The 72,089-nt window shown below is 32.1% G+C and overlaps 1 protein-coding gene and 2 long non-coding RNA genes across 4 annotated transcripts; 1 reads left to right on the top strand and 2 right to left on the bottom strand.

The window, feature by feature from the left end:
* Nucleotides 1-25,103: 25,103 nt before the first annotated feature.
* LOC129905975 (uncharacterized) lies at nucleotides 25,104-26,119 on the bottom strand. The gene is made up of 3 exons (XR_008770684.1): nucleotides 25,685-26,119; nucleotides 25,517-25,591; nucleotides 25,104-25,400 (listed from the first exon to the last, which is right to left on the bottom strand). It is a non-coding gene; the product is annotated as an uncharacterized LOC129905975 (long non-coding RNA).
* Nucleotides 26,120-27,519: 1,400 nt separating this feature from the next.
* LOC129905970 (dehydrogenase/reductase SDR family member on chromosome X) lies at nucleotides 27,520-67,162 on the top strand. Of its 2 annotated transcripts, XM_055981599.1 has the most exons (8): nucleotides 27,554-27,572; nucleotides 27,636-27,709; nucleotides 49,664-49,918; nucleotides 49,978-50,085; nucleotides 63,899-64,072; nucleotides 64,242-64,449; nucleotides 66,501-66,699; nucleotides 66,754-67,162. In XM_055981599.1, the coding sequence occupies exons 3-8, from the start codon at nucleotides 49,744-49,746 to the stop codon at nucleotides 66,949-66,951; spliced, it is 1,062 nt and encodes a 353-aa protein (XP_055837574.1). In that variant the 5' UTR covers nucleotides 27,554-27,572; nucleotides 27,636-27,709; nucleotides 49,664-49,743; the 3' UTR covers nucleotides 66,952-67,162. The 2 variants fall into 2 exon arrangements, with proteins under 2 accessions (XP_055837573.1, XP_055837574.1); XM_055981598.1 differs by having other exon boundaries at nucleotides 27,520-27,709.
* On the bottom strand, nucleotides 27,708-28,558 carry LOC129905974 (uncharacterized). Its single transcript, XR_008770683.1, has 3 exons — nucleotides 28,124-28,558; nucleotides 27,956-28,030; nucleotides 27,708-27,839 (listed from the first exon to the last, which is right to left on the bottom strand). It is a non-coding gene; the product is annotated as an uncharacterized LOC129905974 (long non-coding RNA).
* Nucleotides 67,163-72,089: the final 4,927 nt, after the last annotated feature.

Genomic DNA, 72,089 nt, shown 5'->3' with positions numbered 1-72,089 from the left:
CTACGAAATCACTAGTTATAACCATTTTCCGAAAGGTGGCCGGAAAATGGACACGGCCGCAAATAGGCAACTCTACCCTATATGATATATTTTTATGAAAGAACATAATATAAATATAATACATATTATGTAATGTATGTATTGTATGTATTTTTATTGAGACTTGAAAATAATGTTACATGAATACATGAGTAAGTATATTTAGTTCTTTCTTTCTTATTATAAGTAGAATAAGCGGAGGCTGTAATGTATGGCCATCCTGTTCTGTTGTTTTAGTGTCGAATGCCAACATGGCTTGTCTTTTTCTTTTTTAGGAATATAATAGTTCTTGCTCTCGGAGCTATAAAATAGTTTCTGTAGACGATTGTCTTTATACTACTACTAATGACTAAGATATTTATACATATATATACAATTAGATAAAATAGGTACGCTATAAATACAGAAAGTGAGATGTATAGATATTTTACATAAACGAACATATGTTTTCTTTTCTGACATTTATTGACATTACCTATGAAATGTCAGTTTCTTTGATAGGTTTATATTCTTTCTTTTCTTATTTTTGGTTATTGTTTGTATTTTCATATTTTTACATTTTAATATGTTTATTTTCATAAATATAGTTTTGTTCCGATAGGAAGTTTAGATTGTTTATTTTTATTGTTGTTTTCGAGTTTTTTTCTATGTTTTGTTATTGTTTGTTGTTTGTTGTTTTTTTTTTACATTTGTGATTGGGTTTTGAGTATATTTATGTTATGTTAATACAATTTGTGATTACTTTGATAATTTTGAGAGCATTTCGTTTTGATTTTTGTTTTTTTTTTTTTATTTAACTTGATTAGTATTAATCGTATCATAGGTTGTTTACACATATTTTATTTTCTTAAAACTAATACAATATTAAGTAGCAAAGCAAACAATGGTAGTATAGTTTTGACCCAGCTAGAGATCTTTTTTTTTTTTGAGAATATGTTTTTGTTTTGTTTTTTTTTGTTTTTTTTTTTTTGTTTTTAATGATTAATGTTGAAATGTTTTTATTTATCTTATGATTTGTTTGTATTTTCTTTATATACTTTTTAAATTTTAATTTCAGGTGATTTTTGATTTTACGTTTGATTGATTTATTAAACATTTTTCTTTTTGTCTATTTTAGATTGAAAGATCTGATTATTCTTTTGGCTGATTTAGCCTCTGTTATTTCCTCTGATTGAGGTCAAGAAGAATTCAAGAATTCCATCAGGAGTTGATTGGAGGTTTTCGTTGCTTATGCTGATTGGTGATGGATAGAGAGATTCAGTCCATGAATTATTATTTTGAGAGAAGTAAATTCCCTTGATCAAATCATTGTCTGAATATTTCATTTTTTCAATGTTTTTAAACATGAGTTCGACTGTATATTTGATCAATGGAGTTATGTTTGCTTCATTATAAATAAAGTTGTTTGAATATCTTTTATTTCTAGTTTTGAAGTTTTTACTTACACAGAGGCGTAACATCTTTCTTTCGAAGATTTCGAATTCATTAAGGACCGTTGGTGAAACGCTGAACCATACCGGGAATGCGTAAATCAGTGTCGGCCTTATCAACGTTTTGTAGAATAGAAGTTTAGATTTTTTGCTTAGCATAGAGTGCCTTAGGAAAGGCATTAGCATGTTGGAAAGTTTACTAGCTTTGGATTTATTCTCCCTAGCGTGAGGGTTGAATTTAAGCAGGTTGGTAAATTGAACCCCTAGGTACTTAAGCTTGTTTTTAAACGGAATGTTGATGTTGTCAAGGGATAGTTTCAGGTTTTTACTTTCGCTTACTACGCCAGGTTTACCTTTTCCGCTGGCATTTCGAAAGCAGATAGCTTCCGATTTGTCTTTGTTAATATGAATGCCCCATGTTTTGTAGTATTTGTTGATTATATCTAGATGGACTTTGAGATTAATGAGTGCTTCTGTTGGCTGCTCAGAGGGAGCATAGACAAAGGTGTCGTCAGCAAAAAGGATTGCTTCTGATGTGATGGTGTTGTTGGAAAATACAGTATGTGGAAAGTCGTGTATGAAAAAGTTGTATAGCTTTGGGCCGAAAATGGAGCCTTGGGGGACTCCCCTGTATGTCAAACAATTTTCTGACTTTGTCTGTTGAAGTTGGATGAAGAAAAATCTGTTGTTGAGGAAACTGCGAATCATGTTGGTTATGTGTGGTGGGAAATCCATCTGGCTGATTTTAAAAAGAAGGCCGTCTCTCCACACACTATCGAAGGCTTTCTCGATATCGAGCGAACAGGCTACGGTGCATTTTTTCTCTCGTAAGTTGATTGTAACTTCGTTGTGGATTTTAAGTAGTGAGTGTACTGTAGAGTGGGACCTTTTAAAACCAAATTGGTGGTCTGGAATAAAGTCTATGTGATCGTCAGTGTGCATTTCAATTTTATTCATTAGGATTTTTTCAAGAATTTTTCCTACATTCGAGAGCATCGAAATAGGTCTAAAATTGTCTAGAGTGAAGATGTTGGGTTTTTTTAATAATGGTACAATTTTCGCGGTTTTCCATTCTGTTGGAAAGTATCCGTTATTTATACAGTTGTTGTATATAATTGTTAGGTATTTGATTGCTTCTGGTGAAATTTTTTTAAGAATAAAATTGGAAATATTGTCCGGGCCTGTCGATTTTTTAGCTTTAAGATTTTTGATTATGTTTGTCACTTCCGGGATAGAAGTGAAAAACTGGTTATTTTGGTTGATGGCGGAGTTTTCATTTGAAAAGATGAATATTCTTTCTGGCATAGATTCGGCTAAGCGAATCATTTCTGCCTGTACTGAAACAACAACATTGGGGTCATAAGAAGGAATTTTTTCACTGTAGAGTTCCCTAAAGTGTTCTTTAAAGGTGTTAACTTTCTCGGATTCGTTTGTAATTATACGGTTTCCGATTGAGATTTGGTAGCATATGAATCGTTTCTTTTTACCTGTTAGTTTAGCTGCTTCTTTAAAAGCTTGTGGACCTGGTTTGATGTTACTGAGTTTTAGGCTGAGTTGGTTATTTAGCCAAATACTAACTTTTTCTTTTATGATTATTTTGAGTAGGGAAATTTTACTTGAAAGGGCTTTGTACTCACAGTTTACTTTGTTGTATGATCTGTGGAAGATTTTTTTGAGATCTTTTTGCCAAAGGTGTTTTATTTTGTATAGATTGTTAATGTCACTTGGAAGATCTTTATATTTTTTAGTATTACATACAGAACTGGAGGAGTGAAGCTCTAAAGTGTCAGAAATGGTTTCGTTGAAAGTACTTATTTTCCGATCTATTTGTGCATTCGAGAGGGAAATAAAGGGAGATGGAAGAACAGTGCTTAAGGTTAAATCTAGGTCTTCTCTAAATCTGGGCCAGTTGGTATTTTTGTAGGATTTACCTACATAAGGTTCAACTAGGGGCAGCATTGCATCCGATATAGTCAGTTGCAGTATAGCTGGGAAATGGTCACTGAAAGTTGGAATTGTTTTGATTATGTAGTTATTATCAAATACATTGATCAAATTGGGAGAAACTAAAAAGTGGTCGAGGTAAGCCGAGCTTCTTGGGAATGTTGGATCTGGGGGGGTGATGTTTATTAGCTGAGGGTTGTTAGTATTGAACCAGTGGTCTAGGTTTCTACCATTTTGGTTGATTTTAGAGTCTCCCCAATTAGGGTGTCTAGCGTTTAAGTCGCCACCCAGGATGGCCCCGTCAAATGCTTCGGATAAGGTATTTATTTTCTCTAGTTCTTCTATCATAAGATTGGATTGGCAGTTAGAGGGGAAGTATAGAGAACCCAGTAAAATTTTTTTTGAGATGTTATTAATAGTGAGGCTTATGTAACAGAAGTTACTTGGGAAGATTGGATTTATTAGTTGCACATTTGTATAACTTATGTTGTTTTTTATAGCTATAGCTACGCCTTGGTTAAAAGGATTGGAAAGAAAATTATAATTGTCTAAAAATACTTTGTGTCTGTGTTTAAGGTGTGTTTCCTGGATGAACGCAACCGTGATATTGTGAGCAAGGAGAATTTTAAGAAGTTCAATTCTCCTGCTCTGTTCTATTAAGGACGAAATGTTATAGCTTAGAGTTTTTAATATCATTATGGTGTGCTTATCATTACCTCATTGAGGAGGTTTAAATATTCTAATCTTTTTTGTTGGAGGGATCCACTTTTATTGATGTTTTTTACGAAATTTTCAATCTTAGTCAAAAGTTCGGAAACACTGATTCCAAAGAGATCTTTGGAGAGGTCTAGAAATTGGTTCAGGTAATTACTGTTTGTGGTTTTTGGTTGGGAGAGACCCAGAGGTGCACTTGATTCTTGCCTAAAGAGGCTAGCGAAAGATTTTTGTGGAAGTATTGCGTTTGATAGATTTTTGGCAAGGCTTATGCCTTCCGATTTCTTTTGGTTAGCTTCAAGGATGGATTTTTTTCTGGAGTTGATGTATTCTTTATATTTTTGACAGCCACGATAATTGGCTGGGTGTTCTTTGTCACAATTGACGCAGTGTGCTTTCGACTCAGGGGTCGACTTCACTGGACAATTGCCTGGCTGGTGGGTATGGATACATTTAACACATTTATAATTTTTGCCACAGTTTTTAGCCAAGTGGCCAAAACTTTGGCAACGTCTGCATTGCAATACCCCTGTATTACCTCTGGGTCTTTCCCAACTAATTTTTGTGTTTAGTACAAAGTTTATTTTTATAATCTCATTTGAGAGTATTCCCTTGTTGAGTCTAACTAGGAAGAGGTTGGTATTGAAACCTAAGCTTCTGGATCTCTCCGTTGAGAAGACCGAGACTTTTTCTACCGTTCCCGGCAGGACGCTTTCTAGATAACTATGGATATCCGATTCATTGAAGTCGGATGTTAAACCCCTGAGGATTAAGTTAAGTGTTTTATTTTCTTTAAGGGTGTATGAATATCCCTGAATCTCTCCACTCTCTCTAATTTTGTCCATCAGCTCCTGGTGGACTTTGGGATTGTTTAAATAGAGCTTGGACGTACCATTTTTATGGTTTTTAAAATAAAATTTAAAATCACCTGATTTAGATAGACTACTTAGATCTAATTCTAATTGTTTTACATTTGTATTTTCTAAAATTATGGCTGGGCAAAACTTACTTGAATTAATTTTACGATGGCTGGAACCTCCTACGATGACTTCTCCTGGTGTTGCAGCAGCGCTGGTGCTGGTTTCGGTGGAAGCTGGAGTGGTGGCGTTGTTGGTGGTGGCGGTGCTGGTGGTGGCGGTGTTGGTGGTGGCGGTGTTGGTAGTGGCGGTGTTGGTGTTAGCTTGCGGGTTGGTGGCGATTTCTTCGTTGGTAGTGTGAGCTACTGACTCGTCTGTTGTTTGAGATGGTATTTTAAAGTTGCGTCTATTGGTAGACGAACTCTTTAAAAATTTTATGTCGCTCAAGGTTGAGAAGCGGTTACTGTTATTTATTGCCTCTGTTGCTGGGGCAATTGGGGTTGGCGATTTGGCGCTTCTTTTCGCCTCCTTCCAACTTTCGTTGAATTCCTCGATGAAATCCATATCGACATCGTTGCTAGGTTTAGCCCTTTTGTTAAGAGGCTGATCCGTTAGGATGTTTGAAAATCCATCGTTTTTCAGTTGCATGAGCAAATGTGCTGCACGCATCTGGTTAGGGCTGTTTAATAACGCAGCGTTTTTAGCGTTAGGTTTTTTCTTCGTTATGGTTGCTGATTCTTCTTTTTTATTTTTAGTGCTACTTGAGCTGCTACAGGATTTCGAGGAGCTCCCCATGTGGGGGCAGTCCACCTCACCGGGTCCTTGGATGTTTTTTGTATGTGGCTTTATGGTTATGGCGGTTCGCACATGTGCCGTTGAGAAATTGTTATTTTATTTTTATTTTTTTGTTAAAATTACCAAAATTGTAGCGTGGTTGGTAAGACAATTTAATTTTGAATTGATTGGACTATTTAATTTCACTTTTGCTCTACTGATGTATAAATTAATTGCGGATTAAAGTTAGCCGCGATGTTACTTGTTGCTCGTCCAAAAATCGAAATCCATATTATGTAAAAAAAAGTTCTGTCCATTAACCTGATTTTTTGGTGATTTTTTTGTTATGCACTCTTTTCCTAACACTCCAAAAACTACTTCCAACTGATTTTGTGTGATATTTTCCGGTGTAGGAAAATGAACAACATTCATTCAATCGGAACAAACTTAAAAGACGCAGATGGAAAAATAAGTGTTTTGACCCAAAATAGCGTTAGAAAAGAGAAAAATGGATTGTCTCACTGTTCGCACTGTCTCACTGTTAGCACCTTTCCCCTACGACATTTGTTTTCTTGCATAAAAAGGAATTTAAAAAATCGACAATCGTTTGAGTCCTTTTTTAAAAAAATAATTTATTTTTTTTTATTCCAGAAGTTTGCTCTTATGTGTAATACTACATACACAAATTTTAATCAAAATCTTTAGAGCCGTTTTTGAAAAAAATTAACTTTTTTATTTCCGTTATATGAAAAGTACTGTTAGTTTTGGTTCTTAAAAAAAGGTTTTAATTTGTCCTCTAGGGAACCACCCAAAACTGATAACTATCAAGTTTGAAAAAAGCTCCAGGAGGAAGTTAAGCCTGTAGCTCGAGCACGAGCTACTTATCTACACAGAGACAGACAGACAGACAATATATTTATTGCAACTGAAAAAAATCTCATTAAAAAAAACTTATTCCAACTGAAAAATATTTGCATTAAAAAGAATATATTTGTTGCTTCATTAAATATTTTATGTTTTTTAATATTCGTCGAATTCAACATTGAATCTAACGTAAGGGTACGGCCACGTCCTGAGCGGCTGAGCGTCAATCCTGAGCAGCAAAAACAAATTAGAACGTATGAAAATGTATGGGGGTGGCCACATACACCCTGAGCGGCTGAGCGGCAATCCTGAGCGGCTGAGCGTCAATCCTGAGCGTCTGAGCGACGTCGCTTAGCCGCTCAGCTCTGTTCTATTTTTTTTTTTAATCCTGAGCGACGAACTACATTATATACTAATGTCGTTTTCTATTGACAAATCTCAGAATGAGATTTGTGAATTTGACAGCTGAAAGGGGGGGGTGAAGAGGGGAAATAGTGGACAAATCTCAGATTTCATGATCTATTTGCGTCTTGAGATTCAAAAAAATGACAAAAAAATGAATCTGAGATTCAAGAATCTGATTCTGGATTTTTATCAAGATTCACGCATACAAACAAACCCACTTTCACACACACTCCTCTGTTTGACATTTGTCTGAACATTTGTTGTTGTTTTATTTTTTTTATACGCACAGATTTCGCACACAATTACACAACTAGATTTCATATTCTATTTGCAGTGGAAAATCTGAGAATTTTACACAAAAATCTCAAAAGTCAATAGAAAACGACATGAATTACCACGAACATTTTAGTAAATTGTGAAAACTATGGTTTCTTTTGAAGAAAAATTTTAAAAAATATTATTTTTTTTCGTTAAAATGAAAAAAAATAAAAAGGCCCCGACAGGAATCGAACCTGGGACTCGAATCGTTGTCTGTTTTAGAAGCTATAGCCTAAACGGATGGATCAAATCTCTTCAAACTTGGTATGTAGCAGTTTTTGGAGATTGTGCAGATGATTGTATGGAATTAATTTTTTTAGAACCTTATCTAACCATACCTGTGATGCACCTATTCTAGAAAAGTATAATTTTCTCAAATACTCTTTTAACGATAAAAATAAAAAAATTAAGTGTAGGTTTTTGGACAAGGCCTATCTTTTAACAAAAAAAGATTTTTTCGAAAGTCATTATTGACGGTACCTGTCATAGAACCGTTTTTTTAAACTCTGAATGTCTCTCAAACGGCTTATTAAATTTTATTAAAAAGCATTTATATAGTCTTAGTATAAATCAAAAATAAAATTATGAAGAAATGCATTTTTGAATTTTTGAAAAAATGTTGATTTTCTTTTTTGAAAAATCAAATTTTCCAAAACAGGTCATTAGAATCTTTTGAAATTTAGGTTTTAGGCTTTGATCTATATTTACTTCAATATGGCATACCAACTTTATTTTAATTAGAATTATAAAATAAAAAAAATAGGCACTTCTGGGAATCGAACCTGGGACTCCCGCGTGCGAGCCGAATACTCATCGATAATTAAGCACCTGTAGGGTTTTGAAATTGCCGCTCAGGATCGCCGCTTAGGATGCGACGTGGTCACCTCGTCGCTCAGGATTGACGCTCAGCCGCTCAGGACGTGGCCGTAGGCTAAGGCGGGCGGACGACCATTGCAACAGTATTCCTTCGGAGAAGTTTGTCGGCAGTCATTTGACCTTCGTTAAGATAAAGCGATCATGCTCCAAACATACAAGAACTTCAAATTCTTTGAGGTAATAACTGCTCAGGGAAAACTTTAATTCAAGGACTTCCAGATGAAAATTTTGAAATCATTTGTTTTATAATGTACACAAAATATCACCAACAGGAAAAAGGTACCTGTATATTTCGATTTCCTGTTTTACGATTAAAATAATTTGGTTTTTGCTAGGTATACTTTTATCAATTCACATCACCTGCTTGATCAGAAAATGTACAATAATAAATTATTAATTGGATTTTTTCTGTTCACTTAAAAAAACTTTTTTTACATTTACAGAATATTAAAAAGTCTGTCTATATGAGTTTTAACATGTGCCTTAAACAGATATATTTCTACTTTTTCAACATTTTTAACCCAATTCTTGTTTGGGAACTCGGGGATTGTGTAGTTTTTCTACAAAAATTTTTCAAAAGCAGTGTATTCCACATTTTCTTGTATTGAGATATTTGAAAAAAGGTTCCTGAGCACTTTGTCCCGCTCTATTAACAAATTCTGAACCTGAACATGTATTTTTGGTTTTAAACTGACTGTGCTTTCCTTTGTCACCCTACGCGTTCCGGAAATATTTAACAATTCATTTCGGAATAGAGTCGTTTTGAAAGTCATGAATAGGAATAGTTTAGTTTTGAAACCTAGCAGTAAAACTATGTTTCTTTATATCAGGAACAGTGTTGTTTTGATTCTCAATAGGCCAGTCATTATATACATTTGGAAATGCAAAATGACCGAGAAACCTAAATTTTGGATATGTTGTAGAGGATGCTTAAAAAAGCTTAACTTGAAGTTTTCGACCAAGATTTCCTATGAGCTTTTTCCGCCATTTTGACAATAACTCGGCTATCTGACGAGATGCGAAAATTTTACAACGAGCTTTTCTGTGGCTTTTAACGGGTTCTACAATTCATGCATACACATTTTTTGTGTATCATGAACCGTTTTCGAGATATCGATTAAAAAAGTCAAAAATTTAGGACATGCCATGAACTCAAATACTAACACATTGATTAGTTTAAGAAATATATCCTAAGTTTAGATGACGTACTTGACCTGTCTTGCTCCAATAGTAACATATTACTTTTAGGAGACTTCAATTTACCTCACATTGATTGGGTCGCTTCCGATGATTAAACATACCAAGAAGCTTCTCTAACATCTTCACAAAATGAGCTTGCTTTATTAGACAAAATTTTGTATACTCACTTACAGCAGATAAGCTGTATTAAAAACTATAAAAATCGAATTCTCGACGCTCCTCTGACGCTATTACTGCTCTTGTTCTAGAGTCTAGAACTGGTATCACTAATATAGATGGTTACCATCCACCTTTGGATATCTTCTTTGACTGGAGCAATCATATTACTGAAAACAGTAACGATTTTGATTGCTGTTATAACTTATACTCTTGATTTTAAAAAAGCAAATTTCGAGTTGCTTTCTGAAAACATATCTAGTTCAGGGATAGAAAATATACTTACATTATCTAATATTGATGAAGCAGTTACAAATTTTTATAACATCCTTAACAGCTGCCTTGTAAATTCCCTTTCCATGAAAAAATCAAATATGTAATAATAATAATTTTAGTTACCCTTGGTACAGAAAAGGCCTTAAAATACTTAGAAATAAACGAAATAAACCATGGAAACTTTTTTTAAGAACCCAGTTGATCACGCTTCTTACATTGAACTATTTGAAGAATTCAAAACTCATTCAAAAAACTTGTAGAGTCGTTCGTGGTAAGTGTGCGCAGTCGATAAGTGTGCGCATTGCTATTTTCTCGAAACTAGTTTAAAAATTTAAATTTCTGCTGATGTACAATTAATTAGATATTTGATCTTCTTCGAAGTCCGTTATATTTATGGTTATGTTGTTTTTAAAAAAGAAAAAAACGCTAACTTTCCTTAAAATTTTTCACAATTTTCAAACTCTGACAGTGATCTGTCTTTGACTTAAAGTGGAGGCAGTGGCGTACGTTGAGTCGCCGGGGCCCCGAGGCAAGACTAAAGTTTGGGCCCCTTTGATAATTGGGGGCCCCTTAGATACAAAAAAAAAGTAAGTATACGCCATACATTTTTTTTGTATGGCTTATTTATTTTTAGGTTTATTTTAATGTTTTAATATGTTCGTTATGCACTTTGCTATACTTACTTAAAATGTCTATCATAAAAGTAGTAAATACTTGAAATAGGGGCCCCAAAAATTAAATATTTAGAGACCTCTAAAATAAAAATTTGTTTAGCTTAGAATTAATAGTTCTTGGGGCCTCTGTTCTGACGTAATATGTACACATCTGATTTTCTATCATCAAACATAGTTTGTGCTTAGAGGCCCCTAAAATATTATTGGTATTGGGGCCTCTGTTCCGAAGTAATATTCGGAATGCAACCAATAACGTAATGTTTTTATTTTGGGCCCTGATGTATTTGTGTTGGGGCCCCTGAATTGATATTTAATTTTACATTTGATTGTTTTGAACCACTGAAGTAAAAGGTTTTGATGATCCTCAAATAATATTATTTGTCATGCCATCAAAAAATTTGATGAATATTTTTGGGCTCCTTAGTAATAGAGTTTGGGGCCCCCAATTAATATTTGATTGCCTTTCAACTAACGGGGCTCCTGAAAAATTGTTTTTTGGGACCCTTCATATAATATTTTTGGAGCCCCGAAGTCATATTTTTTTGGGGCTCCTAAAGTAATATTTAGTAATCCATCAACAAATGTAATTTAATTTAAAAAACTATTTTTTTTTTAAATTTAATTTTTTGGGGGCCCTGAAGTAAAGGCTTTTGGGGCCCCTGACCTGAAGTTGTTTGCTTTTTTGGGGCCCATAATGTATTGACTTGAGTAATATTTGGTATGCCATTAACAAAACTTTTTTTGCTTTTTTAGGGCCTCTAATGTATTATTTGTGGTTGCAAAGATTTTTCAAGTAATATTTTTTGGGGCCCTAAGATTATTATAATTTTTCTTTGAAAATAGCAGTTTATTTTGTTGGGGTAACCTTTTTTTTAAATCAATATATTATATTATCTGCATTGTCTCCAATGGGGGCCCTGGATTCGGTCGGGGGCCCCGGGGCGCCGCTCCGCTTGCCCCAAGGGAGTGTACGCCCCTGAGTGGAGGCAATTGATTTTTTTTATTAAGCTTACTATTTAAACTTTATGTTCCAATTAAAGTGTTATTGTTTTTAGTATATATTTATTAATATTTTATCAAAAACAATAAAAAACTGCATTTGGGGTAAGTGTACGCAAAAATTTGGGGGTCATGCAAATGCATGGGATTTCACTGAAAATATATATATTTCCATAAAATGCTTCAAAATTCATCAAAATTTCACAGTGTACAGAATGGATCAAAATAATGAGAAAATCGTATGGGAGCGGGGGTCTTAAACCCCTCGTTTGTCTTTAAAAATTGTAAAAAAGAACAATAGATAATCATTAAGATTACTAAGCAAAAGTACCTGCGCACACTTACCCCTTCGAAGGGGTAAGTGTGCGCAATATGACCTGTTTTGGTTTTCTTAGAAAAACACTTAATTTTGAAACCTTGAAAATACTTGCATAACTCTATTAACTCCATGAATCGAAAATACAGATTAGTTATCTTGAGTTAACACGGTAGAAGTGAATTAATTTTTTTTGTCAAAATCAATCAAAGCCAGAAATATCAGAGAGTTGGAACGGCAAATACTGTACTATTTGCGGCTTATGGATTGTATGCAAAAAAAAGAAGATTTTTTAAACAATTTTCGTTTTTGGAAATAATGATATTTTGTAACCTATCAGTTATAGTTGGTGGAAGTGTCAACGTATTTTTTATGGTTCGCATACGGTGAGAACTCCATTTCAATAAATAGGGAAAAACGTGGCTAAATAGGCCACGGCACGAAGAACCTAATTAAACAATTATCATTTTTATCAGAATAATAAAACCGTCTTCTATGGATCTATCGATTTATGGTTTTCTCATGGGTTCTATAGTCAGAAATGCACAAAATTGAAATGGGACCATACTGCTTGCACCAGTCGAAAGGTATGAGGTTATAAAAAAAACGAATTGATAGGTAACCTCCTCCTTTTTGGAAGTCGGTGAAAACAGAATATAGCTACTTATAACTACTGCTAGTTGTATGGGAACAGGTTTGGTAAAACGGTTTGGAGCTTTTAATGTTAATTCTTGTTCAATCTCATTGAATCCAATTATATTTTTGAAAGAAAGTAGGGCAATTTTGAATATAGGGCATTCAGGTAAGACACTTTTAAAGGTAAGGCATTAATGCTATATGAGTAACCTAACTTCAAAAAAAAAATATAAATTATTTTCACAAGAAGGCAATTTTCAAATAAGGTCCGTTTTGAATGTAGGGCATCTTTTCAAATTATAGAATTTGAAGGTAGGGCAATTTTAAAGATAGGAAATTTAGGTAAGACACTTTTAAAGGACATCCTTTCATCCTACCTTGAAAAACGCCCTTAGAGTAACCTAGCTTCAAAAAAAACAATGCTCCAAAAACGTCTTACCTTCAAAAATACCCTACCTTCAAAAATGCCCTACCTTCAAAATTCCCTACCTTTAATAGCTTTGAGTATGGCTTTCCACGCTATTTAAAAAAATAATCTTATTTCAAAATAAATTTAAATATAATTTATTTTAAATATAGGGCATTTTTCAAATAAGGTCCTTTTTGGAGGTAGAGTATCTTTTAAAACTAGAGAATTTGAATAGTGCCGGATTAACCACGTCATGGGCCCCTAGGCAAAGTAGTTCTTGGGCCCTTTTTCGATGGTTTTCCAATATCATAAGCTCTTTTTAAGTTAGGTTAGTAGGTAACTTACCAGAGACTAATCGGCTATAATATGGTTTCCTATCATGTCATTTTATAAATGTAGACTAGTTTTGAAATAACTATAATAAATATTGCAGTGATATCTCAACAAAAAAATTATAGCAACTTGATGGTTCACAGATAATTTCGATTAACGTTAGTTATTAGAAAATATCTTAGATTCAAAAGTTATAAATAGGTATACCTATGCCTATTTTTCAGGAGTAGATTTTAGCCACATGATATGTCTCACGGCTAAAGTCGACTAGGACTCTACTATTGGGAATTCTAACTTTAGTCGCGTGAGGCTTACGTTCACACGACTCTACTGACGCCAGCATTACGGTTTCATTATAAGACTGGAGAGAGAAATCATACGAAAAAGTGTCAATTTTGATTTTATTATTATAGACCAGGCAAATTAGTCAAAATATGGGCATGATCTCACATTTTTCGCGGGACAATATTTTTTTCATTGAATGTGTTTCGCTGGTTATCCTTATCATAAAAGTTAATTTGGTTGGATGATAGGAGCAGCCGCAATCTTGGAAAAGAGATTGGTATCGTTTTTATTGCATAGCTCCATTGTTGTTCAAATAAACAAAAAATGATAAAGGTAAGATTTATTAACAATAAAATTATCTAAAAAATGATATACAAATCAATTCCGTGAGTTGATTAAATAAAATTTTATAATTTGCATACTACAACAACAAATCAAAACTTCGGCAGATATATGAAAAAATGCAATTTTGCCCCTACCTTGCGAGACAAACCCGCACTTTGACCAACTATAAAATTTTATTTAATCAACTCACGGAATTGGTATATCATATATCATTTTTAAGATAATTTTATTGTTAATAAATATCACCTTTGTCATTTTTTGTTAAAATTAACAACAATGGAGCTATTCAATAAAAACGATACCAATTTCTTTTCCAAAATCTTCGTGTAGACGTTAGAAATCATCAAACTTCTGTACATTCTTAAAGCTACAATACAAGTTGGGAACGTTGATTGGACAATTTAATCTAATTTTACTAATATTCTTTTTTTGTTGTTCTTTTTTCTTATACAAATGTAATGCTGTTTTTTATTGAAGGTACAACTCCAAGAAATTTTGTTTGTTCGTAGTCATGGCGAGCTGAAGTGGGGCCCCTAGGCAGCTGCCTAGTTTGCCTTGAGGCTAATCCGGCACTGTATTTGAAGGTAGGGCATTTTTATTTTAAGGTAGGGCATTGCCCCTCAATGCCCCCACCTGGCTACGGGCCTGATGGCTTTGTAAGAAAAAGATCTACTACAACTAATCTTCTTAGCTTCTTAAATAAATGTTCAAATGCATTAGAAAAGGATAATGAAGTTGACTGCGTTTACACTGAATTTGATCAACTTAGTCATAAAATAATAATCTTCACATTAAAAAATTTTGGTTTTCCACCTGGGTAGAATTTTATCTTTACCAAAGATCCTATCAGGTCAAATTTAGAAACTGTCTTTCAGATCTTTTCATTTTTATTCATTTTAGCTATAAACGACGTAATCTCGTGCATAACTTCAAGTGATGTTCTCATATTTGCTGATAATATATGAAGATTTTCAAAGAAATTAAGTCTGACAATGACCATATTCTTCTACATAGCAATATTTTATCTAACAGTTTTAATGTTTGGTGTGGTAAAAATGGCCCTTCACTTAAAGGGCCCGACCCATAGAATCCGTTGCGTCCGTTGCGTCGAAGTTTTTGACTGACAGCTCGATAAAATGCACACGTTCTTATGGGAAGCGACCCATAAGCGACGGATCGGACGGATGCGTTTTATGGGTCGGTTCTCATAAGAACGTGTGTATTTTATCGAGCTGTCAGTCAAAAACTTCGTCGCAACGGACGCAACGGATTCTATGGGTGGGGCCCTTAACCCAGCTTAATGTCAAACAATTACATTCTCGAGAAAACGAATCATTAATATTTTTGATTACTACATCTTGCAACATAAGCTATGTCGAGTATTTAGCCTCAAAGACTTGGGTGATGGGTGTCCAATTTATTTAAAATTTAGGATTTATTGAACACATCAATTTTATAGTACATAAAGCGAGCTCAATGCTTGGTTTTATTAAACGTTGGGCAAAGGATTTTGATGATCCATTTGTTACACTATCTTTGTATAACTGCTACGTTCGACCCCATCTTGAGTACGCTTCTCAAGTATGGAGTCCTTTTTATGAAGTTCATAAAAACCAAATCGAATCTATTCAACAAAATTTTGTACGCTTCGCTCTAAAAGGTCTTCCTTGGACCGATCCTTTCAACTTGCCACCTTATGAACAACGGATTCAACTTCTTCAGATGCAAACTTTAGCACAGAGACGTGTAAATAATGATCTAATCTTCCTTCATCAGCTTATTAATTCCCAAATTGACGCCCCAGATCTATTAGCTTGTATTGGTATCTATAAATTATCGGGGTGGATCTCACCTCCTACGAAGATTTGAACCTTTGCATATCGACTTTCATAGAAAAAACTATGGGGTAATTAATGAGCCTCTTTTTCGCATGAGTAAACTTTTTAACTTGAACCATTCATCCTTAAACTTTAATTTGACGAACCAGTTTCGAACCAGTGCTCCACAATCGTGACTGTTAATCAATGTTTTAAATAAATTATATATGTTGGATTTTTTGTACTTATAATTTTATAACTGGTAAATTTGTTCGTAATTATTTTGTTTTATATTGTGCATGTGGGAGGTTGTATTTGTTGTTTACTAACCACTAACATGCACTTATGATGAGCCTCTGATCTAAGATAATAGCTTGTTCTAAGCTTTCTACATCAAAGAATCTGAAGTGAAAAAAAAGTTTTAAGGTCTTAAACAAAACAAAAATGTTAAAAAGTCATTTTTTCTTAACTTTTTAAAAAAAAGTGGTTTAATTTCTTTGTTTTTCAAAGTACAACTGATTTTTGATTTTTACTTTATTTTAAAGCTTAGTTTATTTACTATGGAGTAAAGCTATATTTTGTTTGAAAATATTGTTTTGTAACCCTACAGTTGCTTTTTAAGTAGTCACAAAAACAATAAGATGTACTTAGAAACCAAAATTTTTAGATTTTTTTGTTTATGTTTTTTATTTTTTTTTCATTATCTTTTCAAATTCCGCTGGCGCTAGTTGTATCTCTCACTTTATTATCTTCTATTTTGTTTCTACATGATCTCTCGCTCTATCGAGTGTTGTTTGGTGGTATATATGTAGAATAAGATGGGCTTAGGTATCTACATACATTGCACTGTGTTGTGTTACAAAATAAAAATCATGTCAATTACTATGGAAATGACCTAGCAGAGGTTGTAGGTATTACTGAGTAAGTAGGGTAACGTACCCAGTGACCGACACCCTTAATGGATAATTTGTGTTTGAAAATTCATAACTTTCCCTACACTGCTTCAATTTTAAATATTTAAATGGTTAATTTAACTATAAGAAATGGTTTTTAAGTATAATGAAAGCATAAATAATTTAGAAATTCCTTAAAAATATCAAAATTAAAAATGTAATACCTTACCGGTTTTTTAGTTACCGACACCATTTTTTCAGTAGTGGACACCCGATTTTTTTAAGTAATGGACACCCATATCTAAGCTGCATTTACACTCTTGGTTTTATCGCCGGTGTGTAAGATGTCCGTTTTTGAATTAGAACCGAACAACAAGACGGTTTTACTACTGACATTCTTTCGTTGTACGGTGTTAGTTCATGGAGGAGCATTGTACACCGGCGATACAACTGAGAGTGTAAATGCAGTTAAGCATTCAACTACATTTAATGCACTTTGCAGATCTTCGTCTTTGTTTTGCTTCTGTTTTGGCCTTTTTAAATAATAGCCTAAAATGTCGACGCCGACGAACACTCAAGTACTTGTAAATAATGTTTAAACCTAGCTTACAGTTCAACGCATAACAAAACTTAATTTTCAATACCTGGGGTCGAATCACGGTAAAAGAAAAAGGTAGGAACAGATAGCGTTCATACGTTAACAACCGTGTGTCGTGATTCGACCACTGTTCTCTGTTCTACTTTAGGTGGGCTATTCTGGTTCTGTAAAAAGTTTGATGAAAATAGTTTTCATCGATTCTGATTCAGTGTAAACATGGAAATTAAAGTCAAAATTCTATCACATGAAAATAATTTTCTCATCGAAATATTTTCTGTGAAAAGAACAATACGTACCTGCCATGATAACAAAAAAAAAAGGATCTCGAACATAAAAAGATTAGCAGTCGAGCAATACAAACAACCGTTGAACTGCGTACCTACATATATCAAGACACAAATTTTGATGGAAAAAGGAAATACATCCTTTTTTTAACAAGAATATTAAAAGTTGCCATAGAATACGTCAAAAATTATATTTTTACGATCGTTTTGCTTTTGACTATTAATATTGCCGTATCTATTTAATCAGAAAAATGTAGGGACAGTTAGCTGAAAAGCAAAAATGGAATGATAAAATGAAAAGTCGAATGAAAACTCCGATGGTGAAAATTTTATCATTTCATTTTTTCACAGAACCAGAATAAGGACCCAGACAAAACGTTACATGCCTTAACATTAAAAAGAACGATTAAGGAACACAAAGAAGATTTGACCTCAAACTTGAAGGTGGAAGTTTTCTTTGTAAATTAAAAGCTAGTATGTGTGAACTTAAGGGAAATAAAAATAGGCAAACAAGGGCTAAGTTTTTAGCGTGTGCATGAAAATGATTGTCAAACAATACACACACCTTGCATAAATCGAATGAATCGTTTTCAGATTCCTTTCACACTTTTTTAAAGTAATTTTACACAGTCGAAAGGAAACCCACTTTATAAACTTATATAAAAGGGCTACGCGATGCTTTGAATCTTTTGTTTTTTTTACACGGTGAACTGTAAACTAGGCCTTAGGAGCAAACAAAAAGTGGTTTCAAAATAATTGGGCCTATTCGGCGAGATCTTTTATACTGCTATTCTGCAGAAAAAGAACGGTGTCCATAACTAATATCATCAAACGTGTCTAATTGCGCCAGTTATGGACACCAGTGTCGGTCACTGAATTTCGTTGAACATTATATTCTAGTTATGAACACCACACGTAAAATTAAATTATGTTATTATTTTTGTAAAAATTTAAATTGAAATAGATCTACAAAGCAATTCTCTAACAAAATATTCAATTTTAATTTTTGTACCATATACAGATATATACATATTGTTTAAAGCCTGGTACGCTGCTCGCGCTAAATTTTAGCCGAGATAAAATTCCCATACAAGTTATCGATAACTTGTATGGGATCCATTTTATCTCGGCTAAAAATTTTCGATAATTTGTATGGGAGCTAAAATTTAGCGCGAGCAGCGTACCAGGCTTAAACAATGATTTGTACTTACGTCTTTCTTAAGAATTTCTCAAGTTTCATGCATTTCACAGAGGTTCGAAACTTGCCCCTTTTATTACAACAAAACCAATCACTACCAACTATGAAGTAAAGTGTTTTCTGATGGAATATAAATGCCTGAACGCGTTAAAAATAGTTTTCGTACGCTACACCCTAACAAAACCTTAAGAAAACGGAAAAACTGTGCCAGGTGTCGGTAACTGGCAAGGGTGTCTGTCACTGGGTAGTTTACCCTACATCATATTTCGGCACTTGAAATTTTTCGTAGAACCTCAAAATTTTAAGGTCAATTTCAGTTTTTTTTAAAGTTCTAAACAGAGGAGTACTTATTCTTTTTGAAAATATTTTTTTATTAAGCCTGGTACGCAGCTCGCGCTAAATTTTAGCTTCCATACAAATTATCGAAAATTTTTATCCGAGCTAAAATGGATCCCATACAAATTATCGATAACTTGTATGGGAATTTTATCTCGGCTAAAATTTAGCGCGAGCAGCGTACCAGGCTTTATGCTCAAATACCAAATTGGGTGTAGATTTTATGGGCTGAATCTCAAAGTACAACATTTTTTCGTCGTTTAGAGTTCGGAGACCGTTTTAAGCTTCATTTTGTGTTTTGAAAATTTTTTTTTATAAACAGTTTTATTGTTCTTATTCATCAAAATTAGTTAGACATTGCGGAAGTTGTGATTTTTTTACTCGAAAAAGAAATTTCAATTTTTTGGGACACTGAAAGAAATGAAAAATTAATTTCTCTGTTCATAATAAAGCCTGGTACGCTGCTGGCGCTAAATTTTAGCTCCCATACAAATTATCGAAAATTTTTAGCCGAGATAAAATGGATCCCATACAAGTTATCGATAACTTGTATGGGAATTTTAGCTACCATACAAATTATCGAAAAATTTTATCTGAAGCCTGGTACGCTGCTCGCGCTAAATTTTAGCTGAGATAAAATTCCCATACAAGTTATCGATAATTTGTATGGGATCCATTTTAGCTCGGCTAAAATTTTTCGATAATTTGTATGGGAGCTAAAATTTAGCGTGAGCAGCGTACCAGGCTTGAGCTAAAATGGATCCCATACAAATGATCGATAACTTGTATGGGAATTTTATCTCAGCTAAAATTTAGCGCGAACAGCGTACCAGGCTTAAAGGTAGAAAATTTTGTATGGTCTTAGTTTTTAGAAAAAATGTTATTAGGTGTGTTTTTTATTACCACCGGTCTTAACTGGACAAAAAAAAACGCAGTCGGGGCTAAGCAATTTACATGTTAAAGCCTGGTACGCTGCTCGCGCTAAATTTTAGCTGAGATAAAATTCCCATACAAGTTATCGATAATTTGTATGGGATCCATTTTAGCTCAGATAAAATTTTTCGATAATTTGTATGGGAGCTAAAATTTAGCGCGAGCAGCGTACCAGGCTTTAAATGCAACAACACTTTAGCCCCTTGGGCTTAGTTGTTAAGCCCGGAGAATTCTCTGGGCTTAACTTTTTCAACAGATTAAAATCTGTGCTACCAAATTAACTTGTTCGTTAATTGTTAAGAATTTGTTTAAAAACATCAAAACTAATGTTTGGAATGACAATTATTATTTTAAATATTTATTTAAGCCTGGTACGCTGCTCGCGCTAAAATTTAGCTGAGATAAAATTCCCATACAAGTTATCGATAACTTGTATGGGATCCATTTTATCTCGGCTAAAAATTTTCGATAATTTGTATGGGAGCTAAAATTTAGCGCGAGCAGCGTACCAGGCTTTAATAGTTAGTTAAACTTTTTTTTCAAAAACACACAAGAAAACTGAAAAGCGAAAAATATAACAACTTTATATTTTTTTTGTGTCAGCTGATTAAGGAACATTTATTATGCAGTGCTGCCAATTTTTCTCGGTAAGCCCTGAGGCGTTTTTTTTATCCAGTTAAGACTAGTGGTAATAAAAAACACACCTATTCTTTGCTTAAGCCTGGTACGCTGCTCGCGCTAAATTTTAGCTGAGATAAAATTCCCATACAAGTTATCGATAATTTGTATGGGATCCATTTTAGCTCAGATAAAATTTTTCGATAATTTGTATGGGAGCTAAAATTTAGCGCGAGCAGCGTACCAGGCTTTAAGAATAAGAAGTACAGAAATGGGTGTTTGAAGAAACCAGTGCGGCATTTTTTTCATTTTTACAAAGTAGTGTTAGTTACACAAACTCATATGCATTGAACCAGGGACAGAGTGCAGTAAGATGGTTGTTCGCAAGGCGCAACGTTTTATCTACTTGATAATTTATATTTTTTATGAAAAACGTTATTTATGTTTTTTTTTTTTTAAATAAAAACATAAATTCATGGGATTTAAGTATTAACTACATTGGCTTACAAGCGTAAAAGTCCAAAAGTGAAAATTTTCAAACGTATTCCTGGATGGAAAACTTAATAAAATGATGCAGAAAGCTTTATTTTTTGGTCTAAAAAACAATTTATATGCTCTTTTTCGTTAAAAACTTGGACAATTTAAACAAATGGGAAGAATATTTTCACATAAGGGCACCCGGCGCGGCGGTTGTAGCGTCTTACCATAACCAAACAAAAATAAATTAACACCTTTTTGTGAGATTTTCAATTTGACAGCTCTGGTTTGAAAATATCCAAGAAATAATTTGTATGACTTTATTCTACCAGAAACCAATTCTAAATTATTCTACGATAATCTATTTATATGAATAAATACATTTTACATACATTTATGTTGCAAATAAAGTGTATTCACCTGTTAGAGCAAAGAAAAGGGTCTCTGAATTGTTATAAAAATAGCTTTGGTTATTTTCTCACTTTTTAATTCTATAAAAGTGTTCGCATTTGTGTTAAAGCCTGGTACGCTGCTCGCGCTAAATTTTAGCTGAGATAAAATTCCCATACAAGTTATCGATAACTTGTATGGGATCCATTTTATCTCGGCTAAAAATTTTCGATAATTTGTATGGGAGCTAAAATTTAGCGCGAGCAGCGTACCAGGCTTAAAGAACGATTTTAAAGGGTTTTTGAATTTGTATTACACTTTGGTTTTAATTCTATCACACACCAGAATGGCTCGAATGACAGCTTTGGCTTTATTTTTGACAGTTTTTGAAGTTATACTTCTTTTGCGGCGGTGAACCATGAAAATTTACTTTTTGACAAGAATGTCAAAGGGATTATGACGCGATCGCCATCTCCCAGACTGACAACTGGGCAGCAGGGCTGTCGTTTCACCTTTAAGCCTGGTACGCTGCTCGCGCTAAAGCCTGGTACGCAGCTCGCGCTAAATTTTAGCCGAGATAAAATTCCCATACAAGTTATCGATAATTTGTATGGGATACGTTTGAGCTCGGATAATTTTTTTCGATAATTTGTACGGGAGCTAAAATTTAGCGCGAGCTGCGTACCAGGCTTAAATTTTAGCTCCCATACAAATTATCGAAAAATTTTAGCTGAGCTAAAATGGATCCCATACAAATTATCGATAACTTGTATGGGAATTTTATCTTGGCTAAAATTTAGCGCGAGCTGCGTACTAGTCTTTAGAGTTGACAGGTCTTTAGTATTTAAAAGTGCAGAACGAGACAACTCAACTCAGACGACTTATTTCAGACAATTCAACTCAGACAATCCAACTCAGACGGCTCAACCCAGACAACTCAACTCAGGCAACTCAATTCAGACGACTTAACCAAGACAACTCAACACAGACAACTCAACACAGACGACTCAACTCAGACGACTCAACTAAGACAACTCAACTCAGACAATTCAATTCAGACAACTCAACTCAGACGACTCAACTCAGACAACTCAACTCAGACGACCCAACTCAGCAACTCAACTCAGACGACTCAACTCAGACGACTTAACTCAGACAACTCAACTCAGACAATTCAACTCAGACAATCCAACTCAGTCAACTCAACTATATGAGTAAATTTCTCAGAATAAATTGAAAACAACATGGATGTTAGGGGGATGGAAGAATCAATTTAGTGTTCACTTGATATATAAAATAAAAAATTGTTTTTAAAATATTTTTGTGTAATTGAACGTGTTTTTATTTCTTTGGACAAATAATGGAAAACAAAAATTTAAATACCTTATTTATGGGTAAAGAAAAAAAAAACAACATAGACTAAAATTAAACCTGTATTGATAGATAGGACATCAATTGTATATACAATTAATTTTTTTTCTCAAAAAAATAGCCCTAGAAAGTGGTATGAAGAATCTTAACTTACAATTATAAAGATTTTTCCTTGCATAACTATTTTCAGTTAAGTCGGATTGTCTTGGGATAAAAAGACCTAGCAATAAAAAAGTTTTTTAAGATCACCATAAGCTGAGATTGTTAAGAAATTACGCTGTTTGATTATTTTAATAAAAATATGAAACAAAAATAATAAAAATTAAAAATATCAAATGAAATTCACTTACATACCTATACTGAGTGAGAAGTATAACTTCAGTCGCGTGTACATGTGTACACACACTCTTTTTTATGCCACCCTCTTCTACACTATAAAAGCGATATACACCCACAGTACACATAAAAAGGTAATATCTTCCAAACTGACGTTGGTCGCGAAATTGTTAAAACATGATAATTTGGCAATCAATGTCAGTTACCGAATTCTTAATTGTTTTAAATTAGCGACGAAAAACGCACAAAAACCGAAAAACCACGCACACCACTTATTTTTTAACAATTATTCAACATTTTCCGCGAAGAAACAAGAAGAAAATTTGTTATTTTTCAATTTATAATTTTTTCAAATGACATTTTATAAATTAAAACAAATTTCCTGTTTACTGCGATGGAAATATAAAAATTAAAGGGCGACTTGACAGATTGGTGCCCATTTTTGACAAACAAATTTTGACAACGTTCGGAAGATAGGGTAGAGTTGCCTATTTGCGGCCGTCTCCAGTTACCGGCCACCTTTCGGAAAATCGTTATAACTAGTGATTTCAAAGGGGTTTATTCTTTTTATACTACCTAAATGAAAAAAACTTTAATTTTTGAGAAAAATAGCTTACCTATAGCTGCGTTCCTTTGGAAATATTTATCTACTTTTTAGTACTTAAAACTACTTTGATCTACTTTGCTATACTGAAAAAGTAGTTCAAAGCAGCTTTAAGTACTAAAAAGTAGATAAATATTTCCAAAGGAACGCAGCTTATATGAACGAAAGTTTTCAAAATAAACAAATTCGAATTAGCCTGGTGAGTAAGGCGGTTGCCTTTTACTCTACCGGCCTAGGTTCGAATCCGGGTGTAGTTCAGATTGTTTATTTTTTTTAATTGTGATTTTTATTTGTTTATTATTTTTCGCAAGAATATTGAATTGTGATAAATAATTTATCATGTGAAAAGATTTAGACATTTTTTTATTTCTTTCACAAATCAAGAATCGAATTTATTCGGAAACCGTGATAAAACTTATCACTTCACATTTTCACAGATCGGGAATTGACCCCCCGTACTTCTTATTCTTAGGCCGTGTGTGAATTGCGTTAAATAGTTAAATTCGTGTAAAATTTTTGAGGTGAATAAAAAATTTTCAGCTGTTAAAAATGTATTGGGCTCCGGGACCTCGTTAAATTTGAGTTAAATTTTTTTGCAGATGGTTATGTTTTTGTTTTTGTTTTTATTAAAGCCTGGTACGCTGCTCACGCTTAATTTTAGCTGAGATAAAATTCCCATACAAGTTATCGATAACTTGTATGGGATCCATTTTATCTCGGCTAAAAATTTTCGATAATTTGTATGGGAGCTAAAATTTAGCGGGAGCAGCGTACCAGGCTTAAAAGGGAGCATCATGGCTGAAAAAAGGCAGACAAAATTTTAAACAATAAATTCTTTTTTTGAATTATTTTGTTCACCTCAATCAATAGTGCCAAAAATTTAACACGGATTTAAAGGCTTGGCTACACCGGAGGGTACGCGGTAGAGGTACAGGTAACGGTACGGGTATTTGTATGGAAAAAATTCCAAACTGACACATCAACGTTCGGGTGTGGAATTTTTTTAATACAAATATCGTTGCCGCTACCCGTACCGCTACCGCGTACCCTCCGGTGTGGCCAAGCCTTAACTATTTAACGCAATTCACACACGGCCTTAGAACTGAGCAAAGGAAAGTAAAATAATGCTACGTTTACCACACTATTACATCCCTGTTCTGTGGTATGGCTAACGGCTAGAGCTCAAGTGTCAATTGTTGACGTTTTCTTTTGTGTATATGCTTATAAACAGTAGGTAAACAAAAAAATCTTATAACTTGATACAACAATCGGCACAATATTCTACAAAAAAAAGCTGGAAATGAAACTTATAAGACGACATGTGTGTGACAAATCTTCTCCACAGTTATTGAATTCTTTTTCGGTGGTTTTGGAGCTATTTACTTATCAATTGAATATCCCCATCGGATCGGTGGTCATCACATAAAGGTTTTGCTCATTCGTTCGTGCTCACGAATTTCTCTTTCTTTTTTATTCTTTTGCAATTAGCAGCGCAGAAACCTGACGTGGAATATTATTTTGTAGTCCGACTATAAGAAAATCTGATAAATTTGGAATATCTGTAGGTAAGTAATTTACCAAGGAATTTTTATTTATTAAAATACAGACAGGAAAATGTGCTGAAATTGTTGTAACAAAATGCAATCGCTTCTCTGCTTTCTCTGTTTCGATTTGTTTTTCCCTCCATAAAATCTTCTGCAAATTAAACAAGAAACCGAATTATAAATTTTTAATTCATGAATATTTGAATAAGACCACAAGTCGAAGCTTCTGAAAGTGTGCTTATTAAAAAAAAGAAAGTTTTGCATTACCTACTGCAGATATGTTGGTAGATCGTACAAACGGGTAAAGGAATTAATCTAAGAGATTGCCGACCCTCCGAACAACTGAATATTTAATAGAAAAAAATGGTTTATTAATTAGAAAGAGGTTACTTAAAATAAAAGAACTTTTTATGATTTCTCCTTTATTTTGCCCACCTTTATAGGATGTAAATTAGTTGTTAAAGTGATAAGTAGTGTAGGTCCATATTTAAAGCATTAAATGTAAAGCAAAAATTATTTTTTTCCATTTTAAAGATTATATAGGTAGATACCTTCCCGTACATACCTACGACATATTTGATTGATAAAATAAAAAAAAATTGTCATAGGTAGTAGCTATTTAAGATAACTAATGAACTTTGAGTTAAAGCTCAATACAGTTTAAAATATGAGTGCGTAAGCATATCATATTTTTTTTTAGAGCTTCAAAGGGAAAATGCATTACTTGCACATGCACATCTTTCTATTTTTTTATTTGTTAAATTTTTCTTTTCAAATTTTTAATTTGGACGGAGTTCAAGTTAAACTTATGTTGTTTTCCATTTGCTTTTGAGATTTTTTGTAAAAATTCCTGACAAATGGAAGATGAAATTTTTTTTGTAATTGTGTACGAAATCTGTGCATATAAGAAAAAACCTGTTCAAAAAGCAAAACAACAAGTAGAAAACTATCAAACGAGGACTATATGTGACAGTGCGTGTGCATGTACATACATAAGTGTGAATCTTGATAAAAATCAAAATTCAGATTTTAAAAAGGTGGCAAATGGCTCATGAGATTGTGTTCAAAAAAATGAGCCTAAGCTCTTTTTTCATTTTTTAGAACATTTTCTTATGCTAGATCTCAAAAAGATGTATTAAAAAGATAAAATAAAGCCTAAGCTCATCTTGTTGCATACTTATGACCCATGGAATCTGATTCGTTTTCCATTTGCTTTGGAGATTTTTGTGTAAAATTCCCAGATTCTTCTTGGGAAATGGAAGATGAAATCTACTTTTGTTATTGGGTACGTTCAGGAAAAGTTAGGAACTAAATATTTAGTCAACGTCATTTTCTTTAAGAAAGAGTTTTGCTGTGAAACCAATAACCCATAGTAATATACCCGAATTTAGCGAAACCTCGATTTTAACAAAAAAGAAAACATATATCTCACTTCGAAATTAAAAAAGTTATATCATTTTATAGTATAGGTGAACTGCTTCTAAACCAATTCTAAGTTTAGAAGTAAGATGTATGTTTTATTACCATTGATGTTTTTGTTAAAATCGAGTTTTGCTAAACTCGGGTTACTACTAAGAGCAAATGTGATTTTAAAACGTTAATAAATTAACGTTAATTGTTTTAAAAGAAAAAACCTTCCTCTATGTGTTTTTTCGCATTGAATTTGACATCTATTTGTCGTATTTCGTAAACAAGTGCCGAATTAAACTTTTCTTATTTTTTGTCGTAGGTACCTATGTGTCATCAATTTCTCGTATGTGTTTGGCTAACAAAATTTAACACGGATTTAAAGGCTTGGCTACACCGGAGGGTACGCGGTAGAGGTACAGGTAACGGTACGGGTATTTGTATGGAAAAAATTCCAAACTGACACATCAACGTTCGGGTGTGGAATTTTTTTAATACAAATATCGTTGCCGCTACCCGTACCGCTACCGCGTACCCTCCGGTGTGGCCAAGCCTTAACTATTTAACGCAATTCACACACGGCCTTAGAACTGAGCAAAGGAAAGTAAAATAATGCTACGTTTACCACACTATTACATCCCTGTTCTGTGGTATGGCTAACGGCTAGAGCTCAAGTGTCAATTGTTGACGTTTTCTTTTGTGTATATGCTTATAAACAGTAGGTAAACAAAAAAATCTTATAACTTGATACAACAATCGGCACAATATTCTACAAAAAAAAGCTGGAAATGAAACTTATAAGACGACATGTGTGTGACAAATCTTCTCCACAGTTATTGAATTCTTTTTCGGTGGTTTTGGAGCTATTTACTTATCAATTGAATATCCCCATCGGATCGGTGGTCATCACATAAAGGTTTTGCTCATTCGTTCGTGCTCACGAATTTCTCTTTCTTTTTTATTCTTTTGCAATTAGCAGCGCAGAAACCTGACGTGGAATATTATTTTGTAGTCCGACTATAAGAAAATCTGATAAATTTGGAATATCTGTAGGTAAGTAATTTACCAAGGAATTTTTATTTATTAAAATACAGACAGGAAAATGTGCTGAAATTGTTGTAACAAAATGCAATCGCTTCTCTGCTTTCTCTGTTTCGATTTGTTTTTCCCTCCATAAAATCTTCTGCAAATTAAACAAGAAACCGAATTATAAATTTTTAATTCATGAATATTTGAATAAGACCACAAGTCGAAGCTTCTGAAAGTGTGCTTATTAAAAAAAAGAAAGTTTTGCATTACCTACTGCAGATATGTTGGTAGATCGTACAAACGGGTAAAGGAATTAATCTAAGAGATTGCCGACCCTCCGAACAACTGAATATTTAATAGAAAAAAATGGTTTATTAATTAGAAAGAGGTTACTTAAAATAAAAGAACTTTTTATGATTTCTCCTTTATTTTGCCCACCTTTATAGGATGTAAATTAGTTGTTAAAGTGATAAGTAGTGTAGGTCCATATTTAAAGCATTAAATGTAAAGCAAAAATTATTTTTTTCCATTTTAAAGATTATATAGGTAGATACCTTCCCGTACATACCTACGACATATTTGATTGATAAAATAAAAAAAAATTGTCATAGGTAGTAGCTATTTAAGATAACTAATGAACTTTGAGTTAAAGCTCAATACAGTTTAAAATATGAGTGCGTAAGCATATCATATTTTTTTTTAGAGCTTCAAAGGGAAAATGCATTACTTGCACATGCACATCTTTCTATTTTTTTATTTGTTAAATTTTTCTTTTCAAATTTTTAATTTGGACGGAGTTCAAGTTAAACTTATGTTGTTTTCCATTTGCTTTTGAGATTTTTTGTAAAAATTCCTGACAAATGGAAGATGAAATTTTTTTTGTAATTGTGTACGAAATCTGTGCATATAAGAAAAAACCTGTTCAAAAAGCAAAACAACAAGTAGAAAACTATCAAACGAGGACTATATGTGACAGTGCGTGTGCATGTACATACATAAGTGTGAATCTTGATAAAAATCAAAATTCAGATTTTAAAAAGGTGGCAAATGGCTCATGAGATTGTGTTCAAAAAAATGAGCCTAAGCTCTTTTTTCATTTTTTAGAACATTTTCTTATGCTAGATCTCAAAAAGATGTATTAAAAAGATAAAATAAAGCCTAAGCTCATCTTGTTGCATACTTATGACCCATGGAATCTGATTCGTTTTCCATTTGCTTTGGAGATTTTTGTGTAAAATTCCCAGATTCTTCTTGGGAAATGGAAGATGAAATCTACTTTTGTTATTGGGTACGTTCAGGAAAAGTTAGGAACTAAATATTTAGTCAACGTCATTTTCTTTAAGAAAGAGTTTTGCTGTGAAACCAATAACCCATAGTAATATACCCGAATTTAGCGAAACCTCGATTTTAACAAAAAAGAAAACATATATCTCACTTCGAAATTAAAAAAGTTATATCATTTTATAGTATAGGTGAACTGCTTCTAAACCAATTCTAAGTTTAGAAGTAAGATGTATGTTTTATTACCATTGATGTTTTTGTTAAAATCGAGTTTTGCTAAACTCGGGTTACTACTAAGAGCAAATGTGATTTTAAAACGTTAATAAATTAACGTTAATTGTTTTAAAAGAAAAAACCTTCCTCTATGTGTTTTTTCGCATTGAATTTGACATCTATTTGTCGTATTTCGTAAACAAGTGCCGAATTAAACTTTTCTTATTTTTTGTCGTAGGTACCTATGTGTCATCAATTTCTCGTATGTGTTTGGCTAACAAATAGTTTCTGTGAAAACGTTACATACGACATCGGCATTTTGGAAGATGAAATCTACTTTTGTTATTGAAAAAGTTAGGAACTAAATATTTAGTCAACGTCATTTTCTGAACGGAAATTTATACCCCGATTTTCCCGCAACAGTCATAACTTGTGGTAGTCAAAGAAATTCTCAAAGTTGTGATCTCCTATCAGTGGCTTCTGTACCTTAAGTGCGCTCATCCGCTGAACCACCAATTTCAAAAAAATTAAAAATTTAAAAAATATTATTTTTATATAGGTACATACATAAGTATATTACCATATTAATATTTATTTTTTAAATATATAAGAACATTATTAACAAACAAAATTTAAAATTATGACGAAACAATTCGAACGCTTTGCTAAACTATTAAGATTTATTAACCTACCTACCAGAGAACCAAACGAGCCGAGCATTGTTTACGAACATCGAGTACTTACTCGAAAAAAACGATCTCGAACAAACAGAATCAACACAACTCAAATATGTTCGAGCTTTCCTGTTTAGGAGTATGATGACTCGTAAGTAATCCTACATTTCAAACGAGTTCAAACGATCATTTTTCTTTTCGAGTATAATCGAGTAAAATGATCGTGAACAAAATGTTTATGATCAATGTGATCGAAATTACTCGAACTGGAAAGGAAATGTTCAAAGTGTTCGAGGGTGGTTTTTCTTGTAGCATAAATAAAAGAGAATCAGTTTGGTACACAAAAGTTTGGTACACAAAAGCAAAACATTTGTTTTATTTAAATTAATTAATTTGACAAGATAATGAAATGAAGAAAAACATATTAGAATAAAATTAAAGTAAATACAGAAAAAAAAGAAAAATTAAATAAAACTTAATGCTAGATACAAAAAATTGAATAAATTAAATTAAGTTAAAAATTATGACACTTGTATTTATGAAAAAAAAAAAATATTTATATTGGATTTATCTTTAAGTTTGAATTCGCAATCATCAAATTATTTACAGTTTCTGGGTTCAACCTCGATCGTTGTTCTGTTATTATATTTCCAGCCTGTGAAAATGCTCGTTCTGATGCTGCTGATGTTGCGGGAATAAAATTCAAGTTTTTATGTGCTTCATAAAGGTTTTTGAATTGGCCTTTATTTTCACACCACCATTGAAGAATATCCACAGGGCCTTTCGAATTAAATTGAATGTATCTTTCTATTTGTAATTGATTTGTAATTTCCCCAATATACTTACCCGAAAAAATAGTAATTAACTGGGCATTCCCCACTACCCCATTTGTATTGTTCCCTACTAATTACTTTTTTATTTACTCAGTCATTGAAAATCCTTTTCACCACAATTATAAAATTAAAATAACCTGCTTTAATTGTAGTTGTACTGCAAACAACCAACCCTTAAAACCTAAATAAAAATATGCAACAGGTACCTATAGGACGTAGAAATTTGAAGTGGTTGTTTTTATTGTTCAAACTGTTCATGATTTTTCGATCACGTTCGAACATTTCAATCACTTTCGATAAAGCCTAGTGTTTATGAACAGTCAATCTGTTTACGAGTAATTCTGTTCGTGGGTATTGAGGATCGAGTATACTCATGAGTTCAAACAATTTGTGTGGTTTTGTTTGTGAGTATTTTTGTTTATGAGTAAGATGATTTACGAGTATAGAGAGAAAACGATCGAGCACGAACGATCATTTTAAAAAATTGAAATTGTTCGAACAGGTTCGAACATACTCATTTGGATCTCTGCTACCTACCTACCCTGAAAAAAAATTTTCGTGCGCTTCGGCCAGTGCACGAGGTCCAATTCGCACAGCAAAGAAAATAAATTTGATCCTTTTTTTACCAAACTTCAAAATTTAATCGTGGTAGAAAATTTAACCAACATTTTAACCCAATCCGCTCACGGCCTAAGGGTATGTGTCAATTAGGCTGAAAAATATATCAAAAATAAAACTTATCAACGAATGCTTATTGTTATTATGTTTCATATGTAAAGATAAAATGTATAAATGTAATTTAAAAAAAGTTAAAAAAAAAATTATTTCTTTTAGCCTTGTACGCAAACCGCACTAAATTTAAGCTGACATATTTTCCTGCGTTCTTCTTGACTTATTTTTCATACACTAACAGACAAAAAATGTATAGTTGAAAACGAATGTTTGATTTTCTAACAGAATCTGCGCTTAACTCGGCTGAAACTCATCTTAACTCGGCTTAACTTTTGAGACAGTTTTGTATGGGAGCAAAAATTTAGGTCAATCTGCATACAAGGGTTAAGGAAATAATGAAGAAAAAAGTAAACATTTATCAAAGTATTAACATCAGTTCTTTGTCAGGTCACCTCAAAAATGTTAGCAAAGTAGTTAGTGACAAACAGGAAAGCGTTTTTGTATGAAAAACGTAGACGCTATGGTTTTTTTGAGGGCCTCCCATTAGACCCTATGTATTTAAAATTTAACACCTGAACGTTACATTGTCACGCAACAAAACGCATTAGTTTCTACAACAATTTAATTTAAGAGCTTCAGAATTTAACAAAGCCAAAAGTGATACCTATCTTTTTGGTGAAGTTGACAGATTAGGAAGCAAACGAAATGTGTTCATCCACAGTACACATAGGCTGTGTTCTTTTGGTCTCAGCAAAGTACTTTTTAGTACTTCTGAATCCATTCAAAGACATTTTTTTCTATAGAAGAAATGGAGTTGAATACAACCAGAAGTACTTAGCAGTAGATACTTTAAGCCAAAGGAACCCAGCTATAATAAGGTAATAATATCTTCGGAACGTTGTCGAAATTTGTTTGTCAAAAATGGGCACCAATCTGTCAGGTCGGCCTTTAGTTTTTATATTTCAATCGCAGTCGCAGTAAACAGGAAATTTGTTTTTGTTTCAATTTATAAAATATCATTTCAAAAATTATAAATTGAAAAATAACGCATTTACTTTGTGTTTATTGTCGGAAAATAGTCAATAAGTGTAAAAAAAATTAGTTGTGTTCGTAGTTTATTAACTTTTGTGCGTTTTTCGTCGGTTATTTAAAACAATTAAGAATAACGGTAGCTGTCACTTTTCTTCAAACTGACATTGCTCGCCAAATTGTCAAAACATGTGCTCAGAAGATATTACCTTTTTATGTGTACTGTGGTGTTCATCAACTTTATTTAAATTGTTTACCCAGACACTTGTATTATTTCTAAAAAGAAACCAATAATCAGTTACACCTACCTCTTTATGTAGACATTGACGTTAATATTTTTGATACTGTCTAAATATTTGAAATAAAAAAAAAAATTATAAACGGCTTAACGTTTATAAATTGGTAGATAACTTTCGCATTTGTTAAGATAAGGGAATGAAATAAATTTTATTATTTAGTTAAAAAACAAGGCTTAAAATATTTGATCTTATAATTTCTTAATTTGAGCAATTGTAATTTAGAAAGCATAAAAAGCGACAACTTTGGTCGTTGCTCTATTACGATCTATTTGGTTTGTGTTTGTTTCTTACTCAGACTAAAAACTTTATTTTTCTTAATATAGACCGAGAGCCGGCAGCATATTTTGGCAGTTTTGATATAACCGAAATTCGAGTGTGGACATATCTAGATATGCACCACAGTATATCAACGGAAAAAGTCTGGCAGTGATCTTTTTCAGCTTTCCCTTACCAGACGCATCCAAAGTGCAGCAAAAAATCAATTTTTAGCGTTTTGGTATAACCGAATAAATGATACACCAAAAAATCATAAAAAATCCCCTGAATTCGAATCTGTGGGTACCGCAAGTTTTTTTTCAGCTTTCCCCCCGCCAGACCGCTTTAAAGCATTTTTAAGTGCATTTTTCTAATAAAAAACCTTATTACTTATTTTCTGTTAGGTATAACCGTATGATGGTAACAAATTAAAATTCTATGTCTATTCCTGGTTTAGAAAATGTAAGTTTAAGCCAGTTTTGTTTCAGCCTACCCTCTGCCAGCTGAAATTGGTAGGATTGTTGGAAACACCATCATAAATTAAATCTAAAAAGTCCTCATCGATCCGAGGCCTGGAAAAAAATTTACGGGGGGTCAAAGGTCACAAAAACTGGTTTTTCACGATTTTCAGCAAAACGGTAAGTCTTATCAAAAAATTTTCAATGTAAGAAACCAACTTACTTAAAAATATTCCCCTTAGACGAGAATATTTTTAAGAAAGTTGACCACTTAGGTTTCTATAGATTTATTTTATACCACAGGTGTTTAAAATTTTTCCAAAAATACTTTTTTTACATTTTGCATCAAAAAACAGATTTCAAAATTTTTTTTACGAAAATATGCAATAGCTTTGCAGTTTTTAAAGCATTTATGTACTCATACAATTATTGTAGAAAATGATAAAAAAAAGAAATAAATAAAATTCGTTCATTCGTGGTTGTAGTGAACGAAAACATAAGATGATAAAATTTAAAATACACTGAACGAAAAAAAGCCAATATATATGAACTGGTTGCGATAGAACTTTTTTCTATCTGTTTTTAGAACAGTCATAAGTGTAACTATCAGCCGTTTTAGGGTTGTCCATTCTCTATGGGACACCCTGTATATATTCAAACCTATTCTAAACAAAAATTCTCAGGGAAATGGTTTCGGGAGAAGGGCCCCTATCGGAAAAATGGTGAAAATTTCCATTTTTTTGTTTGCTTTCTCATATTCTTAACCATTGAAAAACGAAATTCAAGCTAAAAAAATAATGAAATTTCAGGAACTTTTCAGTTAGGAGTTTTTTTTTCAGAATAGGCCTGATTATGACGATTTCAACTCAACTTCAACTATTTGAATCGTTATACCTAAGAAACGGTGGGTCTTAGGAAAAAAGTGTCATGACACTTTGTATATATAATAATCTGGTCTACAATTCTTGCATTGAAAATTTTTTGATAAGACTCACCGTTTTGTTGAAAATCGTGAAAAACCAGTTTTTGTGACCTTTGACCCCCCGTAAATTTTTTTCCAGGCCTCGGATCGATGAGGACTTTTTAGATTTAATTTATGATGGTGTTTCCAACAATCCTACCAATTTTCAGCTTGCTGGGAATTAATGTAACCTCGGATGTCTAAATTGACCGGACTATTTTAGGAAGTGTGCTATTTATTTTGTCCTTAAAAACTTGAACTGTATTAATGATTTTGTTGTTATTTTTCTCTAAAAGTTCAATGTACTTAATTTCTTTTTTAATTAATCAAATATATCTGTGTTCTTATTTCCTCATTAATAAAACAGCTTTTTTAATTTAAAAAAGTGCGGAAAACTTTCATTTCAGAAATTTTAGGGTACATGTGCTATTTATTTCGTCGCCACTGTATATTTAAAAATTTCAGCCGATGCGCAAATTCAGTTAGAAAATCACACATTCGTTTTCAACTATACATTTTTTATCTTTAACAATTAAGTGTAAGAAAACTAAGTCAAGAAGAACGGAGAAAAAGAATGTGTGTACTAGGCTTAGAGAAATAATTTTTATTTTTTTAAATCTTTTTTAATTTGAATACATTTTATTTTTTACTTTTTTTTACTGATGAACACTGGCTGAAAAATTCCTTTGCTCGCTTTTCTATTTGATTTTGGAAAAAGTTGAGAAAAGTGAAGAATTAACGAAATATAATCATATATATTATTACGGTTGTCGAACACCCTTTTCCGGGACTTACACCGAACAGATTTTAATAAATTATATCTTAAAAAAAGGCGAATTTCTGCCGCCAGAATCTGGCAAAATATAAATATATAAATGTTTATAATTTTTAAGAAATCTTAATTTGTTTAAAAAATAATATTCCAGCCAAAATGAATTTTAAAATGACTTTTTACCACTTTCCAATGAATCTGGAAATGTTTGACTGGGTAGTCAACCTCCGTAAAAAAAAGATCACTCAAAAGTTTTATTTTTTATTTAAGTGCCTTATATCATGTTTTCACTAAAATCCAAATGAGATATTTTCGTAAACTATTTCATTTTGAATGTCAAATGGTTAATGGTAAATTGCTAATCCTCATCGAGGTAAAATGGATCGAAAGATTAATTTGAAATTAAAGGCCCCAACCCATAGAATCCGTTCCACCCGTTGTGTCAATCAATCCGTTGAAATTGAAGGGTGGGACAGAAAGGGGTGACCCAAAGAATACGTTGCATGACGGATTGCTTTTTGACAGCTCACTTTAAATTCCAAGGTGTGTTCGATATTTTCTCGATTAATGTGCACTAAGGAAGTTCTGATGCAAGAAATTGTTAACTATTATCGTTGTTCTTTTTTTTTAATAAAATAAAATACGCTACTAGACTTTATATATGTACCTACTTGCTTTTCAGTTAAAAACAATTTTTAATAACAGATTATCATTTGTAGATATGACTTTGGCATAGCAAAATTGAACTCTACAACAGAATTTTAGTATTTAATTGATATAATTTATTAGATATATCATTAAATGTTACTTTTATTACATTTTCTTCACAAATAAACAACTAAAGTTCACAATTCATAAAATCAGAAAAGAAAAGAACACAGTTCTTAGTTCTGAAATTCCCCGGTGTGCACTCCGAAACAGAAAATCGAACTGATCTATTGTTGACAACCAATGTCAAAGGATACGACAGATGAAAAAGTAGAAAGTTGTGCTATTTCTTCCGTCGAATTCGTCAAATACAAATAATTGATTTATTTTATTCATTTATCACATAATACGATATTTTGATAGGAATAATTATATTCCACATAGTGTAGTTCCGATAACCAATGAAAGATACAAAATATTTTGCTTACTTTTTACTTTGGTGTACTTAGCGTAGTTCCTTCAACATCAAGTGCGGTCCTACCTTTATTTTAATTATTTTTTCAGATCATTGAACACTTCTACATAAGATGTTTCCAAAATGATTGGAAAGTGGAAGTGTTCATCGCTTTTGACAGGATCTTTGGAATAAGTTCAGTGGGGAACTTCCAACGATTGCCAGTATAAGAAAATAGTCAAAACAAAAAAAAAACAAGAAAAAAAAAATTTACAGCTATAGCTGGGATGGTGAAGACATAAACAAACAAAAGGAGGCGCGAATTGTGATAGAGTTTTGTGAATTTAGTTCGTGTTTTCCAAAATAAATATGTAAAATTAATTATTTTTTTTAATTAATCGGAAATAAAAACTTTAAATTTGAAAACAATCGCGAAATATAAAAGTTTTTGTGGTTAAATGATTTCGAACACACAGTGTTTGTTGTAAGTGTGTGTGACAATATTTTTTTTGTTTACATTTTCCCTGCCGAGATATGTCAAATTAGAAAAAGAAAAGACAAAGATAGTTTTTGGAATTTCCCTTTATGAAAAAAAAAAAACACCGCCAGAAACAAAACAATAACAAACGTTTAATTGGCAATCCGGAATTGTTCTTCGATTCAGAATCCCAATTGAACAGTTTTTTTTATTCCGAAGAATCTGAAGTTTAACATGTGCTACATATATGTGTAATCGCGGCAAACTTCATTTGTTTTTGTGCTGCAAACATTTTGTACTGCTAACATTTAAATCTATGAATGTGTGAGTGATTCTGCTTCTGATTCTGTTTTTAAAACCAGAAGAGAAATTCTGTTTTTTTCAGAACCAGAGCTGTCAGTTTTGATTTTTGGTTTTTTGTGAAATTTTTTGAATCCAAAATGGATGCCATGCTATGGTTTTTTTTTTTTTGTGAAAAAATTTGTTTGCATCCATCGTGGATGTAATGGCCTTCCACTGCGGAGTTAATATTAAAAAAACAAAAGCGACTTTTCTGACAGACAGCTGCCAAAGTTTATGTACAATGGTGCCAAATATTTGCATGGATTTCAAAAATCAATATAGATAAACAAAAAACACACCTATGGTTTTTTTTCAATATTTTTTGTAAGTACATATATGTATGAACATATTCCGTAGGAACATTTCATCTTCCATTTGCCAGGAAAAGTCTGGGAAGTGTACCTATATATGTACATATATAGTATATACATAATGTACATAAGAAAAAAGCCGGAATATTTGAAGGCTCCAGGGGAAAAACAGCACAAGTCCATTCCAACTCATTTCGAGAAAAATGCATTTTTAAATTTTGTTCTCCATACAACTTAGTACTTAAAGCACACAATTTATTTATTTTTTCAGCAAGGCTTAAATTTGTTTTTTAAAAGTAAGGATGCCATCAGATAGTGGTCAGTAAATACTACAAGACCTCATCATTCGTTTATTTTTGACAAAAAGTGGACATGTGCCGTTTTTCCCCTGGACCCTTCATTTGCTCTTTGCGTGCTATAGGGGCGTAAGTGTTGCACCCCTATTACGATTGTCAACTATCAATTCTTTGCCCCTGGGTAAAAAGGACTTACATAAATGATAGTTTACCAGAAAATCCGATTGAAGTTGAAAATCGATGAAGTTTTGAGCATTGATCCTCTTATTTTTATAAGAAAGAGTTACTCTAAATTTATGTTTTTGATACCAAATAAAAGAGTTTATTCTCTTTTCATCAAAACCCGAAAGTGCAATTTTTTGACTTAACCTCTTTGTAGCCGGAAGCAAAGAATTTATAGTTGTTAAAAAAAAATTCGATCTCTTATTTGCTTTGAAAAAAATTTGAAAACGAAGAATGATGCTAACCGTGAAATGTAACTGAAAAGATCCATTAAAAAAATGACCAGTTTCCCCCCATTTCGATTTTAAAACATCAAATTTCAGTATTTATCAACTATCAATTTATTGATAGTTGACAATCGTAATAGGGGTGTTAGGTCCGTTTAGGTACTTCCTAGGCTAAAATATGATTAGTGGCTATTAAAAATGAAAAACTATGAAATCACGTAGGTAGATACGAATTTTAAAATTTCCACTTTTGAATAGCGATATAAAATTTAATGGAGTGTGAATTAAATGGATCTAAGATAATTTTTGGAAAAGCCCAATACAACAGCAAAGAAAAATCGTCAAAGGAAAAATTGTCGGATGTAAGAATCAGACAGAAACCTTACGTTCAACAATTTTTTTATTGACGATTTAAGGTGGTGAATGCATGATTCAACATCGGTTCAAGTTCTTCAAATTGACCAAGTTTGAGATATTAGTTGCGGCAACCTGTTTGAAATAGAGTTAATTATAAAATGTATGTACAACTTAGGGAACCTAAAATTGCTAAATTTAATGTGCCATATTCATAGCTGTTTAACTTAAACTGGGGCTAATCTAATGTATTTTAAATGGGATAGATAGGAGTTTTTTAGTAATTCTCGACTTTTTAAAAAACACACTCTGCATTTACATTTGTACCTACCTACCTATACTTTCTTTTTATTTAAGCATGCGAGAAGTCTCGCACGGGTAAGCTAGTATAATATAATATAATAGCAAATATGTAGTATATTCAAATTTTTTTTTTTGTTAATAACGAATTTTAAAGAAACACATTTAGGATTTTTCACTTTTCAAACAAAATTTTAAATTTCAAATGCCGTAGTACTAAAACTGCTCCGGAGTAATTTTTTTTACACTTTTGTGGCGTGAAGGAATACAAAACGTTCAAAAGTGTAAAAATAAGTACTAAAAGGTACTCTCATTGGAGTGAAGGAAAACGACATTACTTAAATCTAGATGATCTTAATAATTAATTTCGGGTTCATCTGCACCAGTAAAATCCAAATAAAGTGCACACACCTACTCTTTTTGTAAAAATTGTTTTAATTGTTATTTTTTTTATAGCATTTATAAAACAAAAATGTAATTATCACTAACCACACATGTACATATTACCAAAAATTTTTAGATTTTTTTTTGAAAATAGTGTGAACCGTATTAAAAAAAAAAATTTATTTTTAAATAAACATTTTCAAAACAAAAATTTGGTATGCCGTTCTTAAGAAATTATTATTCGACAGATAAAAACTAAATTTCGCATTCTCTATCATCTTAATATCATGTCTTATTGTTATCTCGTATATAGTACCTATATCGCGAATAAAAATCGTAAAAAAAGAAAAATGTGCTTAATCCGTGCCTTTTTACTTTATTGCCTACCCATACGCCTCTGATATTAACCAGGTGTCAACAACCACGGCTCATATTGTCCTAAAACGTTTTAGTATTCATTGTGACGATGCACGGTTAGATTTCCGTTCAGATAATGAAGTTGCCTAAATACCTGTGCTATTTGGTATAAACATGATAAGTGAATTCAAAAAATGTCGCTAAACGTCTACTTCTATGATAGTTTTGGTAGACCATCATGTTTTGTAAGAATTTAACAATGATCATGAAACATCATGTGAAAATTTCATTACACACCCAGAATCTGGATTTAGAGGCAAACATGTTTTTTTTTACCCTCATGCTGTCAAAAATTGTTTTTTTTTTTTAATTAATTTTGAAAATATTTTAATTTCTATTTATTTCTGATAGTGAAAGGATGAATTACCACCCAATTGAGAGTTGAAGGAAAGTAATGATGACTTTTGTTATGTACTAAAATTATCCAATTTTCGACGGGTTGATTTCTTTTAAAAAAATTTACTCAGCCAAAAAAATACCTCGAATTGTAAGTAGCTACAGTTTTAGAATATAAATCGATGTCAAGGTGGAGAAAATGAGAAAAAATGCTATTTTTGAAATTCTTGTGTTTATGAATCTAGGGAATCACATTTTATTCGTCGAAAAGATCTGAATGTCTTATTTCTAGAACCTAGAATTGGTATAGTTTTTTTTTGTTAAAGAATTTGTACAGTTAAAATAAAAAACACGATTGTGCTGTTTACAACCGACAACTATTTATACGTGAGTATTTTTCCGACAAACCTTATTCATAATTTCACATTCAATTTACATTGCAATTAAAGAACCCAATATACTTAATTAAATATTCAATTTGTGTTCAGAATACTAATTGAGATTAACCTTTACACCTTTTTGTGCAGTTTCACTTGTTTAATTATTGACAAACATTCTGCACCATCAACAAAGTTTTTATTTTTTATTATTTTTCAACTAATGGATAAGATGACAAATAAACAATAATTAAATATTGTTGTTTTTTTTTTTAAGTTCTGTGCAAACACATGTGAGAACCAAATGAAAAGTAAAAATCGTAGATTTTACTAACATTATGTGTATATTACTTTCGTATTTTTATGTTAAATCAAAATATACCTTATAAATAGGAAAGCCAGGAAAAATGCAAATTAAATTGTAATGTATTTTCAAAACATGCTGTCATTTTTGTACGTGTGCATGTAAAGGCTGCAGCAGTTTTGTTTGACATAATGGTTTCAATTAATGCTAATTCTTAAGTGTTCGTAATTTGTTTCTGATTAATTTTAGTTACCTAATTATCCGTGACAGTAAGGTCACATTATATTAAAAATCCATTCTGCTTAAAAATGTTTTCTCTAATAGGGTGGTAGTTATGAGCGTTTTTACATAGACACAATTGGCATTTTTTTTTTTACATTACACAGTGGGTACCCTCCCATACAAAGTGCGGTCAAAAATATAATGACCATTTTTTTTAATGAAACGCATGTATTATCATTTTATATGATTAATTATTGCAAAAAAATGCATCAAGTCAGTTTTTAAAATTTTTCGTTATTTCGAAAAATAAAAATAAAAAAAGTTAAAAAAAAAATTGTTAATACCGGAAATGGAACCTGACTGTCAGTCGAGCACCTTAACCCTACCCTCTAGTTCAGTCTTTTATAAAAATAATAGTGCAAAAGGAATTTTTTTAGTTTTACTTTGTAATTTTTTTTTCTCCGTGTAACGTCACTTAAATTTGTATTACTCGAAACGGGGAAAACACGGCGCTATTATTTCGAAAGGTATAACAGTATTCTTCATTTGCGAACTAAAATTGTAGAGGGCACTCGAAGGCAAACCAACTAAATCTCCAATTTAATGAAAACTAAGCTAAATAAAAATGATTAAAATTGCTTCGCTAACGAGCCCCATTACATTTAGCCTTAATGTTATTTAACAATATAATTTATGTTTTTAGGAAGTATTAACCTTCTCGTTTAATATCCATAACAATTTAATACTGTTCACAATTTTTTAACACCCGCTATCACTATCGCAAGTTCACACCTTATAACTGCAGCGATAAGAAAAGTGTACCTTTTTTATATACCGACTTTGAATGGCTATTAAGAAATGAAAAAAGGGGTAACCGACAAACTTTTTTTGGTTTGGGTTCGATGGGAGATTGTAGAACGTTGTTTAATCATTGGATTTAAAAAAACTGACATTTACTTTTTTTATTTTTGACCTATGGCGGTACCCACTGTGCATTAGAGCAAACGGAACTGTCAAAAAATTCTATGTTTTCTTTAGCTCAGACATATCAGAGCACACATTTGTTTAGCTCTGAGCTCGATTGATTTATTCAGGATAAAACGACCGAGCAAATCGAGCGAAACTTCAGGTAAACAAAAAAAAGAATTGTTAAAGCTTTATAGGAAATGACAGTTTAACGCTTAATTGTGTTTCATAATTAAATCTGAGGGCTCTGAGTATTATCTGTTTAGGGCTCTGCTCTAATCGATCAGAGATTTCCTCAGAACCAAAAAAGAAAAACCCCAAATTACTGTTTGTGTTTGGGTAGATATACGGAGCAAACTATCACGATTATCGACTATGATCGACCGTTGCTAATGAATCGATCACATTTTCGATAATTTGTCTAACGACTATTAGTGGAGTAACTAAAGCAAATTATTAGGGAACCCGGCCGAACAGCTCTGATTTTGATGATCTTTTTTTTCAAACGTTGGTGATTGAAAATACTTTAAAGTCTTTAGGTTAAAAATGCTGATGTTGCCGTATTGTTTTTTAAAATTAAATTTTTTTGGAACAAAAACATTTTTTTGCTTAATTTCATAAAATAAATGATACCAACAGATTCTCTAGGTAATTTAAGAAAAAAAAATATATGGGGGTAAAAGACAATCTTCCATCGTTTAAGCAAACTGACTTCAACCACAAAACAAAAATTTTGAACACAACGGCAACACTTACAATATTACCATACACGTTTTTAAAAAGCCAGAATCTCATATCTCTCTGTAAAATTTAAATTCACTAAATTTAATGAAGAGTTTTTGAAAGAAAATTTATTAAAAAATTTTAAATGACATTTTTTTTTAATTTGTTCGTAGTAAAATATGAATTTATCTAAACAATTTTTTTGGTCATAAATATTATCAGTTGAATTCCGAAGCCGAAAAGGTAATATATATTACAGTTTTGAAAAAAAAAAATTCAAAATTACTTCAATTTCATGGGTTTTTTTTTGATAAAAACTGAATTTTTGCATTGAAATAATTGATTTTCTCAAAGACTTTGCCAAATAAGAACTTTAAACTTTTGCTATTTAACTTTCAACAATCAGGGCTATTGAATGAAGAATAAATAAATTTATATTTAAATGTTGAACTTAAAAAATTAAAATGCACGACTGGGTCGCACGAACATGCTCTTCAAGTTGCTTAAATTTTTGAGACTTTTTATATAGAAATTTGGGAAATGAAATGAAACCGTAAGGATTTAGGATGAACAAGTTACCAAATTCTGAGAGCCCTTAAGATGGCCTATCAGCATATTTCGTTTGATCCATTGCTTTTGGGACACCCTGTATAGGTAAAAAAAAAAAAATAAATAAAAAAAAAAAACATAAAATTCGTTCAAAAAAAATAAAACAAAATCTGAAATCAAATTGCCCTCCAAAACAAGTATGCAGCTTTAATTGATATATTAAGATGCATTTTTAGAAAAAAAAAATTTCAAAATCGTTAGAGCCGTTTTAAAAAAAGCTAATTTTTTATAAATAATTTTTTGGAAAAAAGTTTTAAAATGAAATTGGTATGCCATAGTTGAAATTAGAACGAAAGATATTACAATTTAAATGCAACAAAACAGGGCTTTTCAGAGAAAAATAACAAAGAAAAATAAACACATTTTCTCGACTGTTGTTTGTTTATTTCATTTTGAATAAAAGTTTCGATTTTTCTTTGTTATTTTTCTCTGAAAAGTCCTGTTTTGTTGCATTTAAATTGTAATATCTTTCGTTCTAATTTCAACTTTGGAAATTTTTATACATTTTTGAAAACTGCAATAACAGGGCAAGTTTTTCAAATAATGAACCAGTATCACACCATACAAATTTTTTTCGGGATGCTGCTCTGAAATAAAAGTAAGAAATTGAGTTTTTATAAAACATGGAACTGTTAATTAATTTGCAGCAAAATGGGGTATGAAATTAAAAATATTTTGATTAATTAATTATTTCCTATTATTAGGCAATGTTTTAGTGGAAGAATTGTAAAAAAACAAAAATCAATTATGAGCGGAGGAAGCAAAATACTGATGCAAAGTCAGGGTTTTTCGAAACTTCACAAAAACTGCATTAAATCGAAAACCGTAAGGATTTAGGATGAACAAGTTACCAAATTCTGAGAGCCCTTAAGATGGCCTATCAGCATATTTCGTTTGATCCATTGCTTTTGGGACACCCTGTATAGGTAAAAAAAAAAAAATAAATAAAAAAAAAAAACATAAAATTCGTTCAAAAAAAATAAAACAAAATCTGAAATCAAATTGCCCTCCAAAACAAGTATGCAGCTTTAATTGATATATTAAGATGCATTTTTAGAAAAAAAAATTTCAAAATCGTTAGAGCCGTTTTAAAAAAAGCTAATTTTTTATAAATAATTTTTTGGAAAAAAGTTTTAAAATGAAATTGGTATGCCATATTGTAGAAATCACTAATTAACATCTATAAACGAAATTTCAAAAAAAATTCAATGTCCCGTTTTCAAAAATTTGAATTTTCAAAAAAAAAATTTCCAAAATTTTTTTAAAAATCCAAAAATTATTTTTTTCAAAATTTTATTTTTGGTTTATATTAAAATTATATAAATGCTTCTTTACAAAAAGTTTCGTTGAAATCGAACAAGCCGTTTTGGAGTAAATCGGATTTAAAAAAAAAAACGGTTGTATGGCAGGTACCGTTAATAATGATTTTCAAAAAAAAAATTTTTTCATTCAAAGATAGACCTTGTCTTAAAACTTACATTTGATTTTTTTAAACACTATATATAAAAGTATTTTTATATTAAAACAAATATTTAATGATAGAAAAAATGTTTTATAAATATTAAAATACATCTAAGACAGTGATAACATCACTATCTGTGCGCATTCGGATAAGGAAATCGATTCTCATTGGATCATATTCTATAAGATGTCAGAGTCCGAGCTAAAGATCGATAGCATAGATTGGAATTCGGGCTCAGTCCCATATGCAAAAATTCGAGTTCAAAAGCTGTTTCTCTTTAGAAATGAGATCGATTTCAAAACTCTGTGTAAATTAGATGTGAAGGCGTGTTCTACTATATGAGAAGCTAGATATACAAGAAGAATTGTTTTATGAATTAAAAATCAATACCTGTTTGATAAATGATAATATGTATCTATATAAATCTGAGGAAAATAAAGTTTTGCTAAAAAAAGCCCGCAATTATTAAAAAAATAATATTATTATTTTCAATTTACCACGTATGTATTTTTACTTGCTCTATAGGGGAAGTATTGGTTTCGTGTAGAAAAAAAAAAATTGAGGTTTTAATCAAAACCAACATTACGATGATGGAGAAGATCAAAAAAGTGGTTTTCGTCATGCCGTCCGTCGGTCTGTGCGTGTGTGCGTCTGTGCGTCCATCTGTACATCGAGCTAGGGCCTAAACGGATGGATGGATTTGCTTGAAACTTGGTACAGATGATTTTTGCGTAATTCCCTAGAGCCGTTTTTTTTAATATCGCCTTTTTAACGGATATCTCCCATATAACTTTTTCGAGGTATTGCAACTTTCTCGAAAACAGTTCTAACGATTTTGGTCAAATTTGGTATACGTAATAAACTTATTGATTCTAACAAAACTGCGTTTTTAGTTTTTCTCAAAAAATGCGGAGAACGGAAATATGGCGTTGCCGTTTTTCAAAAATTGACATATTTTTTTAAGTTCATATATTTCATCAAAGCATAAGTCAATATTATTAAAAATTTACAGACATCATTTTGAACTATGAAATATAAAAAAAAAAAATTTTTAAAAACATTTTTGAAAAAAAAAAATGTTAATTTAATTTTTAAACTTTCGATTTTTTTTTTCTCGACACTAAACAAAATCTTAAATTTCCAATAGATATTTAAGATAAAGATACTGTGAACTACAAGAGCAAGTACGTGCGACCAAGTCGTGCATTTTATTTTTTTTTCGATGTGGCAGGAGTAACCACATTGGAACGTATAATAATAATTTAATTTAGTCATTTGCTTTAATCGATTAAGTAAATAATCATTTTAGGTATGTGTGGTACAAAAAAAATCAATGAATAAATTTTTTTAAATTAATTTTTAACTCTGAACAGTAAACGTGTTTCTACAATATTTTTTTTAAACTGCAAAAAGCATTGTTTTTATGTTCACCGCTAGTTATTAAAAAATAATAATTTGGCGAATTCCAAGCTTATCAATAAATAAAGTAGTTAAGAAAATGTATTCAACAACATCAATTAAAACGCTTTAGGTACATTAGGGTAGGTGGGTAAAAAAAACCGATTATGTTCTTGGCACCTCTCAAACGTACTCAATAAGTATAAGCTCCTAAGGGCCGGTTATAGCGATCAGGAAAATGACTGAGGATTGGATTTGAAACACATGATTCAAAGTTTTATTGAAAATAAAACTTACAATATATTTATTATTTTTTGTTAAATTTTATTTATTTGATTTCCTGAGTCCTGATGCAAGTTCATATTTTTCGTGCCAGCTGATTGATATTTAAACAAAATGAAAAAAATTGTTGCTCTGAAGTGTTGCAATTTTTCCCGTTCCACTGCAAACGAAAAACTTTTTCATAATTAAGAAAATGCCGCGAAACAAAAAAAAAATAGTAAACGATATTAGACGTGTTTTTGTGGCACAGCTATCTGTATCTACAGTGGGAGCTTCCATGTATTACAAATACAACACCCAGCTGCGGATATAACTAAAACTTAAATCTAGCTGCGGATAAGAAATTGACAGTTTTTCGAGTATCGATACTCGATCGGAAAAAATTTCAGATAATCGGATAACTCAAAGAGTCTCGAAGGCTATCTTCGCAGAGTGCAACGCACTTTAAAACACATAAAATTATTTCTACATTTCATTTATATACATATTTACCGTTGATTGAAACTTGTCCTACTCTACTCTTTTTAAAATTTGACTTCAATTGTTTTTTCTGTAAATTCCTTTTTCTACGAAAATCTTTCTTCGACCAATGATTACGAAACACCCTGTGAATTAATTTTCTTGAAATTCATTATTTTAATAGCCCGAGAAATTTTCTTCAAATTATTATTGTACCGTTATCTCAATCCGTTCAAAAGTTATGATTTCTGCAACGAGAAAATTCAAAATTTGTATGAACTGAAACAAAAAAAATGGCAGTAGTTAATATTTTTTTTACTTCTAAGGCGGCTATTATTTCATGCAAATGCTTCATGTTATATTTTGATTTCGAATATTAGGGGTATTCATGAAACTCCTCCCATACTCTCCCATACAAAACTATCTCAATAGTTTAGCCGAGCTAATATATATTTCAGCCGAGTTGTGCCCAGATTCAGTTAGAAAATCACACATTCGTTTTCAACTATATTTTTTATCTGTAACAATTTAGTGTACGAAAAAAAAGTCAAGAAAAACGGAGAAAAAAATTAAAAAAAGAAATAATTTTTATTTTTAAAAACTTTTTTAATTTGAATACATTCTATCCTTTCATTTTTTTGTATTGATGAAGAACACTGGCTGAAAAATTCCTTTATTCTGTTTTTCAATTTGATTTTGGAAAAATGTTTTAAAAGTTGAAATGGAAAATAAATCCTGCGGAATATAACATATAATAATAATAAAAAATATCTTTAGAATTATTGTTTTTGTTTATAGCAAAAGAATTTTATTTACACGTATAATTAGCAAGTACACTTGTATTTATATTTACACATGTCAATAGCGTTCGAACCTGTAGATTTCGTTGCGATTTAAAAAAAATGCATTATATTGAATAAAAGGTTTGTTGCGTTTATTGGATTGATTTACAGACTGACATTGCTCGCAAAATTCAATTGGAAATTCTTATTCAACCCGCAGTTTGGCCATTTACCATAATTCATTCCCTTAATCAACTTTTTTGTTGACAGAAACTTTTGATTGTGAATTCGAATGTTTAAGGGAAATTTGTATGAATAAATGCACCCAAAAAAAATGTTAGCAAACAAAAAATTATCAAAATAATGCAATTCTTTTATTATTATTAATACGCTTTTACTAGCTTTTTTCGTAACTGGCAAAATAACTAAAAGACTACCAATATAAATCTTGGAAGTCAAAAAATTGACTTCCAAATCGGGTCAAAAGACCCGATTCCAATTGTCATATCGAACTTAAATTTTGTACACATATGTAGTTCAAATGAGAACCGAATATTTTGGTGATCCGGATTTAGGGGTGGGCATTGAGGGGTCCAGACACCCCAAATCTATTTTAGTCTAATTCTATCGTATATCTAATGAAACTTTGTACATTTAACTTACGGGATTGTAAATATAAATACACGTGAATTAACAAATATACGTGCTTAATACACGTGCAATAGTAGGCTCTAGTAGGAACTGTGGTGGTGAGCATGACTCGAAATTGTGAAGAACCTGGAAAACTTGAATGCTTAAACTGCAAATTGGCTAATGATAAATTGAGTTTGAATCTAAGTATCGCACATAAGACTATGGATTACAATTGCCCGGTTTAATTAAAAAAAACTTGAAAAAAGCGAATTAAAAAGACAGTTTTCCGAAAATACAACCCCTTTTTAAATGCCTTATTTTTGAATGTCCAGGGTATAACAGGTAATTTTCCATTAACTGAAGATTTTGGAGCACAACATAACTATGATTTTATTTTACTAACTGAAACTCATATCACAGATGCTATAGCACGTTTTGAAGTGTCTATACCCGAAAACTATCATTGATTATGTGGTGACTGACGTTACACTTAGTGCAGATGTTAGAGTACGAAGCGATTAGAAATTGTTCATTAAAATTTGTACTAAGCAGTTTGTTTAATATAAGCCAGATAAAATAAAATATGTTAAATATGAGAAAAATAGCATCATTGAATCGAAAATTATTGAAAAAGCTGTGGAAAACATTAAAAAACCAAAATTTTAAAGAACAAAAATGCGCATTTAACAATTTAGAAATAAACGGGATTATTTTAAAAATGATATTGCAATTGCAAATGCGTTAAATACATCCTTTATTGAAAGTGTTTTACACATCAACGGTAATATTCCTAACGTAGGTACTCTATTCTGAGAGTTTAAGATTTAACAAATTGATATGAGCACACTTGACAAAATAATACAGTGAAATGAAATGAAAAATGATAGAAGTGTTTTAATAACAAGATAATTCTTGACTGTAAGGACGTCATGTTTCTATTTATTCTAAAAATATTCAACCGATCAATATACAAGTTTACCTCATTAGTAGGTGCATACTATTTTTAAATATTTTTTTAAACTTATAAAAATAACCCAAAATTGGACATAGAACAATTCCTAAACAAGTACGTTTTTTCCTTAAATAAAAAGTGGACTTAGAACAAAATATGATGGGAATTAGAACAATCAAGAATACTCGGGCTCATTTTCAAAAAGCTACTTCCCTGTTTTTATTGTTCTATGCCCCATTAAATTATATTATCTACGGAATGAAATTTTTTTGACAAAAACGGTTTTCAAATTCGGAAAGAGTATCCTCAAATTAGTAAAACTGCATCATTAACTCATATTCGGATAAAAGTGGATTTAGAACAATTTTGCTTTACGTCGACGATTTATTGTTCGTTTTCTTGTTTAAAATACAAATTTATATTAAGCATAGCTTTGGCAGTATATATGCCATGTCCATTGTCCATACATTCTTTGTAAACCCCATCTGTTACATTTTAAAAATGTTATAATACAATTACATTACATTATGTACATTTATGTGCATCTAATAAATAATAAAAATAATTATTTAATTATTAATTTTTTTTTTCAGACAGATAATTTTAAGATTGAATGACACAAACAAAAGTAGTCTAAAAACCAAAAAACTTAACTAGCTGAATTATATTCAAAATGTTAATTATATCAGTGGTGATCTTGGTGTCACTTTTTGTGATGTTTTATTTCTTTAAAACATCGAAAGAAATGCCAAAAAACTGGTATGAATGGAAGACTGAGTTGAGATTTCAATATATTGGTGCAATCGGTATAATTCATGACTTAATATATGCATCCAGAGATAAAGTTGGTAATTAAAAAAACTAGAAAATATTTGAAAACAGATCTTGTACATTATTTTTTTTTCAGTTCTCTGCACACAGCCCGATAGAATTGCTGTCATCACTGGTGGAAACCGTGGAATTGGACTAAAAATCATTGAAAAACTTTTAGCTTGTGAAATGACTGTTATAATGGGTAAGATATAGTACTAGAAAAACGTTCCTCGAAATAATGGTCATCTCTTCAAAACGACTTTAGGGTCGAGAAATAGTATCAATGTGAATGATGTATCATTATATTAAGATAGTAGGTCTTAATACAATCAAATATAACTTTATTTCTTGGTTCAGAGACCAATTTCTACAAAAAAAATGCTTTTTGGTAACTTTTTTGATAAAAGTGTATAATACAGCCATACATAGATAGAAGATAAGGTACTGATTAAAAATACCCAAAAAAGCCGAATTATGTGTGTAATACGACATTATTTATTCAGATTTTAAGAGCGTTCCCGGAAATGGCGTTTTGACCTTAATTTATTTTTATTTTTTATGTCACAAAGTAAAACGAAATATTTTTGAGATTTTTTATTGGCCTCGATTTTTAATCACAATATCACAAAACAAAAAAATTAATCTAAATATACCCCAAAACAAGCGTTCCCGAAATCAATTGATGTACGATACTTATAAATGAAACTAAAACTAACTTATAACATACATTTAATATATTTATCCATAAAGATAGGTGTGGAATGATAAATCTATACAATATCAACTTAAAAAACTGATAGCAGCACCATTTGAAGGTTAGATGATTAAAATATTCACACTTTAAGAAATTTTGGTACGATGCGTCATTTTTCTTGAGACGCAATTTAATTTTTCTGTACAAATTGTACAAATTTATAAAGAATATTTTCTATAAGTGGTGTTAAGAAAAGAAATACTTAAAAATAATTGACTTTAATGTGTTTTTAAGCCATTTGAATTTCACTTTTTGAGTTATGGGCATGTCCGGGAACGCTTTCTTTGGTTTACTAGATAAAATAAAAAATAAATGAAAACTTTTCTAACGGAAACATATCCATACCTTCCCGTAAGAATGTACTAAGCGACATTTCTAAAATTGTTCAGGAAACGCAAAAAACAAAATTATTCTGTGAGGAAATGTATGGGCTGCACAATTTTATTTTCTCTCTAGTTTTATTTGTATACATGATAGAACAACCAAAATGGTACCAAGACGTGGCGCTCAACTTATAGTATATTTCCAAATCAATTTCGAAAAAAAATGTCGCTTAATACTTTCTTACGGGAAGGTATCGATATATGTTCATAGATGCGTGACTATTATTTGAATTGGTAAATGAGAAAAATTCTTTAAATTAAATGTTGTTTTGATTTAAAAAAATGACGACATCAAATTTTCCACCTCCATTATTTTGACCCTCATGTATGTATTGCATTTACACGTACATACATATAAGACTCCTTTGTTTTTAAGTAATATGCGCACCATTGTATATATATTTCCATAGTACTATCATGAAGTAAAACGATCTTAGGAACTCTAGTGGTGACTTGAAAAAGCAGAATTTGTATGAAAAAAACACACTGAGCGCCACCTCAAAAAAGTGGCGACATCAACTAATACTAAATTCGACTTCATGATAGTACTATAGAAATACAGTGCGGTTCACATGGTTAGACGCACCAATTTTCGTTTACATAAATTTCATTTTTTTTTTGTGTGTGTGCAAGAATAACCAAAAAAATTGTATTTATTAGAATGGTTATTTAGTTCTTAATAGAAAATCAAAAAGAAATAGTGGGTGAGTGGAAGTTAACGGTACTTTTTAGTCCTTCTTGTCTGAGATGTAAAAAAAGGGCAGCTTTTTTCGGTTCACATGATTAGACGCACACCTTAAATTAGTTAGTTTGGCGAGATCTATTGCGCTGATTTGATTAAATTTGGAAGATTAAGCATCAAGAAGTTATTTTTTAGTGATTTTCATTCAAAATCTGTTAAAAAAAAGTTCTGAGCGCGAGAGAATAAGGGAAAAATGACGCGTTGGATTCCAAAGGCCTTTCCATAAGCTCCATTGCCAAAAAAATAGGATGAAGTGACTATTTCGAAAGAAATTATTTAAAAAACAGTGCCTCCTACGAAAAAAAACTTCAAAGGAGGAACAATAGAAGCTTTAACACCCCAGGAAAAATGAAAATTTATGAAAAAAGCGTCAAAAACAGCTCTATCCCCGAGCAAAATTAAAGAAAAAGCTCGGCTAACGGGAAGAACATCAAATTTTCGGTGAATTTTTTTGAATGCTGAACATCAAAGATTAAAATAAAACTTAAAAATAGTCTTTAAAAAACGCCATTTGAAAAAAAGAGCGGTTTGAAACGAAAACTAAATCGAATGTAATATTAAATGGCTCCCGAAACCATTAGGTACTCCTCCTTTTCTTGAATGTTGAACTTTTCCTCCTTGTGAAAATCGTGAAATTTGTGGTGATACCCAGGAGAACAATTCAAATTAAATTCTTTTTCATTAGAAAAACACATTTCGCCAATTTAAAAAAAACTTCAAAAACTTGTTTCCCACATTATGTGAAGACCTCCGATCTCCATCCACTGTTTCTTTCAAATTGTGCTTTTAAAAAACTATTTTTAAGTTTTATTTTAATCTTTGATGTTCAGCATTCAAAAAAATTCACTGAAAATTTGATGTTCTTCCCGTTAGCCGAGCTTTTTCTTTAATTTTGCTCGGGGATAGAGCTATTTTTGACGCTTTTTTCATAAATTTTCATTTTTCCTGGGGTGTTAAAGCTTCTATTGTTCCTCCTTTGAAGTTTTTTTTCGTAGGAGGCACTGTTTTTCAAATAATTTCTTTCGAAATAGTCACTTCATCCTATTTTTTTGGCAATGGGGCTTATGGAAAGGCCTTTGGAATCCAACGCGTCATTTTTCCCTTATTCTCTCGCGCTCAGAACTTTTTTTTAACAGATTTTGAATGAAAATCACTAAAAAATAACTTCTTGATGCTTAATCTTCCAAATTTAATCAAATCAGCGCAATAGATCTCGCCAAACTAACTAATTTAAGGTGTGCGTCTAATCATGTGAACCGAAAAAAGCTGCCCTTTTTCTTACATCTCAGACAAGAAGGACTAAAAAGTACCATTAACTTCCACTCACCCACTATTTCTTTTTGATTTTCTATTAAGAACTAAATAACCATTCTAGTAAACACAATTTTTTTGGTTATTCTTGCACACACACAAAAAAAAATGAAATTTATGTAAACGAAAATTGGTGCGTCTAACCATGTGAACCGCACTGTATATATACAATGATGCGCACAAGAAACAAAAAAAGAAAACATTAGCCCTGTTCCATTGGAGGTGGTAGTCTACTCGTGAGTAGAAATCTAGTACAACAACTACACATTCCTATCTCTTCTAGTACTAGATCTACCTCCAATGGAACGGGGCTATTATTTATTTTGCATTTTTCTTAAATAAAAAACAACAAACATTTCCCCTCAGAACTGAATCATAATTCTTTCACATAAGTGAACAAAACCTTCATCATTCAGTTCTGAACCTTTTTGAGTCCTTTATCCTGGGTAGCGTGGCAACACAATCGAATCATTTTTATGGTTAAGCCTGGTACGCTACTCGCGCTAAATTTTAGCCGAGATAAAATTCCCATACAAGTTATCGATAATTTGTATGGGATCCATTTTAGCTCAGATAAAATTTTTCGATAATTTGTATGGGAGCTAAAATTTAGCGCGAGCAGTGTACCAGGCTTTAATAATGTCGTTTTCCAAAATTCAAAAAGTGTCACTCCTAGCTATATAATCACTCCCAAAAGGAGTGATTTCAAATTCGAAAATTGTAAAAGGAGTGAATTTTTGGAGTGAATTCTTCACTCCCAAAATTTTGAAGGAGTGATTACCAATACTCCTACATTTGACTTCAAATTCTTGGGTGGTTGTTTTAATGTTTTTTTTGTGAAGAAAATTATATTTATTTAAGCCTGGTACGCTGCTCGCGCTAAATTTTGGCTGAGATAAAATTCCCATACAAGTTATCGATAACTTGTATGGGATCCATTTTATCTCGGCTAAAAATTTTCGATAATTTGTATGGGAGCTAAAATTTAGCGCGAGCAGCGTACCAGGCCTTACAAAAAAATTCAATAAAGTATTGTAAAAAAATCAATAAAAGTGAATAAAGATTGTGTTATTATTTTATATATTATTTAGTATTACAAATGCATGCAAAGCAAACTTCAAATCACTCCACTCATAAACAAAAAATACCAAGACTGGAAACTTTCGTATGTCTTTCCCCCCCAAAACCCTGTTGTGTACAGTGTTGTCTGTAAAGATATGTGAAAGCCACCACGTTCTTAAAGGACGTTAACACGCACACATTTATAGATTCACGACATTCACCACACATCGGACACGAACTCAACGATAAGTTCATGACATTCACCACACCTCGCAGCTTGTAGGCAACCGTCAGTTGACCGCCGAGTTTCCAGTCTTGGTATTTTTTGTTTATGACTCCACTTTTCAAATTCGTCGTGAACAAATTCCAAAATTGCACAAAAAAGGAGTGATTCACTCCCATAATTTTGGAAAACGTCTGCTTCTACACGAAGACGCAAGGCGCAGAAATTATCTTCGAATTTCCTTTTGATTTTCCCTTCGGTGCATCGCGCGCTTCTACACGTAGTATTTTTTATCAGACGCAAATTTGACAGCTATTTTTTTTTTTATTTTGTTCTCGTTTTCGTATGTATTTTTTTTTTCAAAATAAGTACCAAAATATACAAAAAACAACTCGCAACGGAAATATCTGAGTATATTAAAAAAATACAATACACGCAAATAATATACAACCGACGAAGCGAACTCTGCGAACGACGAAATCAAATAAAGCAAAACACTAAACAGCAAAAAAAAGAACAAGATCAAAGAGAAACGTCAAAGTGAGTCTCAAAATTTCCGACCGGCGACTCATAGGGTAAAAAATCTTCCATCCCTTTTTTTCGAACTTTCTTTCTCCCTTATACTATGTTTCCACCTACGCTTAATCCGAGATTTAGCTAAGTAGATTTAGCAAAAAAGTCGAGATTTATTCTAAATCTCGGATTGAAAGTGGTTGAAAATCATGGATTTAGGGTTAGGTTAGGTTAGGTTAAATGGGCTGACAGTTGATGTTGTTACCGTCACACTTAGATCAATGTAGATCCCTTGTGATAACCTGAAGTGTTTAAAACCTCATTAAAAAAGTGTAATCCTATGGTTTGTCGAGCCATTTGGTAGACTTGACAAAGTTCATTACGCTGTTGCCTGACAGTTCTGATAGTTCTTCTAATTCATTAAAGAAGTAGTTCCCTAAACATTTTTTTCTAGTGCGGCAGGGAGCTGGACAGTGACAGAGGAAGTGAGTGGTGTCTTCTTGTTCGTCCTCCTTGCCGCAGCCTCTACATAGGTCATCTGTGCTAAGTCCTATTTTCTTTTTATGGTAGCCCAGTAGTATTTAGGGTAGTTGAACCCAAATCCGTGACTAAGCGGAGTAGATTTAGAATAAATCTCGAGATTAGTAATAAAGAAAGTTCGAAAAAAAGGGTCGAAAATTTTGAGACTCACTTTGACGTTTCTCTTTGATCTTGTTCTTTTTTTGCTGTTTTGCTTTATTTGATTTCGTCGTTCGCAGAGTTCGCTTCGTCGGTTGTGTATTATTGTATTGCATCTTTTTTTAATATACTCAAATATTTTCGTTGCACATAGAGCCCGCTGGAGTTGTTTTTTTGTATATTTTGGTGCTTATTTTGGAATAAAAATACATACGAGAACAATATAAAAAAAAAAATAGCTGTCAAATTTGCGTCTGATAAAAAATACTACGTGTAGAAGCGCGCGATGCACCGAAGGGAAAATCAAAAGGAAATTCGAAGATAATTTCTGCGCCTTGCGTCTTCTTGTAGAAGCAGACTTAATGATCAGGGATTTCTCCACTTAAGCGAACGTAAATATGACATTCACTAAATGTGAATAAAAGTGAACGCACCCAAGATATATCTTTTTTGAGGTTTTACTTGTGCGCATTCACATCATAAACAAAAAATACCAAGACTGGAAACTTTCGTACGTCTTTCCCCCCAAAACCCTTTTGTGTACAGTGCTGTCTGTGAATATATGTGAAAGCCACCACGTTGGTAAATGACGTTAACACGCACACATTTATAGATTCATGACATTCACCACACATCGGACACGAACACAACGATAGGTTCACGACATTAACCGCACCTTGCAGCTTGTAGACAAACGTCAGTTGACCGCCGAGTTTCCAGTCTTGGTATTTTTTGTTTATGATTCACATTATGTGAAGGAAAATTGAATCTTTAATATTTAACCCAGAAAAGTGAATGTTTTTCGAATAAATATTCTTCACATAACCTGAACGTTTAGTGAACATTCACAAAAATGTTTGCTGGGATTTGAAACCAGATTTACTTGGGGTTGTTTCTGTGAAAAGGTTTAACTTTACTAAACCAAATTCTCACGAATTTGTCGTCTACTATTTTTCACTTGTTAATATTTTGTTTAAATATTTTTGAAATTTAACGTTTTTATGTAGTTATTACACGTAGCAAATGTAGGCAAATGAAACAAATCAAGTGAGTAGTTCATTCGATTAACTACGCCTATGCGTAATTAACCAAGTAGATTACCTGACGTAACCTACTCTGCCATCTTTGATCAGGAGCAAACAAAATTATCTGTATTTTCTTTTCTTTTGTTTTCTCTTCCCATTCTTCTGTTTATTATTCAACTTTTTTTTGATATTTTTTGATCTGGAGAAGTTTAAAGCAGAAACACAACCACGCTCTGACGCGTCGTCGCGTTACGTTGATAAATCCTCAAAGCGCGCTTCTGTCACTTTGAACAGCTGATTGAAACATAAAATATGCTGTCAAATTGGCGATTGGAGCACATACTACTAGCGCCGTAGTTTCAACTTTTGAACTAATTTTAACAGGACGGATGTTTACATTTTGTATTTCTAAAAATGGCGTCCATGTCAAAAGTCCTAACAAAAAAAAAGTAAAATGTCGGATGCTAGCTCCTTCCGTCCTGTTAATTTTAGTTTTTGTTTTGACCACCGGTAGCGCATTTACACTTTACCAATCGCCAATAAAATAAAAAACACAGTCACTGACAAAATTATTGGGCCAAGTCTTTATCTTGATATAAATTTGGATAAATGAAGAAGGATATTATATGTTGAAAAAAAACATAACAATGGGCGTTTTTTTTTGGCAAAGCTATCCGTATCTGCAGTGGGAGCTTCCATGTATTACAAATACAACACCCCGCTGCGGACGAAACTTAAACTTAAATCTGGGTGCGGATAAGAAATTGACAGTTTTTCGAGTATCGATACTCGATCGGAGAAAATTTCGGATAATCGGATAACTCAAGAGTCTCGAAGGCTCTGTTCACGGAGTGCAACGCACTTTTTTGAAATTATTTCTACATTTCATTTATATACATATTTACCGTTGATTGAAACTTGACCTACTCTACTCTTAAAATGCTTTTAAGTGAAATAAAATGAAGGAACGAGTCGCACATAGTTTCTCTACGGTGTTCAATATTTTCTTCTGTATTGTCGTTTTCTATTTGCGAGATTTAAGGTATAACTACAACGGCCAATTTCTACAAAAAAGTGGAAAATTTTCAAAAGTATTTTTTTTCTTTCTAGTGTCATTTACATTTGAAAAAAAAGACTAAAAAAGTGAGGAAAAAGTGAAAAATCTCAGATTTCATAATCTATTTGAGACTTGAGATTCAAAAATATGGACTCGAGATTCAAAAATCTGAATCTCGATTTTTATCAAGATTCACACATAAATACAAGCACACGCACTTTCAAACACACTTCTGTTATTGTTTTATTTTAAAAAGTTAAGTTTATATGAACACATTTCGTAAACAATTACTAAATTTTATCTACTATTTACCAGGAAATATCTTGAGATTTTTACACAAAAATTTCAAAAGCAATAATCAGAAAACGACATAAGTTAATTATTTTTTAAGTTTTTCTGACTACAGAATTAAAAACTTATTTCTTGATGTCAAAAACAAATTTTTTAGTTTTTTTTTTCAAATATAAATGGCGCTAGAAAAAACAAAAATTTGTTTACTTTTATAAATTTCCCATTTTTTTCTAAAAGTGGCCGTTGTAGTATTATACAATATACAAATTTTGACCTCTATTGTCAAAATAAAACAAAAGTCTTCCACATTTCACATAGTCAGCTATTACATGAAGCCTCAAGAGGCGCGACTCTTTTTGCAAAAGAGAAAAAAGATGAAAGAAAAAATTATCCGACCGGAGAGTCGTGGGTCGTGAGTCCGAGAATCTTTTTTGACGTTTCTTTTTCCACTTTTTCTTTTTTCAACATTCCCTCTCATTTCTTTTTGCTTCTTGGTGCAATACAACAACAACAAATTTTAAATCAAAAGAGAAATGTCAAATTTGAGTCCTTGACTCAACAGGCATCGTGTAATAGTAAGCGCCTCACAGAATGATTATCAAAAGAAAATTCGAAAAAAGAGTCATGCCTCTTGAGGCTTCATGTAATAGCTGACATACGAATTTCAATTTCGATCTTTCGATTCTGCATATAAACGAGCCAACGTTTATATGCATGACTGGGTATGTTCGTAGATTTTGGCAAAGCTTATCCGAAAGCAAAACCAAAATAAAAAAATCAAACTTTGAACAAATGCAGATGGATGTAGAAATGGAAAATGAGGAAAATCTATTTTTATCAACTTAACTTGGTTTGCTTTATTCCTAACGTTTCAAAAATAAATTAATTATACGTAAAAACTACTCAAAAATAATCTTGAATAAAATTCGGTTTTTTTTTTTGTTATTAGCCCCGTTCCATTGGAGGTGATAGTTCAAAGTACACATAATCAGCCCTATCGAGGTATCCGTTCGGAGAAAGTTCCGAAAAGATAGGCCGTTCCGATCGGAACTTACATTTCTTTCAAGGTATCCACTTCGGAACAAAAAAATAAAGTATACAATAGCATTCATATGACACATGGTGTCAGCGTGATTTATTCAATAAAAAAAATCCTTGTGATGCTCACGTATTCTTAATTTCAACTAACCTTTCTTGCTGGGGCTTTGTCGCTGTTTTTTATTAATCTACATTAAAAAATCAAAATTATATTTACATTTTTATATTTTTTTTTCTGTGAAATTCAACTTTTCTGAAAATATTCCGCAACTATTTTGTGTCGGAGAATTTCCGATGAAATTCAAAACACAACTGTCAAAAAGTCTTTGCTGAAAACACTTCATCGCAATGCGTTGATGGGCGCCATGTTTCATCGGAAGATTCTCCGATATGTCAATCGGAACGGATACCTCGATAGAAAATTCTCCGATTTCGAACAAATCGGAAAAAAATTTTCTCCGAACGGATATCTCGATAGGGCTGAATAAGGTAATATATTCCGAACGTTGTCAAAATTTGTTTGTCAAAAATGGGCACCAATCTGTCAGGTCAGCCTTTAATTTTTATATTTTAATCGCAGTAAACAGGAAATTTGTTTTTGTTTAAATTTATAAAATGTCATTTAAAAACATTTTAAATTGAAAAATAAACAAATTTTCTTCGTGTTTCGCCGCGGAAAATAGTAGAGATGCCGCGAACATTCGGCCACTATTCGGTACTCGGCAGTTTTTGATATTACCAACGGTTTTTTCTGAGTGTCCTTGGCCGAATATTCGGCAGAGGAGCGTGGCCGAATATTCGGTATTCGGCCAAACCAATGTTCGCGGCATCTCTAGAAAATAGTCAAAAATTGTTAAAAAAAATTAGTGGTGTGCGTGGTTTTTCAGTTTTTGTGCGTTTTCGTCGGTAATTTTAAACAATTAAGAATTACGGAAGCTGACATTGGTCGCCAAATTGTCATGTTTTGACAATTTGGCGACCAATGTCAGTTCGGAAGATATTACCTTTTTATGTGTACTGTGGTGATAGTTTACTCATTATTAATTAACACATGATCTTCTACTCGAGGAGATAGGAATGTGTAGTTGTTGTACTAGATTTCTACTCACGAGTAAACTACCACCTCCAATGGAACAGGGCTATTGTTTTATTATCTGACAGCTAGACAGCTGCGAATGGGCAACTTCAAATACGTTTTTTTTTGGGAAATCGAATTTGGCCGCAGATAGCGTTCCAAAAAAACACGCCTTATATCTTCCGAACGTTGTCAAAATTTGATCGTCAAATTTGAGACCTTGCCAATTCTTTCACTTTTAAATTACCGATGAAAACTCAGAAAAATCGAATAAACTACGCACACAACTTTTTTTTAACAATATTTGACCATTTGAGCAGAAGCTCAAAGAAAATTTGTTATTTTTCAATTTATAAATTTTTCAAATAACATTTTATAAATTAAAACAAAAACAAAATTTCCTGTTAATTGCGATTCAAATACCTATATAAATTAAAGGCCGAACTGACAGATAGGTCTCCGTTTTTGAGAAACAAATTTCGACAACGTTGGAAAGATATTACCTTGTTATGTGTACTGTGGTTTTACATCGTAACACTACTAAATTTGGCATACAATAGCCCTGTTCCATTGGAGGTGGTAGTTTACTACTAGTAGATGTTTTGGTTAATCTAGTACTATCATCTACTCATGCTCTTCTTCCCGAATAGATACGATTTGTATTGAATTCGTTGAAAGTGCGTTCCATTGAAAATCGATAGTAAACTACTACTAGTACTTTGCCACCTCCCAATGGAACAGGGCTAGTATTGAAACTGTTTTATTTTCCTAAACAGAGTCGATTTGTAGAGTATCTTACTCCAAGACAATTATTTAGTCAAAAGTTTACTTAAATATGGGTTTTAGCTGAGCAAAAACAATGCAAATATGTAAAAAACAAAGTATAATGATTTATTCATATTTTTAATTTATACTTTTCGTCTTTGGGTTCATATTTTATTAATTTAAACTAATTATTTGTTGAGAACATTTTATTAGAAACAACGGCGCGTAATCTTGTTGAGAACATTTTATTAGAAACAACGGCGCGTAATCTTCTTGGTATTGAGCCTATTCAAGGTTCTCATAAATTTGATGTATTTGTTCCCATTCTGATCGAATTTTCTCAATCAGATCTGTGCAATTTGAATGCTTTCGCTTTCTAATCTCCCGATCTACAAGATCCTATCAATATTCTGTAGTATTGAGGTCGGTAGATTGCGGTGGCCACTCTAGAACATTGACATTGGCCATTTCCAAAAAGCTTTTTTGTTTTTGGGGTCGTTATCATGTGTAAACAAGCAATTTTCGAGGCCAAACTGTGTGCAAGACGACCGGCCAAAAAACCATACAAAAGTTTAATTAATAGGAAGCACCATATGCACTGGACAAGTGAAAAGTGGGGTAGGATTTTTTGAAGCGATGAGGGCAAGTTCAATTTGTTCTTGTCAGATGGCTTTCTTTGTGTGCGAAGGCCTCCACGACATGGATATAATCTTATTTATCAAGTTCCTAGTATTAAACACGAAGGTGTGGGTAGGGTTGCCAACCGTACTCTAAATAAGAGTATTGTACTCTATTTCACGTATGTGTACTCTATAACTCTTATAAAGTACGTCAAAATACTCTTTTTTTTTACTTAACCCTTAACTATAGTGGTGAAAATTTGTGGTGTTTTGAAATGATAAAATAAAATACAAAATTGAATTTTTTTATAAATTTTGTTTTTAAGCATCAAAAGATAACAATTTAAAAAAAAATAAAAAAATAAAAAAAAAAAAGAGAAAATTCATTTTCAACGGTTTTTATTAACTTTTTAAAAGTTGATGTGGGTCCCCTGGACCCACCACTATAGTTAAGGGTTAAGGCTGAGTGTACCACCACATAAAAATCTCAACTTTTACAAATTTATGAATAACTTTCATATTTCTAAAGAAATACATTTTATTATTAAGTTAAAATATTCGACCTTATAATTTTTATATTTGAACAATTGTAATTGTAAACACAATAGTTTTGGTCGTTGTTTGAGTACGACCTATTTGTTTTTTGTTTGTTTCTTAGTCAGACAAAAAGTTTTATTTTTTTAATTCTATTTTGGAATGAGATAGAATCAAAGTAAGGAGTAAAAATGCTTTGAAAAAAATTAAAATATATTTTTATAGAAAATAAAATGAATCGCAACTGTTGCTATTTTTCTTGACCTTGCAATGTTTGAACTATTGTAACTTTCGCAGTCATTAATATAATTCATCGAAATAAAAAAAAATCAGAAGCTTAGCTAATTAAATTAATACTTTGATTTTTTACAAATTAAGTCTTAAGGTTTTAGATATTAAATAAAGAATGAATAAAAATGCTTAAAAAGGATTTTGTTTTACTTTTTCAGATATAATAATTTATTTCTTTTTTTTTTTAATTTAAATGTTGTTCTCTATTTTACTTTGTTGTGTGTCAATTGTGCCAATGAAATGAATAATTCGGATGAATGCAAAAATGTGCAAGGACATTTTGGAAAGCCATATGCTTCCACATTTTCAGTTCATATTTGCCCAAAAACAGCATGTTTACATATGATAACGACCCCAAAACACCATCCGAAATATTTATTTATATTCTATCTTTAGCCCCATATGTGCTAACAAATTTTATATCAATCAATGTATTTTATTAGAAATAAGTTAAGCTTAAAACCGTGTGTGAATTGCGTTAAATAGTTAACACCGTGTAAAGTTTTTGACACTATTGAGGTGAATACAAAATTTTCAGCTGTTAAAAATTTATTGGGCTCTGGGACCTGATTAAATTTGAGTTAAATTTTGTTTGCAGATGGTTTTGTTTTTTTTTTTTTTATTAAAAAGGAGTTTCATGGCAGAAAAGATGCAGAGAAAAATATTAAACAATTTGAAATTTTTTTATTCACCCCAATAGTGTCAAAAATTTTACACGGTGTTAATTTTTTAACGCAATTCACACACGGCCTAAGTCAATTGTATATAGAATGTTCAAAACTGAAAATTAGAAAGCGAAAGCATCCAAATTGCACATGTCTAATGGAGAAAATTCGATCGAATGGGAACTCAATACCAAAAAGATAATGCGCCATTGTTTATAATAAAGGGTTCCCAAGAAAATATTAATTTAAATTAATAAATTATGAACCAAAAATATAAATAAAAAATATGAATAAATCATTATACTTTATTGTTTTTTTTACATATTTGCATTTTTTTTGCTCGGCTAAAAACCCATATTCAAGTAAAATTTGGCTAAATAATTGTCTTGGAGTAAGATACTCCACAAATCGACTCTGTTTAATGAAAATAAAACAGTTTCAATATTGTATGCCAAATTTGATAGTATTACGATGTTAAATAACTTAGTACTTGTTTAAAACTCTTTAAACCTCTATCGTTTGCGTTATATTTATTTGGTACTGTATGTATTGAGCCTTTTAAACTAGTACTGTTCTCCACTGATGATAACTTCCGATGAATGAGGTCTGTAATGCGATTGATGATTGGCCAAAGCATCTCAAGACTTGCGGTCATTTTGAAATCCTTTCAAAACATCTAGCTTAAAATTTGAGAAATAAAATACATAATATATAAATTCGTTTTTGAAAATATCATTGCGTTTTAATTAGGAGTAGGTTTTTCCTTGTATCATTATATATGAAATATGACTATACTAGGTATAAATAATACAAAATAACAAATAACCCAATTAATTTAAATTTTGATAAAAGTGGGCTTAGCCCGTTTTTCACTTGCACTCTAGAAATATATCCGGTGAAACCTACAACTGGACTGATTGTGAAAGAAATCCCAAAATTTCTAAATCGTGAAGTAAACACATTTTTGAATTACCGATTTTTTTTCCAGGATGCCGAGATCCAAAAGCAGGTGAAAAAGCTGTATCACAACTTGTTGACTTATCTACAACGAAAGGAAAATTCATATGCGAGTCGTTGGATGTTGGTGAACTAAGTTCAGTGATGTCCTTTGCGAAACTTGTAAAAAATAAATACAAAAAAATTGATATTCTTATAAATAACGGTAAGCAATTATGGTTGAATTCATGAACGCATCACTGCTTTTGCATCACAAAATTTTGTATGAAAAGAAAAAACTATCGACAAAAGCACGATTGCAAAAGCATGGTTCGTTACTGAATTCAGCCAACTATTTTAAATCCGTGAATTATTTTAATGTGCTTTATACCCAGCTGGAATAATGTTTGCTCCCCTACAAAAAACATCCGAAGGGTTCGAGTCACATTTTGCTGTTAACTATTTGGGCCATTTCTTTTTGACTCATCTACTTATGCCACAACTTAAGGCAGCAGGAAGTGAAGGCAAAAATGCACGAGTTGTCAACGTTTCTTCCGTTGTAAATTTAATTGGCCGAATCAATTATAACGACATCAATGGAGAGTAAGTAAAATTACACGGTGTTACAAAAATGAGGTTTCAAAATATACGCGAGCGGAGACCTATGAGGTTTTGTAGAGCTAGTCGCACTGATTACGAAACGGTATTTGAAAATCCCCTAACACCCCCAAAATCTGGAGTTACGGGCAAAAAACGGTTTTTTGAACCTTCACCCATTGAAAAAATTCTAGCTTCGTCAATTTTTTACCCATTTTCGATTTTTTTAAAACTGATAGAAGATAAATATACCTTTTCAACAATGTATAAAACAGGTAACTCGGTTAAACCACCTAGAATTTATAAGCTGTCAAAGTTCAAAAATTCCATTTTTTTCGTCATTTGCCCAACTTCGGCATCAATTTAAAGTATATGTTTTCAAAACAACATTCTATTTAACAAAAATATTCTAAAACTATATCTATTTCCCAATCAATCGAGGTATTTTTTATGAAAATCACTTCAAAATTGGCTTAGAAAAAAAAATTTTTCGATTTCAACCCAGATACAGAAATTCGAACTTTTAGGTATAGAACAAAAATGTTGTTTCGGCACGTAGTAGGATAACTTGGGAGTAAGGATTTGACTACGGGTTTTTGTAGAGGAGCTCAATACAAACATTTTTTTTCTTAAGGAGGGGGGTCTATCTCTCCCCGTTTAGGTGGGAGGGGCATTTTTCTAAAAAAAATTTATCAAAATAAAAAAAAATTATTAAAAAACAACGGCAACACTTACAGTAATAAATGATACCATTTCCGAAAGGCAACATTATACATTTGATTCCAATTTTTAAATCAATATATTATAACAAATAGTTTTTGAAATAATCGATTTCAAAGTTAAAAATAGGCGAAAAAAATTTTTTAAAACTCATTTTATACTATTTTTGTCCAGACTGTGAATTTTAGTAAACAAAATTACTCACACAGAAAACTGCCTCAATTGATTCCTTATCGAACAGTGAAAACTATATGTTTCTATGTCTTCTAGTTTATGAGAAAATTGAAAAATAAAAACAAAAAATATTTTGAAAATAGAAAAATCTGATAAAATAATTTTTCAATTTTCTCAAAAACTAGAAGACATAGAAACATATAGTTTTCACTGTTTGATAAGGAATCAATTGAGGTAGTTTTCTGGCTAAGTAATTTTTTTATTAAAATTCACAGTCTGGACAAAAGAAGTATAAAATGAGTTTTAAAAATTTTTTTTCGCCTATTTTTAACTTTGAAATCGATTATTTCAAAAACTATTGGTTATATTATATTGATTTTTAAATCAATATAATATAATATATAATATAATAATTGGAATCAAATGTACAATTTTGCCTTTCGGAAATGGTATAATGGGATAATTTTTTTTTTGAAAACCTAAATGGGGAGAGATAGACCCCCTCCCAAAGAAAAAAATGTCTGTATTGAGCTCCTCTACAAAAACCCGTTATCAAATCCTGGCTGCCAAGTTATCCTACTACGTGCCGAAACAACATTTTTGTTCTATACCTAAAAGTTCGAATTTCTGTATCTGGGTTGAAATCGAAAATTTTTTTTTTCTAATCCAATTTTAAAGTGATTTTCATAAATAATACCTCGATTGATTGGGAAATAGATATAGTTTTATAATATATTTTTTAAATAGCATGTTGTTTTGAAAACATATACTTTAAATTGATGCCGAAGTTGGGCAAATGACGAAAAAAATGGAATTTTTGAACTTTGACAGCTTATAAATTCTAAGTGGTTTAACCAAGATATGTAAATGTTTTATACATTGTTGAAAAGGTATATTTATCTTCTATCAGAAACTGTAAAATCGAAAATGGGTAAAAAATTGACGAAGTTAGAATTTTTTTAATGGGTGAAGGTCCAAAAACCGTTTTTTGCCCGTAACTCCAGATTTTGAAGGTGTTAGGGGATTTTCAAATACCGTTTCGTAATCAGTGCGACTAGCTATACAAAACCTGATAGGTCTCCGCCCGCGTATATTTTGAGTGTTACCCCGTGTTATTAAAATAGAATTCATACGAACTTTAATGATTACCAATTCTTATTCAGCAAATATTACTATCCTGCTACTGCTTACAATCAGAGCAAATTAGCTCAAATTCTCGCTACTCGTCATCTTAATCAAATGCTTCGTGAACAAAACGCGCATGTAGAAGTATTTGCTGTGCATCCAGGCGTAGTTGACACAGATTTGTTTGAGTACTCTGCAACAACAGCAGTTCCATTCCTGAAAAAACTTATATTCAAAGTAATTATAAAATTCTCTACAAGACACTCATGTAAAAAGCTTCTTTGATTTCAGACTCCAGAACGAGGTTCCAGAACCATAGTTTATGCAGCTATCGATCCGCGCCTTGAGGGCAAAGGTGGCAGTTATCTTAGCAATGGTGGAAAAAGCCCTTTCCATCCCGATGCAAAGGATTCGCAAAAATGTGCAAAGCTTTTTAAATTCAGCTGTGATTTGCTTAAAATCACAGAATATGGCAATGATATAATTTAAAAGCTTATGTAATTCATAACATAAAAAAGACTTTTGCACCTTTGAAAGGTGTGTGGTATATAGTGTTTCTACTTTTTAAGGCTACATATAACTTATACCATATAGATCTAACGTTTTTGCTCTGTTTTTATATTTCTAATTTATTTGTATTGCTTTAAGACACGGATCGCTATTATTAAAAATATATATTTTATATGCGTATAACATGTTAGGTACTGTTTTTATTTTCACCTTTTTTTTAAAGAAAAAGCTTTCTCCAATTATAATATAATTCATTATGTGAAATTTTGATCAATTCGACGCTGTTTCGAGTGTTAGGTTAGTGGAGTGTTGAACCTCGGTACCTCTTCTGTAGGTTAGGTTAAATAGAAATGGCAGTCAGGAAAACGACAGACACACTTAGACCACTTATTGCTCCGTTGTGATACCATGATTATGCAAGGAAATTCCTCACTAATTAAACCAGTTGGAGCTTTTAATGAAGCGGTGAAGGTTGAAGATGTCACTATGTCAGTATTAATTAGTTCACTAGTATTTTCCAAGAAATATTTTTCCAAGTAAAGGGCAGGACATGAGCAGATTGTTTCTTCTTCCTCATCAAAGCAACTTCTACAGAAGTCATTTGAGACTACGCCACTACTACTTATGGCGTTGCAGCAACATTGCAGAAATCAGGCGATTCTGCAACGGAAAAAAGATCAACGTGACCTTCAAAAACTGAAACCTTAATACGACAATCATCTCTACAGGAAACCGCCAATCATTTGAAGATGTTAAGAACTTCCTAAAGGCTAGGAAGATTCAATTGAACACATTTACGCCCCGACTAGACCGGAAAAACCTGCTACTACTGAAAGGACTCCATTTCACTCTGGCACCCATCGAAGTGGAGGACGAACTGAGAATTGAGGGTCTCCCAGTAATAAAAGTCACGGAATTTAAATCGAAAAGGGCGCAAGCAAAGCAGTATAATAATTTTGTTGTCGAACTCAACAAGAACTGTGACATCGCTGAAGTCTTCTCCAAGACCATGATAATGAACCACAGGGTTTATTGGGAGCGGTTAAGGTCGAACGACATCGTGCAGTGTCGCAACTGCCAACGCTTTGGCCACACTGCAACCAACTGCGGGCGCCAGTACGTGTGCGTCAAATGCAAGGAGGAACATGAGCCAGGTCAGTGCAAAAGGGAAGAGAACACTGTTGAAAATTATTGAACTAGTTGGTATTTACCTTTATATTTTGATCTATTACATTTAAATTTCTATTCTATTAATATTTCTAAGCTTTCTTATCTAAGCTTTTCTCTTATATAAAGTAATGCTTTTTTATATTACTTTCTTTCGCAATTGTACTTTCAAATTAGAATTATCTTAAAGTGAATTAAAGACAAGTTTGTTTAAATCTCGGCCTTTCTCTTTTTTGAAGAACATTTTATTACATTTTATTACATGTATTACGCAATTGTACTTTCAAATTAGAATTATCTTAAAGTGAATTAAAGACAAGTTTGTTTAAATCTCGGCCTTTCTCTTTTTTGAAGAACATTTTATTAGATTTTATTACAAAATACGAAAGGGCGTGGGTAGGTATTTGCAAAGCTGTTAGTGTGCGACAACATGATGTTATAGAATTATATAAATTGCGAAGGCCAGCTGCATCTGTTCTTTGGTGGACGGAGCGAAGGGAAAGTAATTGCTGCATATTTTTATCCACCAAACGTTCTACGTCACCAAATTGTTCTTGTAGGAGAGAGATAGCGGCTTCATAACACATACCTGAAGCTGTAAATCCACCGATGACATTTTTTGCGCTGCCAGTTAACACAGATTCCAAATAACTGAATTTGTCGGATGATGTTAAATTTCCGTTTTCGTGAACAGCCGTTCGGAACTGCTCCCAAAACGATAACCACTCATGATAATTGCCATCGAATTTTTTAAGCTGCAATTTGGGAAGTATAACGGAATAATTAGAATTATTATTATGAGATGATGAATTGTTGAGAGGCGATCTTGATGTATTATTTGTGGGTGGGTTAAGCTTGTTTCTGACTTTCTGGAGACGAGAATTTAGACGAGAAAGAACACCTATTGCCGAGTCTTCATATTCGCTGACCCTTTCAAATTCCCTGTCTAGTTCATCTGTCTTGAGAAGACCTTTAGTTTGCACATCTTTGTTAACAGCATTGAGACTTTCATGGGCTAACGTCAGTCGCTGGACAAATTGAACAATTTCTTCCTCAATGGTATCCAGGTCATTTGTTGAATTGAGTTGAGAGCTTTCATTGTCGAGAAAATCCGTAGCATTTTTCACAATTTTTGTTACCTGACCTCTATACGCAGATCGTGCAGATAACTCCATATTTAACTAGTTAAATTGAAACGCGTCGTACTTTTACGTTACAAAAAAAAAGAATTCTTTATTAATTTTGCTAATCTCTGTTCACCTTTACCGGGTTTCGGCACCATGTAATAAAATGTAATAAAATGTTCTTCAAAAAAGAGAAAGGCCGAGATTTAAACAAACTTGTCTTTAATTCACTTTAAGATAATTCTAATTTGAAAGTACAATTGCGAAAGAAAGTAATATAAAAAAGCATTACTTTATATAAGAGAAAAGCTTAGATAAGAAAGCTTAGAAATATTAATAGAATAGAAATTTAAATGTAATAGATCAAAATATAAAGGTAAATACCAACTAGTTCAATAATTTTCAACAAACACCGGATTGGACGTCTGGTGCGCCAATTGCCAAAAGGAAGGACATCCAGCCAGCTTTAAGGGATGCCCAACACTAAAGGCTAAACTCACAGAGAGAAACACCATGAAGGCGGATAAAAAGGCTCAGCAAGAGTTTGCTGCTAAATCAGCCTGTTCGCTGACCCGGCCAGCAATTAGCTATGCAGCAGTAGCCGTGAATGGACGAGGATTTAAAAAGGCGGAAGCAACAGCAGCACCAAAGGCATCAGACACCAAGAACCAGATCCAGCAGAAGCCACAACAACAGCAAGCAAGGACCCCAACTTGAACCATCCCAGTGAAGAAAGGACCAGCAAAGCCCAAAAGACCAGGCCCAACCTCAACACCACCATCGATGAAACTGAACAACGAAGTAGAGCGCCTCTTCGGGGATAATCTCCTTACAGTGATGCAGAAAGCCCGGAGTGCCGTTCCACCCAATTATCGGCAACTAAGTCAAATATACAAAATTATCGCGGAATTGCAATACTGTCAACTATTCCCAAGTTATTTGAAAAAATGGTTACTGATAAGCTTAGTTTAGCACTTAAGTCGGCCATTAGTGAGCATCAACATGGATTCTTTAAGGGTAGATCCACAACCACCAATTTAGCTGATTATACATCCCATATTCTTTTAGAAATGGAGAAGGGCAACCAGGTTGATGCAATCTACACCGACTTTAGCAAAGCTTTCGACAGAGTGGACCATTGCTTACTTCTTCTAAAGTTAAAAAAACATGGTATTCATTAAACTTTGTTAAATTGGATTGCGTCCTATTTATCTAACAGAACACAGTGTGTTAGGTTTTGGATCTTAAGTTTATTCAAAATGTTAATGCTGATGTTGATGGTTTTTTGTTACAGGAATGTCTAAACACACTTGTAAGTTGGTGTAAAATGAATGGAATGTCACTTAATGTTGATAAGTGTAACGTTATTTCGTTCTTAAGGAAAAAAAATCCAATAATTTTCAACTACACCATTGTTGGACAGATATTGGTTCGAAAGGAAGAAATAAAAGACCTTGGCATTATTGTAGACAAAAAACTCACTTTTAAAGAACAAATTGACAAAATACACTCTAAAAGTATGTGTATGCTAGGGTTTGTTAAAAGAAGATCAATTGAATTCAATGACCCTTATATCACTAAAGCAATTTACTGTTCTTTGGTCCGCCCTTTGTTAGAGTATTGTAGTGTTATTTGGTCTCCTTTTTATGATATCGATGTTAAAAAACTTGAGTCTGTCCAAAAGCAATTTTTGCTGTTTGCATTAAGAGGTCTTGGATGGAGCACTGAGTCGTATGTGCTACCTCGATACTCTCATCGTCTAAGGCTCATTGATATGTGTAGTCTTGCTAATCGAAGGAAGTTATCAGAGGCTCTATTCGCGTTTGATCTTCTCGAAGAAAATATTGAATCCTCGTACTTATGTTCTAAAATTACAATCAATTCTAATGTGCGCACTCTAAGACATACCAGATTTTTAAAGGAAACATTTTCAAAGACTAATTATGCCTCCCATGAATCATTTAATAGATGTTCAAAAACTTTTAATAAATACTCTGACCTGTTCTCATTTGACATAAGTAGAGAATGCTTTAAGAAAAAAATCTTGCAAAAAATGATAGATGAAGAATCTTCGTGATACGTTGCCTTTTTTCTATTTTCATTGTTTAAAGTCAATAATTTCATATACCTAGTTATTTGTTTTCTTAGTAATTTAAAAATGTATAAACAAATTTATTTCATCTCATTTATATTTTAATTTATTTTCAAATCTTATTTATATTCTTGTTATCTATATACATAATGTATGTTGTTATTTATCTTTTTTTAATTTTGTAATTTAAAAACAAATTTTTGTACCTTTTGTTGTCTCATTTTGACAAAATATATATAAACCTAAGTGAGGGAGATAAGTCCGCGGCCTTAGCCACCTTCATTAATTGTACAGCCTAGAAAAGAGGACATCATTTGATATGTTCATGAAGAACAACAATCCAGACATCGCCCTCATTTGCGAAACCAACGTGACAAGGAAGAACAACATCGATATCCGGGGATACAACACATATCGGCAGGATAAAACAGAGAACCGCAGAGGGACCGCAATATTTGTTAAAAAGAATCTAAGCACCATCATCACAGGACTTCTCACCAGTGAAGCCACAGCTATCAACTTAAACACAGGAAGAGATGAATCATTGACGATTATCAGCGTTCACTTCAAGTGCAGTTCCAACGGCGGTGATTTTAACGCTAGACATCAACTCTGGATGGATACAACTGTTAGCGCTCGAGGCAAAGCGATAGCCGACTGGCTAGATATCAACAGTTCTCAACACTCCCTAGTTCCAGTTTCCCAACCGAAACCAACCTACCCGAGAACACCAT

The sequence above is a fragment of the Episyrphus balteatus genome, chromosome 1 (assembly GCF_945859705.1).
Source record: "Episyrphus balteatus chromosome 1, idEpiBalt1.1, whole genome shotgun sequence".
NCBI lineage: Eukaryota > Metazoa > Arthropoda > Insecta > Diptera > Syrphidae > Episyrphus > Episyrphus balteatus.
Note: the sequence above shows the minus strand (reverse complement) of the source record. Positions and strands in the feature narration are given on the sequence as shown.

What these genes read in the sequence shown, in the direction of transcription:
- LOC129905970 (XM_055981598.1), top strand. Translation starts at nt 49,744, where the DNA reads ATGTTAATTATATCAGTGGTGATCTTGGTGTCACTTTTTGTGATGTTT. An exon ending in TGAAATGACTGTTATAATGG is followed by an intron (nt 50,086 to 63,898) that starts GTAAGATATAGT and finishes TTTTTTTTCCAG; the next exon opens with GATGCCGAGATCCAAAAGCA. An exon ending in TATAACGACATCAATGGAGA is followed by an intron (nt 64,450 to 66,500) that starts GTAAGTAAAATT and finishes ATTCTTATTCAG; the next exon opens with CAAATATTACTATCCTGCTA.